Below are 72,089 nucleotides of genomic sequence, written 5' to 3'. Positions count from 1 at the left end.
GATGTCTTTAGATCTACAAACAGTTCTAAATATCATGTCGATACTTCGATCTAGTTTGAGTGAATCTTATATCAGAAGAGAAGATTCTCAAGAATAAACAAAGTAGGTGCAATCAAAGTTTCAAAAATCGTTAGTCAATCAATCGAAAACTAATAACACTATAATTATCTAGTTTCCCACTAGCGGTACTCGTAGAACTTATTGATCCCACAGAAGTCTTTAAACGAGCGGTCGTAAGAGATTTCTCCTAATTAGGGTACTTTCCTCTCCGGATGACGGCTCCACCAGAAACAATAAAAAGATGAAGTTTGTCTGGCTCTTAGGATAATTTGCTAGAAATGCAAACTTATGTATTTATAAACCAAGGATGTTTGGACTCCAAGTAATTTCCAAAACCGAAAGTATTCTCAAGATATGCAATAAATACCCATTCGGTTTTCATAATTCCAGGAAATGCTTTGTCCAATATTTTCCGAAATCTCTCAATAGAAAATCTCCAATTAGTAAATGCACATTACTAATTTTTATTCTTTAGAGATATGCATTTAATTTATGTTAATTAAAGCATATAAAACTAACAACCTTAATTAAAAGATTCTTAATTTATTCCTTAAGTAATTAAGGAATATCTTTGAACCATAAAAGACAAGAGTTATTTTTCGTGTTCAAAGTATGTTGAAATCTTTTCTTTGTAAATCATCTTTCATATTTACAATCTAGGAATCGATTATACCACACTTCCAAACAAGTTTAGAATTGGTTCATCTGTATTCCAAGACAACTATGTGATTGATCAAACATCAAATCACATTCATGGGTTCAATCGGTTCTACCAATCATTAGGATCGATCATACTAAATATGGAACACTTGTGATCGGTCACACAAGTTACCAGGACCGGTTACATCAGTTACTAGGACCGGTTACACAAATTACAAGGATCGATTACACAACTCTATTGTGATCGGTCACACCAATTACTAGGATCGGTCACACCAATTGCAAATATCGATCATACCATCTCAGGTGATTACTTAGGATCGGTTACACTAATTAATCAAAACTAGTCATACCAAATCATAAGTCATGCATTGTGATTAGTTATACCAAGATACATAACAAGTTACGATCGGTTCTATCATCTCACACATATTGGCAATCCAAAGATTTGCAATGAATAACCATACCAATAAGCCTAGCGATTTCCCTTTCGATTCATAAAACAAGTTCATGAATGTACTTCCTGTAAACAAATGTAAATAGTGTTTCCAAGGATGAAATCTTCACCTTTACCCATTCACATAATCATAACAGCATTCATAATATTATGTCGATGCCATATCTACGAAGTTCAAAAGATAAGCGTTATACTTCGTAGTCTAATTCCTTAACACTGTGATCATGTGATCATGTCTCACTACTAGAGTAAAATATTCATACAAAGCTTCGCAATTATGTTTTCAATATAGCACGAGTTGAAAGATACATTAGGAATGAAACAGTTCAAGTCAATATTACTAACCTCAAGAGAAAGGATGATGTCGTCGTTGTAGCTCGTTATTTCTTCACGTTCTTCAGGTGTTCGAGTAATACTTATATATCCTAGAATTTCTAGTCTAACCTATACGAAGTTGTCTCTAGTACATAATCAAGCGACTCTTAGATGAGTTTTGATCCACTAAAATATGACAACCAAACTTGACATACCAACCCTTGGTGGGTTCAACCGAGCTATGCTCTAACACGTTCCATTAGAGACTTAACAGCTTGATTGATGGGTTCTGTAGACATGATGAAGCTCTTAAAAGGGAGAGGGTCTTCGTGTACTCCTTCAGTCCCCAAGTACAATCCTCACAAATCAATCTTTTACTTGAAGACACGCTTCAATCTGTTGTACTCACTGGTAGGATGACTGACGATAATATTTGGGATCTTCCATTTCTTGTTCAATTGATGATCGTCTCACAGGAAGTAACTTGATTGCACCATCTTGAGTCCACACCTCCAGCAACTTAAATATTTTTTCCATGGGAAGAGAAAGTCCAGGACCATTCGAGCGTTTCTCACTTGTTGATGTTGTTGGTGTTATGCCATAGCTGGTGTAGCTTGAATGTGACTTTCTCTTCGCAGTAGTCGTGCATGTGGTACTAGAGTTGGAGCTGGTGGTGGGGCTGCACTCACATGATGCTGCATCTCTGAAGCGACGGCTTTCCTCTTTCTCCTTCAGTGACAACACTTACAAAAGGTCGAAGGTTATAATTCATGTTGATGAGACGTAACATTCAATGAGTCTTACGAGGTTCTTCAGTCTTGGTGGATCTGGTACTTTACAAGAAGGTAGGTGACATGGTAGTTTATTGTTTGGTCACTTCATGGAGTTCATAGAACGTTTGAAAGCATGAATAGTTTTCCACTAATGCTTGATAGGCAGGAATCATGTTGTTGATGCATACCTCCACAAGTTGTTGTTTAGAGATATTTGGATCATGATAGTCCAACGCCTGGATCCTGACACTCTTCACACGTGATGAAACTGACTTGTTAATCATTTGATGATGAACGTTCAATGACATTAATTGGTGCTTCATCATATCCTACGATAGGAACTTTGCAGGTTCCAGGATCATCAGTGGATGTTGAAGCATTCTTGGCTTGCTCTGTCCGGTGTTGCTCAAATACTTGAGAAAATTGAGTAACTCTAGTGGTCATGTATCCTTGATTCTCATCAAGGATTAATCTCGGTAATGTATCAGATCAACTATGTGTAGATGGTGGATTTTCGACAAAGGGTAGAATTGTAAAACTATACTCCAGATTCGGCAACCGGATGAGTATTGAGGCTCATGTCTCTCATCAAAGCATGAAAGCTCATGCCATAAAATATCTGACTGAGAAGGCCGTCTCTCAGAGTACATGTAGATGTGTAGTCTCTCGGTTGAGGCCACGACACATCTCATGAATACTGAGCAATTTCAGTAATTACTCCGGATCCGGCAATCAGATGAGTATCGAGACTCATGTCTCCATGCATGAAAGCTCATGCCACCTCTGATGGAGAAAGTCTCTCAGGGAAGATGAAGATGTGTAGTCTCTCAGCTGAGGCCACAACACATCTCATACTGTATAGAATCGAAAGATTGGGCGGCTCCTAGACAGCATGTCTGCTAGTATAGAGCGACAACGTCTTCGGGATGTAACCAGGTTTTCCCCGACTATGCAAGAGGAATATGACACTCCAGCAAGTTCATATTTCTCAACCCTCAGATAATTAATGCTCCTAGAAAGGAAGCCCTTCTAGTATAGAGCCAGCAATTAATTATCTTAAATCGTCTGAATATCCAGCAATATTCTACGATCCATCGTCTGAATATCCAGCAATATTCTACAAGTCGTCAATTAATCGCCTGAATATCCAACAATACTCTACGATTCCTCGTTATATTTCGTTACTTTAATTTGTGGTTCTTCCCGGCAGAATTCCACAGGTTAGTAATAAATATTCAACGAAATAGGCATCTGAGCATCGAATAAGCCCTGAAAAAAATGGTGCAAGTGTAATTAGCAGATAATGCACAGACCAGCATTTTGAATGCACGAACGAGCATTTCAAAAATACGAACGAACGAGGAACCTATGCAAAATAGGAAGGGAAAATAATAATAATAAAATATTAAGAAAAAGCGCCAGGGGACTAGGCTCACCATCCGGCCAGTCATGCTGTGACTAGTCCCGCGCCCAATTTTATATTTTATCATATTTTTACTATTTTCACGATCTCATGAAAATCCTCTTGTTCGAGCAAATTTCCTTTATTTCAAAGAAATTATCTAAATCACATGATTTTATCAAAAATAATAAAATTAGGGAAAGGTGGCGTGGGACCGAGCACCAGCCGGCCATGTCTTGTTCGTGTCCGGTCCCACACCTCACGTCCCATTATTTTATTATTTCTTCTCAAATTATGAAAATTCCTTGATTTTATGAATTTTCCCTAAAATCATGAAAATTACCTAATTTCATGTATTTTTATCTAAATCACATGATTTTATAAAAAATAATAAAATTAGGGAAATGTGTCGCGGGACCGCCGGCCGGCCGGTCATACCTGGGTTGTGGCCGGTCCACACCTCAAGTCCCATTATTTTACTATTCCTTCTCAAATTATGAAAATTCCTTGATTTTATGAATTTTCCCTAACATTACCTAATTTCATGTATTTTCTCTAAAATCATGGAAAATATTAAAAAATTAGGAAAACTTGTGGGACCGGGCTCTAGCCGGCCAGCCATGCCCTAGCCGGTCCCACATGCCCATTATTTTATTATTATTTGGTGTTTTGTTTCCTGATTTCATGTAAACTCCCTGATTTCAACAAAATATCTTGGTTTTCAACAAATCCCTTTGATTTTATGAAAATTATCTAAAATCATCAAAATTACATAAAATTGGGAAGAGTGCCTTGGGACCCGCGCCTATTGGCCTGCCTTCCATGCCACGACCATTTCCGGTCCCACACTCCCATTCCCTATTTTATATTTTAATTTATGTCTCTCATCTCATGGAAGTTCCCTAATTTCGCCAAACTCTCCAGTTTCATGGAATTTCCCTTAAATCAGAGAAACATACATAAAATCACATAAAATTGGGAAAAGCATGTGGGACTGCAGCCGGCCGACCATGCCCTAGCCGTGGACGGTACCACAACTTGTGATTCCTTGTTTATTTATTATTTTCATCATCTCATGTATTTTTCCCAGTTTCAGCAAAACCATGGATTTTCATATTTTCTCCAAATGTTGCTCAAACGTGCACCAGAAAATATCAAAATTCTCAGGACTGAAGCACGGACATCATGGTGACACGGGCACATCCCCTTGACCGACCAAGGGTGACCCTGAGGCTTGCAAACAGCTGGTCCCGCGTGCTTTAATGATTTTAACCTAATTTGCTCAGCTGCTCATATTAGGTTCAAACTCTTTCCAAACAATTGGAAGTTTGCTCAAATGACCATCTACTGGTCCCACGTCCATCAAAAGCCGGTCCCATGACCTCTTGGCCGGTCCCTCATATTTTCCATAACACCAGGTTTTATGATTTGTCGCTCACACGAGCATTATTTCAGTAAATGATTAAACCAACATTTAATCATTTTTTCACCAACTGGTCTTCAAGAGACTTTGGTATTTTTGCTCATTCGAGCATCTGGGCGTTATATGGTGAACCCGTCATCCCATGTAGCCGGTCTTATGTGATTTGCAATAAATCATTATCTCGGTAAAATTAGGGTTTTGAATCCAGAGCTCTGCAGAAACGTAATTCTGAGCAGATTCGAACACTCTGATAATTTTATGTTGATTCCATGATTAACATTCGTATTTATTTTGCTCGACCCAGCAGTCAGTAACTTAAATTAATATTTTACTTGGTCCAGCTACCAACAATTCATTAAAAGAACGATATTTGTTCAAACTAGCAATATTTGCTCGAACTAGCAATATTCGCTCGAACCGGAAATATTTACTCAATTAGCAATATTCGCTCAGACTAGCAATATTTGCTCAAACCAGAGAATGTTGGTTCAACTATCAATATTCAACAGTTTAGCAACACAGTTTTGCTCGTCTTAGGTTATGATGATACCTCGTCTCAGCAGACACGTTAAATTCATGAGTTTCGAAACATTTACTCACACATGTTCAACTCAGCACTACATGGACTCATCGTCCCATAAAGTCAGCAACTGACTCCAAAATCACGAGATTTCAATCGTGTCACATGGAGGGATATTAACTAGGGTTTTGGTCTGGCGGTCTACGACACGTGTGTTCACCCACGATGAGAATGTGAGCAAGTCGGGAAATCAGTTGGAAGAGTCAGCAAAGTAGTGGGTGGAAAGTTAACAAAGTCTCCTCACGATGAGTAATTGGTTTTAACATGATTTCCCCATTTTCCATTCTCTGATTCCAGCAACTGTCACACTTCATGGGATCATGGTGTTTTCAACTCCGGCATTATAAAATGCCCCTGAATCCTGATTGAAAAGACAGAAGTTTTCGAACACTCGAACAACATTCGCCAAGACGAGCAATTTCTCATTAAAGTTCATACAGACAATCTTTCGTCTACACGAACTCACAGAAATTACTCTCAATTGAGCAAAATTCAATCATTCAGAGCATTTTCACGCTGAATTCACAACACACCTACAATCTCATATCACCATTGATCTCACGTATTTCTCAGCTTCCCTCCTACAGATCAACCCATCCTCTCTTGTGACTGAATTGACTCTGGAACGGCCATTGTTCTTGGTTTAGGCCTGGGTCTTACAGATTGATCTCTCGAACTTAAATCACTCCCTTCTTGCAGTGTATCTGTGTGAGGTTCAACATTTTGTTCGGTTCAAGGAGTCTCCACACGGTCGACTCTTCAATTCCGTAAAAACCAGCAAATCGTTTTTCCCCACTCACAGATTGGCGACCACAGTGGGAGATTAATCTCTCGGTTGCAATCTCACGATTTCACAAGATGGCTGGTCTTAGGTCTGGGTTAGTTACAGGTTCCAACACAATTGACGCTAGTACTAGCAACAACAACAATGACAATCAGAATATCCCGGAAACGATTCTGGCCTCCAACACTGACGGTGGTGACATTAATCCGCCTCACGCTGAAGGTTATCCTCTGTTCAGTCGACACCCTGAAGAAGTCAGAGGAAATACACCACCTACCATTGCTGATCTTATCAAAGTGCAGGAGACTCTCGCAAAGAATCAGACGGACATGGCTGCTACACAGAAGGAGTTGTGTAATTATCTCAAAAATCTTACTGATAAGATGACAGAGAAGACTCAATAAAAGGGAAAAGAGAAGGAGAAATCCTCAGATGTTGTTGATCCTGAAGTAATCCCAATCCATATATTGGATGATGATGAAACTGGCAGAGCTGCAGATTCATCAGCAAAGGAACCATCAAATTTCATTACTCGGGAAGACGCGGAGCACCTTCTGAAGAAACGTGGAAAATACAAGACATCACATGTCCATCGTCACCAACCTCCTTATACTGCCGCTACGCAGAGGATTCCCCTTCCAAAAGGTTACATTTCTCCAACTTTCACTCTGTATGACGGAACTGGCAATGCTCGAGAACATGTCTCTCGTTTTATCGAAGCCTTGGGAGAGCATGAACATAACCATGTTGTTCGTCTCAAAGAGTTTTCGAAATCCTTGAAAGGCAGAGCATACACCTGGTACAACAACATCGCACCGGGGACTATCAACAATTGGGGAGAAATGATCAACGCCTTCTACAGGAAGTACTCTTTCGTGTCAGAGCAAGTCATTCTCTCTGATCTTGGAAGAATGTTCCAGAGGGTCAGTGAGAATCCCAATGATTAGGTGAAAAGATTCAGAGTCCAGTCCCTGGAGTGGCATGACCCAAATGTCACAGAGAAGCAGCTGGTAGATTTGTGTATCAACGACATGCTACCGGTCTACAGAGCTCTACTGGAGAATCTTCGATTCCAGACTTTCTCAGAACTTCACGAAGCCGCGAAGAGATCAGCAACCACTGCACCTGCTCTGTTAGAAAGAGCAAAGTCCACAAAGACTGAGGAATCAGTGACACTCGAGGAAGCAGACACCTGATCAACAAGCAGTACAACCTGCAGTCCTCTACAAACGCTGTGTCAGAAGGGAGCAAGCGCAAGGATGAATCCCCGAACAAGCATGCTGCAGCTCCTCCAAAGACGCAAAAGAAGGACAAACCAGAGGCACAGGCTCCTGGCCAACGCACATATGCTCCTGATGATGCACCTGATTTTCCTCTCCCCATTGGAGAAGTGCTCGAACTATTAGACGCCTGGATCCAAGATGGTGCAATCAAATTTCCATACGTCAGGAGAGACCCAACTGAGGAAGACATGGAAAATCCTCGTTACTGCCGATTCCACAGGTTCGTCAATCACCCCACAAGTAGCTGCAAAGTTTTGAAACGCATATTCAGAAAAAAGGTTGAGTCAGGAGAACTTAACCTTGGAGTAGGCTAGTGTCTGTAGGGTCTTAATACAGTATGGTGTTCAAATCTGGACTAGGTCCCGGGGGTTTTCCGCATTTGCGGTTTCCTCGTTAACAAAACTTCTGGTGTCTGTGTGTTGATGGTGGTTTTTAGTTCAGGGCTAAATTGTAAAACCCTGCATTTAATGCGCCATCATTCTGCAAATAAGTTGAGCCATTTAAAAGTGATGAGTGCCCAGTTCTCTTTACTTACATGTGTATTGAGCAATTCAGTAAATTTATATGAAATTTATCCAGAATGGTGCGTGTAGCAACAATCCCAAATATTCTGTAAATTTCTGAGTATTTATTTTATGCCATGTTCCGCAGTTGAACTCTTAATACTGACATGACATGACGACTAATGCTCGCTCCCAGACGAGTAGCATGAATCCCCCGAAGTGTCAGGATTAAGATGCGTGTGGAAGTACTCAATCAGAGGAACTCAATTAGTGATTTTTTGATATTAAGTTTTGAAACACAGAGATCCTCTTCCTGTCAGGACTTTCTCTATTTCTGAAGCACCAGTCAAGGAAGCAGTTCAGTCATTGATAGAGCATGTTTGCGAATTTCTCTATCTATCAAAAGCACAAAGAGGAGACATGTTCACAGCTTTGAACCACATAGTGTCTGGGAAACGCCTACTGATTCCAGAAGTACCTCCTGAACCATCAGCCACCGACAAAGAAATGTATGACTGGGGACTGCTCACCACCGTGCATATTAAAGGAAATGAATTCAAAAGAGCATTTGTTGATGTCGGCACCGCCGTCAACATCATCTATTTGAATACTCTCAGAGCTGCTTGCATTACTCGACAAGAGGCTAGTCATGCTCCCATAGCAATCAGAGACCATAAAGGAATCTCCATAGATGCATACGGCTTCATCATTCTCAAAGTCACGGAGAATTTGGTCTGCACTGAGACCAAGTTTTACATAATTCGAGAAGATCCTGGATATGACATGATCCTTGGAAGAACTTGGATTCATGTTGGAAGGGTAACTTCAAAGCTTTCAACACACTCTGTCGCTGACAAAGACTCCAAGTCAGAAGAAAAAGTAGAGGACGCCCCACCGTTTGAGCATCTGAAGGAAGTAAAAACCTTGATGGGACTTACGCAAGAACCTTGGGAAAATCCACATACCTTTGTCAAGAGGTTTCGAGCTAAGAGCTTCTCCAAGTCGGTAATTCTATCAAGAGGTTTATTGCTGAGGACCTGTCTAAGCACAACAGACAATATGCTGGGTACTTTCCTCTACATGAATATCCATACGTGCCACAACCATGGAATCAGCAAAAGATATTCAAAGCGCGAACTACTAAACCAAACAAATTCAAGGAAGGTGATTTGGTTTTCAAGGCGGCTAAACGAGATCTCCACTCTGCAAGGAGCTCCAATTGGGAAGGACCATTTATGGTTGCTAAGTCCATAACTGGAGGATAATACAAATTGATCAACACAGATGGTAGAACCCTGCCAGTAATTCACGAGAATTGGCTTAAGGCGTTTATCTGAAATTATTAGGCATTTGAGGTACTGGGCGTTTGAGCACTCATGACGTCTGGATTTGGCATTTAGGATTTTCTTTCATTGTATTTCAATCCCTCCAAAACGTTTGCAATACTTGCAATCAGTATTTGAATTCAGCAATTTATCAGAAATTCAATTCACTTTACTTAAAGAAAATCTCTATCAAATCCAAAATCAAAGAAAATTCTCAGTCACAGACTCGACACCTATCAAAGAATCAAAACCCAAATAAAATGTCACATCTCTCACAGAGTTCAATTTTCTTGATATTATGGAAAGGAAACAAAAGAAAGCCATCAAAGAAAGATTTCTTCTCTTCTGCCTTCTTCAAGACTTTCAAGGCTGCCTTTTCCACCTCCAGCTTCCTGGTTAGTTCGGAAACTTCATTCATCTTATTCAACACGGCATCACTGGTAGGGAAGGGAACATCACCCTTTACTGCTTTCCTGATAACTTTAAGTCTTTGACGGAGCCACTTCAGATTGAAGCCAAGATCTTCAGCATTCTTCAAGTTGTACTCCCAATCAAAGAGTACGTCTTGGGTAACAACATTTCTGGCTGTAATCCGGATATCATTTATAACACGCAAGATGACTTCTACTTGTCTCGTCAAGAAATAATTGCGTCCTGGATCCTGAGTAACAACAATGTGTCCATACATTTCCCACAGTTCCTTGTACATAGCAGCATATCCGATGGGAACGCTAAATCCCCCAACAAGCTGGTGATATGGGAGTAACTCACCAAATTGAGGATCAAAGGAAATCCCTGCAGTAGGATACTCGTGCACTATCATCTAGTTCTCAGCTACTGGAGCAGCATCGATAGTCATAGAGACGATTTCAGAGGAAGTAGCTTCTGCTATTTCGGGTTCGGGTTCCACCGTCTGAGGCACAATTGGAGTTTTTTCTACCTCCACGGCATCAACGACCATCACTTAATCATCTTGAGGCACAGATATGGAAGTATTGTCATCAACAACTCCTAGATTTCCCAAACCATCATTACTGGATTCATGATTCCCAACTTCGTTGTTAGGCACCTAATGCGAAGATTACATGAGATTTGAATGATTCAAGCGGAGAAATCCAATACAATCATAAAATTAAGAGATTAAGTGAACTAACATCATATAAGTTCCTTATCATACATCTAAGATGTGTACAAGTAGCATCAAAGTCATGAAACACGTTTTCAAAGAAACTCAGCTGAAGAAATTTTACACTGCCCTGTGTTCAATGATGAACTGGGAGCAATTGGTGTGGAGTCTATAGTTGGGTTATATACCATTCTCTTCGTATGGAAGTCCTCTAGAACATGTCTAAATTTCATCGCAATTGGGCGAACGAGCTAGGAGGTGTGATCAAACATCGGGCAACATACAATCTGAAAAAGTTCTGAAAGTCTCCTGGAAGTTTACTATTTCGTCTTTTTCAGGCCCTAAACATGCTCAAAACTTAAAAAGCTTATGTTTTAAAGCTTGGAAATTTTCCTGGCTTGAATATGCATATGCAGATCATGAAAATCCGATTCCAGATAAAGATTTTACGGCGTTTTTGGTAAAAAACTGGGTTCTGAATTTTCTGACGACCAAGTTTTTCGTATATACACACGGATTCTCATTCATTCATTCAAAAATCAGCACTTTCATACCTCTATGAAGAGGATGCAGGGTATATACTCACTTTGGGGGTCTCCGAAGTACTTTTGGAAGTGCCTTCGTCTATATTCTCAGAGGAAGATCGAACATCATCACTTTCCACCTCCATGACGACATCCTCCTGGACATATTATCAAGTAGTTAGCATTTTCACATTAAATATTAATGTCTGATGGTAAAGGAAATTACTCACGGCGACTTCTTCTTCAACGTTCAAATCAGAAGTCGTCTACCCAGCAGTAGAGAATCGAAGACTGTCAATACTAGATGGAGCAAACTCCTGTGACCAAATAACAAATATTGGTTTTGAGATCCTGATAATGCGGATGGAAGAAGTCACAGCGGAAAAATATCAACAACTCACCAAAAAGGCGACTGGGGACTTGTAGGATCAGAATTTTGCAATGACAATGTTTCAGCGAAATTATCAATGACATAGCATAACAGCGTCGCAGAATAATTTCAGAAATGATAAAATAAATGACGTCATCTAAGATCACGAGAAAGATGTGATAGTCCTGCGAAGATTAGAGAGTTTGTGAAATTAACATTTGTAAGGTTGCGAGAGTGTCGCAGACCATATCCGAAAATAAAGGACAGATTAGCTGTCATCCACTATGTATTTCCTTATAAATAGTCGTTCTAGTTGTAAAGAAGAGAGAGATCTTTTTTGAGTAAGAAACAAGTAAATAGGAGAGAGAAAATTCAGAGCAGAGATCATTCTTGATTTCTTTATCTTTTCTTGTAAGAACATTCAATGATTAATCAAATTAAGAGTGTAAACCTAAAAATGAGTTGATTAACAATAAAATCATATGAGGGGTGTAGTGTAGGATTTCCTGCAACTACATAATGGCGCTAGAAACAGGGACGTGTTGAAGATTATTTTAGAAAAAGCTGAAGATTGATATTGAGATTTGTGAAAATTTAGAGTAATTGATTAAGAATTTTCCATAATTTCTTGCAATACTGTTAACATTGAAGAAATGGCTAGAAGAAGAAATACATCCGAACAACCGACTACTGTGAAAAGAAGCAAAAGAATTGCCGGAAGAGAAAGAAGTGAATGGGATAATCTACTAGAATGAGAAGTAATAGAGAAAATCAAATTCAACCACCAATTAAACAAACACTAGTTCAAGGGAGAAATACAGATTATGATAGGGTGAGCATACATACTTGGAAATCAAATTCAGCAGAAGAAGTAGAAGAAGAGCAACAAAACAGAAATTATAGACAGGAAGAGAGAAATCAAGAAGTAGATGAAGGAATAATTCATGGACATGAGGAAATTGGAGCATTAGAAAAGTTGAGACGAAGAATACATGAAGAAAGAAGAGCTGAGGCAGAAGAACGTGCAAATTTAACAAGGAAAAATCATGAATTAAGGATGGAGAATATAAGACTACAGAATACAAGATCGAGAAGTATTACAAAATCATATTCAAGATCGACTAGAATAGAAATGAGGCGAAACTAACCCACAATCAATGCTGGAAACAATATTCAAGAAGAAATATCAAATCCTAATGAAGAATATCGCGAAGATAGAGAAAGAGCTGATGATTGTTACGTTCCACAAAATGAAACTTTTGATGATAGGCAAAATGGTGGAAATCAAGAGAACGAACAACATCAGGGACGAAATGACCAAGATGGCGAAGGAAATCGAGAAGAAGGAAGAAGGATTTTACATGTGAGAGAAACTCAAAGTAATCAACAGACAATTGAAGAAGAAATTGAAAGACATTATGCTGAACAAGCACGTTTAATCTGCGAACGTGAAATATTGAGAGCGGAAATGGAAGAACAAGAGCTTCAGGAGACAATTCGCCAGAACAATCATGACAATCGAGAAAGAAGACGTACACAAAACCGGAATAACGGTAATCTCAATGAGGAGTATGATAGAGTAAAGAGGATGGCTGAAAGAGAGCGAGTTGACTTGATGAGAAATGAACAAAATCATGGAGGGGAAAATGAAAGGCATCATCATATGCGAATTCAAATTAGAGATGAGGAAGAGAATTGCAGAATAAGACGAGATGAGGATAATGAAGAAGAAATGCAAAATTTCGCGAGAGAAGATAGACATGAACGCAGAAGAAGAGAGGCGAAGTTAAAGAGACCAATGGATCAATATTCAGGTGTAAATAAACAAATCTTGAAAGAATTAGAAGAAATGAGAGGAATGCTAAATAATAGAGGAGAAGTAGGTAGAAGATAATTGGATGAAGCAATAGAAGAAGCTGCGAAAACTCCATTTACAAGGGAAGTACAATTAGGAGGAATACCACCGAAATGCAATTTGCCCGCATTAACCAGCATTTTTGATGGAACAACTTGTGCAATTCAACACATTAAAGCCTATGTGAGGTGCATGTTACAATGGGAAAATCATGATGTCGTATTGTGCAAATATTTCGCATCTAGCTTAACATGAGAGGCGTTAAAATGGTTTGAAGGTCTACCAAAGAACACAATAACCTCCTTCAATCATTTACAGACTACATTCTTGGGGGCGTATATAAGTAATAATTCCTCGCGACCTGGTATAAAAGATGTGTTTGGATTAAAACAAAGGATTGGCGAAAGTTTGAAACACCTGACTAAAAGATGGAGAACTATGTGTAGCGAAATGGCTGGCCATGTAGATGAGAGATATCTTATATTATCATTTATCAATGCTATGTTTGCAACAAACCTATTGTATATCCAAATTTTCAGAGTCAAGAATACGATCACAATGACTGAATTGCGAGAACTTCAAGAAGAATACATTGCTCTAGAGGAAAAGAAAAATGAAATGGAATCATATCCAGTTGCGAACACCAGCTCACAAACAGCGAATGCAAGCTTATTACCCAAGCTAATAAACATAGTGGCGAATACTTCGCAGGTACAACAAGAGAAGGTGACAAGTAACAATAAACAGAAACTGGTAGCTACGGGAAGCCGATATCAAGAAAAGTATGAAAGAGAAAGAAATTTCTACAACACCTTGGAACATGGGACATGGGAACGGAACCACCTCCAAACCACATAAGTCATGAGTTTTGTTCTTATCATTTTCATGGACATACCACAAATGATTGAAGAAATGTAAAAAGAATTATTTTGAGAATGATAGATCAAGGAAAACTGAACGACTTTCTGGTAGGCATCCACAATCTCAACCACTGCCACCACCACCAGAACATCACAAAATGAATACGATGAAAAAGAAAGAAACATTCTTCATAGAAGTTGGTGCAAAAGCAAAAAATCTATTCTGTCACTCTATCGTACATTCATATAAGACAATTGAAGATTTTCGTGATAATGTTTTGAGTAGAGTGTTCGCAAGAGATAATGATGGAAGAGAAATTATGAATATTGCGAAAATCTCGCCACTAGAGGAATGACAGAAACAGATCATTTCTTTTACCGCAGAAGAAATTCCCGAAGGAGAAGAGGTGCATGACAATCCATTGGTGGTGAAATTAGAAATTAATCCAATACCGAAAGAAGATGAGGATGATGAAGCTGAAGATTCATGGGCAATCAATAGAATTCTAATTGATACTGGAAGCTCTGTGAACATCTTATTTTATCATACTTATAAAACCATGGGTGGAAGAGATGGTGATCTTATACCATCAACATATAAGATATATGGTTTTAATGGTACTGCTAACAAGCCTAAAGAGGAGGTTACTATGCGAATTCCATTGAAAGTAATATCTTCTGAAATCTTATTCTGCGTCGTTGATGTAGAATCACCCTACAATGCATTAATTGGTCGACCTTGGCTACATGGGATTCTAGGTGTAGCTTCAACTTTTCACCAGTGCATCAAATTCCCTCACCCCAGTGGTGTAGGAATCATAAAGGGAGATTGGGTTGAAGGAAAGAGGTGTTACGAAACTGAGATAGAATCTTGCGAAGGAAGAGCAAACAAGAAGGAAAATTGGCGACACAAAATCAAAGATACACAAAGAAGTGAGAGGTTGATGGTGGACAAAATCTAAAGGAAAGGATAAGATATGTTGCGAAATTAATGCTAGCTCAGAATAAGAATAATGAACATACCACTACTAAGGAAGCAGTAACAGAAAATAATAAAGAAGCAGAGGATGACAAAGGTAATAAAAACAAGAAATGTATGAATGATTAAGTTGTTGCGATAATCTCGCAATAAGAAAAATTCTCAAAAATACATTTGATTTAATGGCAAAATTGAGATTGCGAAATTCAGATAAAATATGATGGTTTGTGAGACTCTCGCAGAGATAATGAATTTTACAGAAAGTAATCAGAGAAAAATGACGAAAGAGAAAGAGGCAAACCTTTATGGCGTACACCCTAGTTCGCGAATACAATTTCGCAAGAGGCAAATGTAAGACCTAAAGTACGTCATATAAGGGGGTACCTATTGCATGACTCAGGGAAAGGCTACACCGCCACCGGAACCTGAGTCATGGAGATTTGGGGTCAATGAAGCCCATCTGGGAGAGGCACCTTGGATTCTCAACTTAAGCATATGACTTAGGTTGGGCGAATAAGGTAATAAGGACTCTCCCAATGAGTGCAGATCTGATCAAGGCGCCGAGGTACACGGTTGAGTCAAGAGTGCCAGAGAATATTGAAGCGTACTTTGCCATTCTTGACAAGTCTTGGCTTATACTGCACTCGGCCTGAAGAAAACCCCACTTAGGGTGCAGTCTCGTAACCATAAACCCTATAGGTAAAAGGGATAAGAGGCTGCGAAAACAACTGGTTGTTGTTAAGACTGGATGGGAGGAGATAACCTTGTATGGTATAAGTACGCCTCCTTGAAGGGGCAACCAGGGGGAAATAAGGGCGGCACCCTCCATTAGGGAGCTGATAAGTGTCTTAAGACGCAAATGTCATGAGGCTTTTTATTCGCAAGGATATTAAGGCTTGTCATATTTGTGCAACAATCCTGAAGAGGAAATAATACAAAAGAAAAGGATAAGATGAGATCAATGGGTTTTCGCATGAAAGTGCGAAGACGTCCTGCGATTTCGTCGCAAGACGGCAATGTCATGGGGCTTCATTTTCGCAAGAATATTTAGGCATGTCATATTGTCGCAACATTCCTGAAGAGGCCATAATACAAAAGAAAAAGTTAAGGCAAGATCAATAGGTTTTTGCATGAAAGTGCAAGGACGTCCTGCGATTTTGTCGCAATGACAAGAGGTGGCATAATAAGACCTTTAATTAGGAAGGCAAAATAAGACCACACAGGAATGAGATTTTGAAAAGAAACAAAATTAGAAAATTTTTATGAAATCTCTCATTTGGATTCAAATAGCAGAGGCAAGTATGGGATTGTATGAAATTAGAAAATTTTATTTGTCTCCATATGAGAGATTTACTCAAAGATTCAAGAATTAATGATTATATTGATTAACTGTATTGCAAAGAAGAATTGTTTTAATTAATGCAGGTCAAAATGAAAGAAACACAAATATACAGAAAGAAGAAATAAATCTACAAGTATTACAAAGAATCAAAGAAAGAAGTAAAGATTATTTCTTAGTTAATCCTTCATTATCTTCATCAGACTTGTTTCATTCTTCGTCTGCGTCAGAATCTTCATCACCATCAGAACTTCCATCACTATCAAATTCTTCATCGTCAGCTTCGCTATCATAGATAATCAAACTGGGAGTATTCTGTGGGATTTCTTCTAAAAGACAAGGATAATCAGAATGTGGGATATTATGATCGTCACAAACCATTTGGATGGTTTGATTTCGAAAATGCATAGCGTCATTCTTAAAATTCGCAACAGTGATCTTGATCTGATTCTTTAATCTAAAATACTTGTCGTTGCGAGAAGAAAGATTCTTTGCGAGTTCCTCCTTTTCAGCTTCAAGTTCTTCAATCTTTTCACGATATTTATTTTCAGAATCTGTGAACAAAAGACAATCAATTATTAATTTGATGAGAATTCATAAGAAGCAAAAGATTAGTAAAGAAGAGCAGTTAGCAACCTTCTCTGTCAGAAATCATATCTCTAATCAAGGATGTATGTTCAACTTGGAGGCTAACATTTATGCCTAAATATTTTCTAGCATCATCTAAAATTTTCGCAGCCCAAACAAATTCATCCTCACTACTTATGAGAAGACGAGAACGAATTTGATTTTCCCTTTCGCAGAGTTCGATATTCTTGCGGTTAGCTTGGTCTCGTTCAAATTGAACTTCAAGGAGATCCTCTTGGAATTTCTCCAAAGCCTTGGCACCTTGATCAGAGATATGATCCTTATCATCTATGAGACCGCTAATTTTGGTTCTTAACTCATTGGTTTTCTCTTTAGAATCAATAAGGAGACGCTTAAATCGGTTGGCTAAGCCTAAACTAGACCTATGATCAATTTCTAAGAGGCGAAATTTAGATCTAAGCTCATTTAGAGAAAGAGATGAAATTCTATCATTTGAGAAGATATTTAAGGAATTGTTAAGACGCTCAAGAAGTATATCATTATCCAAGGCATTAGGAAATGAACGAAGAAGGGTGTAGCTTCATCAGAAAGATCATAAATGTCTGCAAAAAGGATCATTTAAATAAGATAAAACAACATGATGAATGAATAAAGGGAAAAGAGAAAAGTAACATACCGTAAAGCTGATTATTAGCTTGTTGAAGACTAGAGATTTTGTTCTTATACGAAGAAGAATCAATTTCTAATTGTCTATTTTTCTCGCGAAGACCTTTAACTTCAGCTTCCAATTCTTCATTCTTTTCGCGAAATTGAAGATTCTTCTTTTCAAGATTTTCGCGTCTTCTCTCTAGATCTGAGGCAACAGCAAAAGAAGCTTTTCCATCATGCGAAAAGATATAAAAATATTAATATAGAAAGAAATTTTGAGTTATAACAATGAACAAGTAAAAGGATAAAAGTATACCAGACTATTGAGAGAATGCAAGAAGTCGGGAGTCACTGATCTAGAAACCCCATGAAGAGAGCTATCACCATCTAGTAAAGGGACATCGCAAAGGGTAGCGAGAGATTTGCAGGTATTTGCGAATTGGCTATCTCCTATTTCTTGTAGAGAATCAGAAAAGAGGCCAGAAAGCTTAGCCATAGAAGATTCAGGTGGAGAATCTTCAGTTGCAACAAGATCATCGTTGTCCTCATCATCCTTGTCACTTTCGGAATTTTTGTTAGAAGGAACATTTGAAGGAGAAGAAGAACGAACTTTCCTTTTCTTTGGAGGAGGACCAGTTGATTTTTCCCTGCGAAGAGCACCTTTACCTTTATCACCAATCTTCGCAACATCGGCAGATTCTTCTACTTCAGCAATAATCTTCACACACAGACAGAAATAGGAAATGGAAGCATGGAAGTTACAGTATACTGTTTAAAATCAAAAGATAAAATTGAAGAAAATTTAAAATCATAAGAGAAAATTTCTTACCTCATCCGTGTAGGAGCGAAGAGCTAACAGTGTACTAGATTTTCCAGTCCTGTTATAACTATCTTTCAGTTTTTGGATCTGCGGAATGCCGCAAGAGTTAGCGAACAGAATAATAAAAATCAATAAATAAATATAAAGTGAGTTAAATGAGAAGAAATATACCTCTTTATCCTTTTCGGTCCAAGAGAAAACCCAAGGTTGATAAGCAGCGAGATTCGCAGGAAGAACATTTGACCCAGCAATGTAGGGTCCTTTTAGCATTAAAGGAAAAACACACCATTTATCATATTTAGATTTGCACGGAGTTGTGTTTTTACCAGAATTCCAGTCAATATCTTGCATGAGAACTTTGGATTCATCAATGTTATCTTTCCTTTTTGAGCGAATACCCCAGCGAGTATTCTCTTTCTTCATGGAGATAAGTTCATAGTTCTCAAAGAAATTCGCTACTGTGTATTTCTCAGCAACTATCTCTAGGTTTGCGAATTTAGGATCCCTAAGTTCTTTGGAGTAAAGATATCCTCTACCAGCACCACGATTAGCGAACTATAGCATCAGACAGATGCAATCCCCAATCAGTTGGAAGATAGCTCGCGAAAATCCCGAGTGAGCGAGAATTTCATAAAATAAAGGAAGATCTAGGTTATAAAGAGGAACATGGAGACCTGCGAGAATCTGACCTAGAAAAATTATGATTGATTGATCATCACAATACTGATCAGAGAAAAGTTTGACAAAAAGAATTGATTTGGCATTTTCACCAGGAATGGTGGAGAGTGTGAAACCTTTATCAGCAAGATCTTTTTGGACATCTTGTAAATTCTTTTCATATCTATGACCACTTGGATCCATGTTTGAATATAGAGTATGGTAATGAATAAAAAATAAGAGGAGTGAAGGAGGAAAAAGTTACAGCAGCAGAACTTGCCGAAGAATAACAGAAATACAGAGACGAGAGAATAAAAATAGAAGAGAAAGTAAAAAAGAAAAACAGAAAGAAGAGTATATAAAGGAGATTTTTTTTTACTCGAAGAAATAAACACCATTAAGACGAAGAGACGTGAGCGGTTGAAAAGTAGCGGTTACAGAAGACGTGTCAAGAAACAAATGGACGAAAGAATACGTGTGATAAATTTAGAATATGAAAAGATGAGCAGCTACGGCATTTCTCACATCATTCTCTACTTTGCAGAGAAGATATGAGAAGAGGCAAGATGTAGGATCAGAATTTCGCAATGACAATTTTTCAGCGAAATTATCAATGACACAGCATAACAACGTCGCAGAATAATTTCAGAAATGCTAAAATAAATGACGTCATCTAAGATCACGAGAAAGATGTGATAGTCCTGCGAAGATTAGAGAGTTTGCGAAATTAACATTTGTAAGGTTGCGAGAGTGTCGCAGACCATATCCGAAAATAAAGGATAAATTAGCTTTCATCCACTATGTATTTCCTTATAAATAGTCGTTCGAGTTGTAAAGAAGAGAAAGATCTTTTTTGAGTAAGAAACAAGTAAATAGGAGAGAGAAAATTCAGAGCAGAGATCATTCTTGATTTCTTTATCTTTTCTTGTAAGAACATTCAAAGATTAATCAATAAAATTAAGAGTGTAAACCTAAAAATGAGTTGATTAACAATAAAATCATATGAGGGGTGTAGTGTAGGATTTCCTACAACTAAAGGACTTTATGGTGTTGGGAAACAACTTTCAATTCTTGCTCCTGCCTTCTCCACCGTGGGCAATTGCCTCCGCCTTTGAGAAATTCACTTCAATTCGAGGTCTCACAGCACGACCCTCCTGCAAAAGAAATTGATGTGATAATTAAAGACGATTATACGAGTTGTATGAGGAATATGCAAAAGAATACATACTGGTGAACCTCCTGGAGATGTCTTTCGCTTGTCACCACAAGAAATATTCCTTAGTCTGGGACGAGAGGCACTCATCTCAGAAGAAGGAGGATCTTTCACTAAAGGTTGGACGGACGTCACATAATCATTAAGACGCTCAAGCTGCTTATCCCAGAATTCCATGTAGCCTGAAGTCACATACGTAGTTCGATCAGCACAAGGTAACCAATAAGAGCTCCCTTCATCATGTGTGTGATCTAAGCAAGTCTTAAGTTGTTCCACTGATGGTCTTCTCCTTCTGAAGGTTGGAACACATTGGTCCATACCCATCTGACGGGCGGCTCTGTCAATGTTATACTCCTCCACCGAAAAATCTCCATACGTTGCTGATATTAGATGACCGGAGTGCAACTCAGCATGAAAGATCTTTCGCCATCGCTCAAATCAGCACCAGATTTCAAATACTTACTTTCTCCAGCATTGAAAGTCGTCAATTGAGAAACGTGAGGAGGAACCACCACCCAAGGACGGAAGTTGAACTCAGACTCGTCATCTAATACGTCAATGAAGCGTGTCTTGGACTGAATTTTTCGTAGACCAGCGCATAATCCTAGCGTTGTCTTTCTCATGGAAGATACGTCGAGCATCAGCAGAGTTCAGACTTTGTAAGACACTACGGGGAATGGGTGCATAGTTTCCGAAACGCTCCCACATCAGAGCTTGGAGAAACATCGTGTTGGCGTAGCATTCAATCTTCATGAAGCCGTTCGAAACACTGGAGTCTACGACTAAAGAGTCCAGGTTAGAATATAAAGAGCCCAAGAATAAGCTACCTAGCGGAAGTTGTTCACCTTGAGCCAGCTTAATAGCGAAAGGAATTACAAACGGCTTCAACAAGGTACCAGCATCTTCAAACACATCCCTAGACAGCCATAAGCACAAGAAAGCAGCAATAGACAACATACCGTCGGGTTCATCAAGAGGGACGTCTCGTGGCCACCAATGTGTCAACCAATGAGCGTAACAACCTTTACCAAAAACCTTGTTGATTCTCTCCATCTCAGTGTTAAAGTTTTGGAAACTGCTTTCTCTTCCGTGTCCAAAGTTCTTCAGGAAAGTTACCTGTAATTGGAAGATGCAATAAAGCAACTACATCTTCCAAGGTAATAGTGAACTCTCCCCAGCTGCATATAAACGTGTGAGTTGGGATGCACCAGCGAGCAAGAAGAGCTACAATACCTCGTGCGTCATGAAAGATATACAAATCTCCACATGTTTGAACGGCCCTGGTAATTTGTGCTCTATCCAGCATAGCTCTAACACGAGGAAATCCTAGCATGTGTCTAGACCATTCCGAGAACTTCTCTGAGGGGAGTCGAGAAAGCTTGAATTCAATCATTGAATCCTGGAATAGTCCTCGTTCAAGACATAACCAAATATCAGCACGAGGAGTCACCAATTTCTTTTGAGTGACCGTCCTGGGATTGATCAGAAGGAGATATACCGGGGACTTGAGACGATTTTCGGGCTCCGGAACTTCAAAGAATGTGTCATCTATGTTTGGGACATTCTTGACTCCAGGTGTTTCGTCTTCCTCACCAACGGAAGTATCATCCGTGCATGTTTCCTCTATGGAGATATCATCATCTGCACACCTTTCATCTTTGGAAGCATCATTGGCTGGAGAATCAGACATCCTCGCAAAGCTGCTGTGAAATCCACACAATGTTTTAGTCATCCGCAAATTCAATAAGATGATGGAATCATGCAAATTAAAACGTCGGTGTCTACAAATGGTAAATCTTGAACTCTTACCTCTTTCAATTTCACTAACAATAGTGATTGCAATACAAGAGTTAACACACGAAATTAGTTCGTTCCTTGAAACCTGCAGTAACGAACAAAACTTTATTAATCTTCAAAATTGATTTTCTCATAAAATCATATACATAATTTTCATAACGTGAACATTCACAAAACTGAACTATGAAATTACAATAAGACATGACTTCATCATAAATAAGTTGTCTAGTTTGAAGGTTACTCAAACCCCATGTCTTGATTTTACAAATCAATAATTAATGCAATTTGTTCATACAAATTTTCAGAATTTATCTGATAAGAACAAATCCATGTGAATAAAATATGTCATCATGTTTCATATAAAATATGTCACGGCTACATGTATATTAAAAAAAAAATCTATTTTCCTTCGTATTAGTGTTTTATTTAAAAACCGAAGGTTTATGCTAGTTTTGTGAAAGCTCACACCTATTGTGATAAAATACTAATTCTCATGAAAGATCATAAATAAAGTTTTATCACTGGACATAAATTTATATACATAAAAATATATATGTCTATTTTCCTCGAACGAGCATTATCCTCTAAAACGGGGTTTATTTCGGTTTTGTGAAAGCTCACATCTATTAAGGTAAAATCTTGGTTCACATGAAATCTCATACACTAAGTTTTATCATTAGACCTAAGTCCACGTATATAAAGAAATCTCTCATAAATCATGGATTTTATTTAGTTTTCAAAACTAACGATCGAACGAACATACGTTTCATAAAACAAGGATTTTTCTACAAAACTCACATCAACATATACACATGTATAGAATTTTGACATAGTGAAAGCATGAAAAACTCATGAAATCAGCAAACTCTGAAGAAAAAAACGACTCACCTGACGGCGCCGGCCGGAAACTGGCTGGACGGTGATCGGACGACGGTGGCAACTCCGGCGGGAAAACTTCTTGTTCTCTGCTGCGACGTGAAAAGAGGGAGGAGGTGATGATGGTGGTCGGTCGTGAAAGAATAAAAAAAACAAAGGGATTAATTCCCTTTTATACCTAATTTTATTTTCAAAACCTAATTCCTTAAGGATTTCCTTTTTGGGCCCGGCCCATGAATCCTAAACCAACCAAGGTTCCACCATCGAATCAGCGGTTCTACATCAATTTATGTTCACTGGATGATGTTCTATTATGCCACATAGGTTTCCGCTCAAACCATGGCTTTCTCATTCAGTCGAAATCCGGTAATATCTTATCTTATGACCAAGTTCAATTACTTATTTTTGTCTGTACCTGGAAAATCACCATTTAATGTTGACTGAGGAACATGATTCTTACTCACTAAGCAGGGGACTTAATGTAGATGGTGGATTTTCGACAAAGGGTAGAATTGTAAAACTATACTCCAGATTCGGCAACCGGATGAGTATTGAGGCTCATGTCTCTCATCAAAGCATGAAAGCTCATGCCATAAAATCTCTGACTGAGAAGGCCGTCTCTCAGAGTACATGTAGATGTGTAGTCTCTCAGCTGAGGCCACGACACATCTCATGAATACTGAGCAATTTCAGTAATTACTCTGGATTCGGCAATCGGATGAGTATCGAGACTCATGTCTCTATGCATGAAAGATCATGCCACCTCTGATGGAGAAAGTATCTCATGGAAGATGAAGATGTGTATTCTCTCAGCTGAGGCCACGAAATATCTCATACTGTATAGAATCGAAAGATTGGGCGGATCCTAGACAGCATGTCTGCTAGTATAGAGCGACAACATCTTCGGGATGTAACCAGGTTTTCCCCGACTATGCAAGAGGAATATGACACTCCAACAAGTTCATATTGCTCAACCCTCAGATAATTAATGCTCCTAGATAGGAAGCCCTTCTAGTATAGAGCCAGCAATTAATTATCTTAAATCGTCTGAATATCCAACAATATTCTATGAGTCGTCAATTAATCGCCTGAATATCCAGCAATACTCTACGATTCCTCGTTATATTTTGTTACTTCAATCTGTGGTTCTTCCCAGCAGAATTCCACAGGTTAGTAATAAATATTCAACGAAACAGGCATCTGAGCATCGAATAAGTCCTGACAAAAATGGTGCAAGTGTAATTAGTAGATAATGCACAGACCAGCATTTTGAATGCACGAACGAGCATTTCAAAAATACGAACGAACGAGGGACCTATGCAAAATAGGAAAGAAAAATAATAATAATAAAATATTAAGCAAAAGCGCCAGGGGACTATGCTCACCGGCCGGCCAGTCATGCCGTGACTAGTCTCGCGCCCAATTTTATATTTTATCATATTTTTTACTATTTTCACGATCTCATGAAAATCCTCTTGTTCGAGCAAATTTCCTTTATTTCAAAGAAATTATCTAAATCACGTGATTTTATCAAAAATAACAAGACATGGACGGTCCCACACCTCACGTCCCATTATTTTATTATTTCTTCTCAAATTATGAAAATTCCTTGATTTTATGAATTTTCCCTAAAATCATGAAAATTACCTAATTTCATGTATTTTTATCTAAATCACATGATTTTATCAAAAATAATAAAATTAGGGAAAGGTGTCGCGGGACCGCCAGCCGACCGGTCATGCCTTGGCCGTGGCTGGTCCCACACCTCACGCCCCATTATTTTATTATTCCTTCTCAAATTATGAAAATTCATTGATTTTATGAATTTTCTCTAAAATTACCTAATTTCATGTATTCTCTCTAAAATCATGGAAAATATTAAAATATTAGGAAAACTTGTGGGACCGGGCACTAGCCGGCCAGCCATGCCCTAGCCGGTCCCAGACGCCCATTATTTTATTATTATTTGGTGTTTTGTTTCCTGACTTCATGTAAACTCCTTGATTTCTACAAAATATCTTGATTTTCAACAAATCCCTTTGATTTTATGAAAATTATCTAAAATCATCAAAATTACATAAAATTGGGAAGAGTGCCTTGGGATCCGCGCCCATTGGCCGGCACGACGGCCATTGCCGGTCCCACACTCCCATTCCCTATTTTATATTTTAATTTATGTCTCTCATCTCATGGAAGTTCCCTAATTTCGCCAAACTCTCCAGTTTCATGGAATTTCCCTTAAAAAAAAAATACATAAAATCACATAAAACTGGGAAAAGCATGTGGGACCGCGTGTAAGCCGGTCGGCCATGCCCTAGCCGTGGACGGTCCCACAACTTGTGATTCCTTGTTTATTTATTATTTTCATCATCTCATGTATTTTTCCAAGTTTCAGCAAAACCATGGATTTTTCATATTTTCTCCAAATGTCGCTCAAACGTGCACCAGAAAATATCAAAATTCTCAGGACTGAAGCACGAACATCATGGTGACACGAGCACATCACCTTGACCGACCAAGGGTGACCCTGAGGCTTGCAAACAGCTTTTCCCGCGTGCTTTAATGATTTTAACCTAATTTGCTCAGCTACTCATATTAGGTTCAAACTCTTTCCAAACAATTGGAAGTTTGCTCAAATGACCTTCTACTGGTCCCACGGCTATCAAGAGCCGGTCCCATGAACTCTTGTACGGTCCCTCATATTTTACATAAAACCAGGTTTTATGATTTGTCGCTCACACGAGCATTATTTCAGTAAATGATTAAACCAACATTTAATCATTTTTTCACCAACTGGTCCTCAAGAGACTTTGGTATTTTGCTCATTCGAGCATCTGGGCGTTATATGGTGAACTTTTCATCCCATGTAGCCGGTCTTATGTGATTTGCAATAAATCATTATCTCGGTAAAATTAGGGTTTTGAATCCAGAGCTCTGCAGAAACGTAATTCTGAGCAGATTCGAACACTCTGATAATTTTATGTTGATTCCATGATTAACATTCGTATTTATTTTGCTCGACCCAGCAGTCAGTAACTTAAATTAATAGTTTACTTGGTCCAGCTACCAACAATTCATTAAAAGAACGATATTTGTTCAAACTAGCAATATTTGCTCGAACTAACAATATTCGCTCGAACCGACAATATTTACTCAATTAGCAATATTCGCTCGGACTAGTAATATTTTCTCAAACCAGAGAATGTTGGTTCAACTATCAATATTCAACAATTTAGCAACACATTTTTGCTCGTCTTAGGTTATGATGATACCTCGTCTCAGCAGACACGTTAAATTCATGAGTTTTGAAACATTTAGTCATACATGTTCAACTCAGCGCTACATGGACTCATCGTCCCATAAAGTCATCAACTGACTCCAAAATCAGGACATTTCAATCGTGTCACATGGGGGGATATTAACTAGGGTTTTGGTCTGGCGGTCTACGACACGTGTGTTCACCCACGATGAGAATGTGACCAAGTCGTGCAATCAGTTGGAAGAGTCAGCAAAGTAGTGGGTGGAAATTTAACCAAGTCTCCGCACGATGAGTAATTAGTTTTAACATGATTTCCCCATTTCCCATTCTCTGATTCCAGCAACTGTCACACTTCATGGGATCATGGTATTTTCAACTTCGGCATTATAAAATGTCCCTGAATCCTGATTGAAAAGACAAAAGTTTTCGAACACTCGAACAACATTCGCCAAGACGAGCAATTTCTCATCAAAGTTCATACAGACAATCTTTCGTGTACACGAACTCACAGAAATAACTCTCAATTGAGCAAAATTCAGTCATTCAGAGCATTTTCACGCTGAATTCACAACACACCTACAATCTCAGATCACCATTGATCTCACGTATTTTTCAACTTCCTCCTACAGATCAACCCATCCTCTCTTGTGACCGAATTGACTCTTGAACGACCATTGTTTTTGGTTTAAGTCGGGGTCTTACAGATTGATCTCTCGAACTTAAAGAACTCCCTTCTTGCAGTGCATCTGTGTGAGGTTCAACATTTCGTTCGGTTCAAGGAGTCTCCACACGGTCGACTCTTCAATTCCTTAAAAACCAGCAAATCGTTTTTCCCCACTCACACTATGACAGACAGAGCTTGGTTGTCTCCAGATTCTTCATTATCCTGCATTGTTGGTATTGTCATCATCATCGTTGACATAAGGATTGGTACATGGGTTCCAATGCTGGAGAAAGGAGTAGTGGCATCAAGAGTATTAATGACGTTGATATTGAGATTAGGGTTGGTAATTGAACCTGACCTAAGACCGACCATTTTCTGTGAAATTGAAAGAAATTGAATCGCAAAAAATTGACTTTGAAACTGAGAGATTAATCTCCTACTGTGGTCGCCAATCTGCAGTAGGGTAAAAACTGATTCTGCCAAAAATGGTAAAATGGGGTGGGTTGATGAAAACGAGTGTAGACCCTAAACAAGTGTACTGCACAGGAGTACTTTAGATTCGAGAGGTCAATCTGTACAATGATGGCCTAAACCAAGAAATGGACGTTCCAGTCTTGCTTCGGTCACGAAGGAAGGAGAATGGTTGGTCTTAGGAAAGGAAGCAGAGGAAGTGTTGAGATCAGAATTATAGGCTCTGTAAGAGGTGAACATGTATAAGCGTGTATTAGAAATTTGAACCTGCTTGAAGGTTGTAAGCAGTGTGTTCTGTGTATTCTGGATACTTGTGATGATGATTATGATTATTTGTTCCGAAATATATCAGAAAACATATTTATGTGTAATCATGCTTGTACACCCTGATCTAATAGGAAGTCGAAGTTGTGGAGGAGTAAGAAGGTGGATATCGTGTGAAAGTGATGAAATCATGTCCCTATCATGGAGGGAAGACTGGACGGTTTCACATCCAATACTCCTCTACTCTTGTTAACTGTCCGCCTTTCCTTACATTTTCTCATAATGGGTGCATTGCACACCACATTGTCGTAGACCGCCAGACAAATACCTTAATGAACGCCCCCCCACCCCCATCCCCATTTGTGACTTTGTTGATGTCACGAGTATTTTGGTAGAAAGTGATAGTTGGTTGTAAATGTGACTTTCATGACTAGGCTTACTTGCACGACCAAAGCTAACTTGCATGCCTAGGGTTTACCTGCATGACCTCCTCTTACCTAACTGACGAAGTCAATAGGTTGTTGTAGTACCTAAAAATTACTTCCAGGTAAAACAAATGCACCAATGTGGTACTTTCTTTTTTATGATCAAAAATCAGAATCGAACAAGACAAGCTTAAACCACGATAGTAGTCGTTCTGTCCTGCTTCGGTTACGATGGAGAGGAAGATGGGTTGATCTTAGGGGAGGGAAGCAGAAAAGTCTGAGAAATTGGCAATAGTATCGAATTGTATGTGTTGGGTACTGAGCTTTTGGATATCAAAGCTTGTTCTGTTTTCTGAATAGTCTAAGTGGCCTATTTATATTAGTTTAGACTACGCAATGCCAATATCGTGAGTAGTGGAGGTAGTGAGGTTGTAGAGAGATGGAGAATATGAGGATGATGGGTATCATGTGAGATAAACTAGGGAAGTTTCTGGAAACTCCTTTTCTCACAAATCCATGATCTCTCCAACCATTTTCAACCATCGCCACTGCTCTAACTTTTCACATGGGGTGTTGCCACGCCGCATGTTGTCGTAGACCACCAGACCAATACCCCATGAAGAATCCCCCATGTGATGTATTTTGATATTTCTTAGGTGTTTTTGATGAATCGTAGATCTCATCTTACTTGGGATAAATAGTAGCCATGATATGTCATATTTCTTATGGACGTGTTAAACAATTTAGCCAAAGGCATCTGTGGGATTAGGGTGTGATCATGCTTTGTTGTGGCATAAGTTGTCATGACCGAAGATAGTGCACAAAATATTTCCATGGGCTTGGAAATAGCTATGATGGCCGAGAATGGCGCGTGGCATAGTTTCATAGCCTTGGCATAAGTTGTGATGGCCAAGAATGGCGCATGGCATGGTGCCATGGCCTTGACCTAAGCTGCCAAGGCCAGTAATGACGCGCGGATAGGTGCCATGTCCCTGGATTAAGATAAGATGACCGAGAATGGCGCATGGCATGGTTCCATGGACTTGGCCTAAGCTGCCAACGCCGTAATGACGCACGGCTAGGTGCCATGGCCTTGGCCTAAGATTCCAAGGCCGATAATGACGCGCGACTAGGTGCTACGGCCTTGGCCTAAGCTTCCAAGACCGAGAATGACACACGGGTAGGTGCTACGGCCTTGGCCTAAGCTTTCAAGGCCGAGAATGACGCACTGCTAGGTGCTAGCCTTGGCCTAAGATGCCAAGGCCGAGAATGACGCACGGCTAGGTGCTACGGCCTTGGACTAAGCTGCCAAGGCCGAGAATGACACACGTCTAGGTGCTACGGCCTTGGCCTAAGCTTCCAAGGTCGTGAATAGCGCGCACGATGGTGTTATATCCTATGTTGTGGCACAATGGCGGACATGCCACATGCCATATTTTGACAAAAAGTGTTATGGACTTAGAAAATTATCTTGAGATGATTTCGTCCTAGCCATTAGTCCATTTTTATATTTAGCCAAAGCGCTATGAGTTGCAATAGCTGTATTATGGCCTTAGCTATGACTATCTAAGGTATTATGAGATACGTGGTATATGTTATGGGCTTGGCTATGCCTAGCCAATGCGCCGCAATTATTAGGCCATCGATCATGATTTGATCACCATGTGGCTATGATCTAGGATTTGAGTCTATGACAATATGCCAACCTAGAATTGAAGTTTAATGCCATTCTTGTACAAATTTGAATACAATAGTGTCGCTATAGTATGTTCAAGGAACTCGGTCGTGGGAGCTTGCGACTTGAGACGATACTGATATGACTATGTATTAAGCATAATATTCTTAATAACTAATTAATTCAAGAATAACGTCTAATCCTAATATGAATAATGCCATATATATGACATAAAAAACATGTGTTGGCATACATGAAATAACAAGGTTTTTGCTGGGGAAATCCCTGAAACTTGGCATACGTATACACTTTAAAAATAGATTTAGAACTGCTGAGCCCATCAACTAAATACCGTTTATTGATTCTCTTGAGGAATAAATCCTGATATCGGGCCAGGAACTATTTATACATCTATATCATGGATAATTTACCACAGTTGCCCTTGTCAAAAACTCACCATCAACATTAGTCCCCTGGTTAGCACAGAATAATGTCATGTTGCGTGGTAAGCATTAGGTGGTGACACAAGTATTTGCATATGTTAGAGTATAGCTCGGTTGAACTCACCAAGCGTTGGTATGTCAAGTTTGGTTGTCATATTTTAGTGTGTCAAAACTCATCTAAAGTTTCTTGATTATATACTAGAGTCAACTTCATTTAGGTTAGACTACAAAGTCTAGGAATGTTGAGACATACAAGTATTACTCCGAAGACCTGAAGAATGTGAAGAAGAAGCGAACTACAACGATAAAATCATTCTTCCTCTTGAGGTTAGTAATATTGACTTGAACTGTTTCATTCCTAACGTATCTTTCAAGCCGTGCTATATTGAAAACATAAATGCGAAGCTGTATATATTGTACATATTGTATAATACTCTAGTGATGTGATATGGTCATATTTGTATGATCATTATATTAGGTAATTAGACTACGAAGTATAACGTTTATCTTTTGAACTTCGTAGATATGACATCGACATAATCTTGTACATACTGTTATGAATATGTGAATGGGTTATGGTGAAGATTTCATCCTAGGAAACAATGTTTTACATTTTTTTTAAAGGAAGTACATTCATGAACTTGTTTTATGAAACGAAAGGGAAATCGTTAGGCTTATTGGTACGGATATTCATTGCAAATCTTTGGATTACCAATATGTGTGATATGGTAGAACCGATCGTAACTTTGTTATGTATCCTTGTATAACTAATCACAATGCCTGATTTATGATTTTGTATGACTAATTTTTATTAATTGGTATAACCGATCCTAAGTAATCACCATGAGACGGTATGATCGACATATTGTAATTGGTGTGACCGATCACAGAGTGTTGTGTAATCGATCCTTGTAATTGGTAACCGGTCCTGGTAATCGGTGTACCTGATCCTGGTAACTGGTGTGACCGATCACAAGCAATACCATGAGAATATGGTAACCGGTCCTGGTAATTGATGTAACTGATCCTGGTAACTGACGTAAACGGTCCTGGTAACTTGTGTGACCGCCCACAAGTATTTCCATATTGAGGTATAACCGATCCTAATGATTGGCAGATTGAACCCATGTATGTGATTTGATATTTAATCAATCACATAGTAATCTTTGAATATAGGTGAACCAATTCTAAACTTGTTTGGAAGTATGGTATAACCGATTCCAAGAATGTAAATCCATGCAAATAAGAATAAGGATTTACAGTGAGAAGATGTCAACATACTTTGAACACGTACAATAACTCTTATCATTTATTGTTCAAAGATATTCCTTAGTACTCAAGGAGCTCTTGTGCCGAAATAAATTGAGAATCTTTTAATTAAGGTTTTTGGTTTTATATGCTTTAATTACCAGCAATTAAATGCATATCTCTCGAGAATAAAAATTAGTAATGTGAATTTACTAATTGGAGATTTTTCTATTGAGAGATTTCGGAAATTCTGGACAAGCATTTATTGGAATTAGGAAAACCGAATTTTTCCATTCCTTGCATATCCTGAGAATATTTTTGGTTTTGAAAATTCCTTGGTGTCCAAACATCCTTGGTCTATAAATACCTAAGTTTGCATTTCTAGCAAACTATCCTAAGAGCCAGGCAAACTTCATTCTTGTTGTTTCTTGTGGAGCCGTCTATCGGAGAGGAAAGTATCCTAATTAGGTAAAATCTCTTACGACCGCTCGTTTAAAGACTTCAGTGGGATCAAGAAGCTCTACGAGTAACGTTGGTGGGAAACTAGATAATTGCAGTGCTATTAGTTTTCGATTTATTTGATTGACTAACAGTTGTTGAAACTTTGATTGCACCTAGTTTGTTTATCGACGTATCGACGAGATCTTTAGAACTGTTTATAGATCTAAAGACATCCTGTGATAATCCATTGTTAACAGACTCCGCTCTATGTGTGATTGATCACAAGATATTCAAGTGGTGTTGTGCAGGTTTTTATTGAAGATTAAAGAAGATTTGAAGACGAAGAAGAAGATTTCTTATTTAGTTCTTATATCTTTGTGTGTGCGCAAACCTTGATCGACTGGGATCCAACTAGAATCGGATTTATTCGATTGATTAGTTGCGTGAGATTGGCATTCTCAATATATCTCTTTGAGATTTATTTTGATTGAGTGAGAATCTAAACTTGACTACTTTGGTAGTTATTGGATAGATTGATCTAACCAGGCAAAGCGGTTTATTAGATTAAACGTAAGAGTCTTTGCATATGACTTGAGATATCTTTATCTCAAAAGACTTGTTACCAAACAGATTTGTTGTTCCTTTACTGTTTGGAATACGATCCAAAGGAATTGTTCCAGTGCGTGCACTTTTTGAAGTTGGAAGCGCAAGGATACTGAAGAAACTAAGTGAACTAGGGGTAGTTGCTTGGTCTCAAATATACAAAGTTGGTGTAGATTTTGTATAACGGCTTAATTCTGAGAGTACTCAATTATGGACTAGGTCCCGGGGTTTTTCTGCATTTTCAGTTTTCCTCGTTGACAAAATATTGTTGTGTGATTTAGTTTTATTTTCCGCAATTATATTTACTTATATAATTTAAAGTAAATTACACAAACGTTAACTCCGCAAACACTTGATAGTGATCCTATAGAGTTTGGTTAAGTCCGAACCTATTATCAAGTATCATACTTCGTTGTTGTATTGTCTCGATCTTGTATCCATAGTCGATCACACAAGTTATCTTGTTGTCGTATTATCTCGATCATGTATCCATTGACGATCACACGAAGTGTGAACCGATTTGTTGTATTGTCTTGACTCAGTACATAGACAATCACTTTCGGTAGAGGACTTATAGGTGGTAAAATAAAAGATTGTGGTGTATTTGGGCACCCTCGTATTTTCAGCGTAATATATAATTCATAAACAAAGGAGTCATTACTTATGTGCATGGATGGGATGCAATAACATACTATAGGTGCAATAGGCGTGGATATGGGAGCTCATGGAGTGATCGTGCTTGCGGGATCCGGTTTTTATGATGGCTAGGGTGCGATCCCGTGTGGGACCACGCGGTTTTTCCAGCTGCCCCTTTGCTCAAATCGGCGTTTCCTAATCCAATCAGGAATCCTTCCTATATGCGTGTATATATATATAGATCCATGGATGAGATACTATTCCATTAGCGCCTCCTTAATCCTCACGAGAACTTCATCCAGTCGAGAACTCAGTGGTTTTTTATTAACACCTCTTGAATCCGCGTTCTTCGTTCCGCCATAAGTAACGCAAATTATGGTTTGGAAGTTACACAGATTAGGGTTTGTGCCCAAACAATGACTCTGTTAGATGTTTTCACGTGAACCTTCTACGATGCATGATAATCATGGAAATGGAATTGTGATGAGCCCTGCTCACGAATATATTAGTACAGCTACCCCGGAGATCGTTCCCAATTATTGTGACAACTTTTTCGAAGGCATCATAGATAAAACAAGCATTCCGGATAGTGCTGACTATTGCATTCTGTACCCTTACAATGAGAATGGATTCCAAAGTACTCATCCAAGAGACATTGATATGTTTTTTTTGCACATAGGGGAATATGAACCATCTCCCATTGATTTCAAGGCTTCCCAATCTCTTTCACCTTATTGAACGGAATGGTCGAGAGATATGTTAGGTCACCATGGGGTAAGACATCCCTTGATAACACCAAGATCCTTCATACTCTAAGGGTATTTGAGACACTGGAATTCACCAAGGATATGCGAGGCTTGCTTGCATTCATTCTTCGATTATGTGAACCAATCAACTCAACATTGTGTGCATGGGGTGAATTGACAATTATGCTGGAAGATGTGAACGTTTTGCAATTACCTGTGACAGGCAATATTCCTATCGAATGGCCCGACGAAGATATCAAGATTACTACTAGCCTGACAACAAAGATAAAAGAGTTGCAGCAAGCTCAAGACCATCATTCTGGCAATTATTCGGCATGGATCAATTATTGGCGTACCAATAAAGGCTCCAAAGATTTTGTGACTGATCATCCTCTGTATATAGCTGCGTTCCTTATGCTCTGGTTGTCCAGGGATATATTTGAAGATTTTACTGGAGATCAGTTGAAGCCATCAGTTGTTCCTCTCGCTATAGCTCTAGCACAGGGAAGAGTTATCCCAGTTGGTAAAATATTCTTGGGCTCTTTATATTCTCATTTAGGCGCGCTTGCAAGAGATTTGAGAGATTCTAAAGGACGTGTTGTGATAGAGTCCTTCATTCCCGTCATGTTTCTGCAAGTCTGGTTGTGGGAGAATTTTCCTGAATATGCACCTAAGGTCCAGGTTTCTTACCCTGACTCGCGGGATAAATATGCCAGAATACTTCGTTGGTGTGGTGGAAAGCCTTCTCATGTGGACCTTATTAGCGCAATGGATAATGAAGCAAAATTGAATTTTAGGCCTTGGGGTTCTAGGCTCCAGAACATAATGGATCCATCAACCTTCGTAGTGTTATGTGACACCATTCTTCATTCTGGATTGACGAAGTGGGGCAACATCGTCACAACTGGTCAAGCTAGTTTTATGCATAGATGCGTCCCGGGCTACCTTCCTGCTCTTGGCACAAATGGGTTTTTAATATAGAGCTATAATATTGAGAGAGCTGCTCGACAGATGGGTTTCGATCAATCAGTACCTCATTACGTTATGCCCTTCCTTCGATGGAAAATCTCAAGCAATCCTCAGATATTCATGTTATCTTTGGTACAAGTGTCTCTTTCCACCGTGTCGGCAGGAATACACTTGTCACGGCGCGGTACATAATATTTTGGGACTTAGAACTCTCTTTTCTTCGTAGATTTTTGTTAGAGATTCCTGGTGTTGTACGTGGTATTCTTCGTAATGATCAGTTATCATCTCGCCCGAATTTAAGAGTAATTTCCCCCGAGAAGATACTGCTCTCACTTTCTACTCGCATTGTTTTTAATTCTGATGCCACTACACCTCGACACAAATGCAGCTTGGGACATGAAAGGGAATATTCAGAAGAAGCTTCGGAAATTACCACGACTGATGGAACTTCTTCCCCGTCCTCAAGCAATGGAAATATTTCCTATGACACAGTTGTTGTTGCACAAGATAAGGACACTGAATATCCAAATGCCAGAGATTTCTTTCATTTCAAGTTTGATCGAATCCGTCCTAATCACGAATGTATCAGCGGTTTTATGGTTTCCTCTCTCTATGCTTGAAAAAGCGGTAGTCTAACAACACCACCCAATATTTTGCTTAGCAATCTGTATGGACAAACTCGAATATACTTTTAAGAGAATCAACAAGACTCAATCAATTAAAAGTATATCAACGATCTTGTATCTCTCTCCTGATTTGATTTCCTCAAACAGAAATTGTGAGTACTAATCAAATACAAGGAACAACTTGGATGGTACCAACGACCAATATCCAAGTGTCAGTAAATATCAATCAACAACCGTTAGGTTGGATTCTCCAATTGATTGATCTAACGCACAACCTGTATTATTTCGACTATAAAGATAAAACAATATAATGCGGAAATTGAAATAACACAGACACCAGAAATTTTGTTAACGAGGAAACCAAAAATCCCCGGGACCTAGTCCAGATTGAACACACACTGTATTAAGCCGCTACAGACACTAGCCTACTCCAAGCTAACTTCGGAATGGACTGTAGTTGAACCCCAATCAGTATCCCACTGATCCAAGGTACAGTTGTACTCCCTACGCCTCTGATCCCAGCAAGATACTGCGTACTTGATTCCCTTAGATGATCTCACCCACAACTAAGAGTTGCTACGACCCAAAATCGCAAGCTTTGACAATAAACAAATCTGCGTCACACAGACAAGTCTATCAAAGGATCAATCTGTCTCCCACAGAAAAACCCTAAAGTTTTTGTTCCGTCTTTTGATAATAATCAAGGTGAACAGGAACCATTTGATAATCCGGTCTTATATTCCCGAAGAACAGCCTAAAGTAATCAATCTTCTCACAAGAATCTTAATCGTATGGTAGCGAAACAAGATGTTGTGGAATCACAAACAATGAGACGAAGATGTTTGTTATTACTTTTTATATCTTTCCTATCGGAGATATCAAAGGATCAATCTGTCTCCCAAAGAAAAACCCTACAGTTTTTTTTCCGTCTTTTGATAATAATCAAGGTGAACAGGAACCAATTGATAATCCGGTCTTATATTCCCGAAGAACAACCTAAATTAATCAATCACCTCACAAGAATCTTAATCGTATGGTAGAGAAACAAGATGTTGTGGAATCACAAATAATGAGACGAAGATTTTTGTTATTACTTTTTATATCTTGCCTATCAGAGATATCAAATCTCAAGCCAATCAATCTGATTATACTCGTACAATAGAAGATGCAAGATCAGATAACACAACTACGATAAAAGTAGTATCAGTCTGGCTTCACAATCCGGATGAAGTCTTTAAGTCGTTAACCTGGTTTTAGAAGAAGAAAACCAAAGGTTAAAGGAGAACCGACTCTAGTATTCAAACTAGTATCACACATAAGGTGTGGGGATTAGTTTTGCACAATAGTAGATGTCTCCTTTATATAGTCTTTCAAATCAGGGTTTTTCCTTGGTAACAAAGTAATCAATATTCACCGTTAGATGAAAACCTGATTTGGATTCAAGCTAATATTTCTCAACTGTTAGATCAAAAACTTAGCTTGTTATACACAAATGAACTGCACGCTTCTAGGTTTGTTAACCGTACCCAAACGTGTACACTGTTGGTTCAACAATAGTTAACCAAAAGGTTAGCCATATGAGCATTTCATATCAACCATGTTCTTCTTCACCATAACTAGTTCAAATGACTCAAATTAACTAGTTAGAGAGTTTTTCAATTGCAAGGAAATATTATGTAACTACACAAGACACAATTGAATCAAAGATGATTTGATTCACTTGAATCGGTTCATGAACTTTTATAGCCACGGTTTGCAAACTGCATTCCTTAGTCTTTTTAAATTTTAAGTTCAGAAATCATCTTCAGATATATATAACCTTCTTAAGTTCGCACACTAGGTTCGCGGACTTAAGCAACCGGAAAAGTTTACAAACTCCAGCAGAAAATATCGGAAAGAGACCTTCCGCCGGTTCGCGGACTGGGTTCGCGAACTAGTACTCACGCAACTAGTTTGTCAACTCCAGCAAAATTTCTCTGGATGAGAAGTTCGGAAGTTCGCGGACTTGGCAACAAGCCATTCTTCCGGTTTCTCTTGATCAACAAAGTTCACAAACTTTGGTTCAAGGAATAGGACTTATACATAAATGTGTTTCCACAACAATGCTTATGTCCATCATTGGTTATGTAATCTAAACTCTCATTTCAATCATTGAAACATTCTTAGAGGACGTTATATAGTTGTTACACCATTTCTCATCAAAGCAATTTTCAAGATGATTGAAACATATCATGATTTTCGTCACTAGGTAAAGATAAACTTGGTCAAAGCGAAAAGATTACCAACACATATTTCAAGATATAGATAGGCGAGGTATACTCGGCTCGAAATACCAAATGTGTATAATCTAAGTTTATATATATAGCATACGACTTTTTGTCTCAATAAGTAGGAGATAGAGTAGATATACTTTTGAGTGACAGATAAGTTCAAGTCTTCACATACCTTTTTGTCGAGAAGTTCCACCGGTTCCTTGAGTAGTTCTTATACTTGTATGATGAATCGCCATGAAGTCCTTGAGCTCAACTACACTTTCTATCCTAGTCCGAGACTTAGCTATAATAGACTAGAAATCAAGACTTATAGTTTCGATCACTAACATTGACAAACATGCTTGAGATAGCAACGCATGCGAGTTCGAAATAGCAATGCTCTAACAATCTCCCTCTTTGTCAATTTTAGTGACAAAACTATCAATACATATGGAATACAAAAAAGATAAAGAAACTTAAGTAGCTCCTATTCCACATGTCTAATCTTCAACATTCCTCGAAATCTTCGTCACTTCCAAGTACTCCAATGATCCCAAAGGTTGTAAGTTTAGCATCACCGCTGTTGAAGATCCGTAGCTATAGCAATGAGAAAGCATCGGTCTCGATCATTGTTATACAGTGTCATAGTATTATTACACAGCATTAAAGTTCAATTGTATCACAACTTCAACAATAATACTATGGTGATATGTATCACTCCCCCTTAGTCAATACTCCACACATGGAAACCACTCCCCCTTAAATAATTACCCGAAGACCATATGTATTTGTAGTGTGAACTACATATTAATTTTCCCCCTTTTTGTAAATAAAATTGGCAAAGGTACAAGAACGGGATCATAATGAAATTTCTGTAAGAGACATTTCGTGACTAAAAAGAAAGAACACACATCATCTTATTTAGATGCGGTCATATAGCCGAAGATAATAGCATTCATCAAGGAGTTTAAAGATACAAGATAACCCCTCTAAAATTCAACAGCCGCACACCCCTCAATATATGACCATTAAGCACAAGTTCAAAAGAACTCTCCCCCATTAGATGTCATTCCCGAAAGAACAACAAGAGCGACCTTAATTTCGAAAGAAAAGAAGGATTTTATTGGACACCAAAAACCATAAGAATGATTTTTTATATCCAAAAACTCAATCAAATTAATCACAAGTACAACCCGTGACTAATTTAATCGGTATACGCAATCAAATCAAACACAAAAAGTGATCAATTCAATTGTTTGTGCTCAACATAAGAAAACTCATGGAGACACAAAAATACTCAACTAGATTAATTACAAGAGAACCCATAATTAATCTAATTGGAATACACAACCAAACTAATTACGAAAGTAATCAATTTAATTGTCAATTGTTTTGTTCGACATAAGAAAACTTACGGAGCAATAACTAAAGAACCAAACAAGATGATTAATTTAGTTCAAAATGCTGAACATAAAGTACCTTACGGAACAACCAACAAATCTAATCAAAAATAATCAACTTGGTTGTATCATGCTCAACATAAGACACATTACGGAGCCTCACAGTAATACATGCGAATATGGATCAGGGATGATCAATACTGCGGAGTACACAAGGATTCATTCTATCTTCAATCATTATTTGCATAAAAACAATAATAGACATAATCCTTGAAAACAAAAGATTTTAACCTATCTTCCATCAACATAATTGACAATATAGGCTTAACTTTTGTAATTGTCAAAAGTCCATTCATTCTTTAACCGATACATGAATATCAATCATAAACGACTTTACTTTTGACAATGTATGGGACAAACATAGTTCACGGACGTAAACACCAATATCCCATAACAAGTTGCAATATAACAAATCATAAAGATTAATACTGCAAAAATCATCTTCCAAACAATTTTAGAATTTAAACCAATAAATCTAAAAACATGAAGATGAAAACGTTGGACATAGCTATGTGTAATCACAATAATTGCTATTCCAAACCAGAGTAATCCTTCTCAAAAACAAGAATAAATTCTTTTAAGAAGTTTCCTAGGCATCAAGACAAACTCGTAATGCACATATAAGATGATTTGTCCTTAGAGGGTAGAATCAATCTTTTTTCCCCGGATTTACACCAAGAATAGCTACCAAAGGCGTATAAAAATATTTTATTAACAAAGAAGATCATTCAAAGTCATTAACGACCATGCACCATAGTTCACATAAAATGATTGTGAACATTCAAGAATTCCATAGTAATGCGTACTACTGCCCATTCTTGAACTCCATTCTTTGTGATTCAATAACAACATTCATTTAAAAGCTACAAATTAGCTTAGAAAAGTAGTACTCCAAGAATCCAAGTGCCCAATTCCAAGATAAGTGGAGCAAGTGGGACGAAATGGAGAAAAACGCTCAGAAACAAGAGACAGGACAAATACCAATCTTAACTCATCCAAATTTAAGGTTTCTCATCTCCATTTTGAAGAGAATTAAAAAATAAAGAGAATGCAAATATAATGAGGTCATTCCAAGTTCGGACGAAGAAATTACGGCCAAAACAAGTTTACCGAATATCGACGTCTACAGGCAAGTATGCATACGGGTTTGCAAACAATTTTTCATGACTAAAAAAGTTTGCAAACTGGGTTTGTGAACTTAAACCCCTGGATTTTGGTTTTAAATTCTGTTATGCATACTTGGTATGTGTACCATGAAGTCCAAACATCCCGAACTAATGTTTTCAAACCTAAACATTTAAGAACCTTAAACACATATCAAGTTAGGTAGAAATGAAAGATAATCAAGGTACATGGATCATTATAAGTACTCAAACAAGTAATAAAAACATAAAACTTGCTCAAGTTTATAGACATACCTTTTTAGAAAAGTCCAATTGAATTCTACAGCCTTACCAAATATAATCTGTGCCCCCCAGTTGTTGTGCTTCCCTCACCGTATACATAGCAGGGCATTTCTTGGTGAGGATGCACTTTCAACACAAACAAGTTGTGTTGAGGTGAACAATGTCTTGCTCACCATGGAACCAAGAAAGAGTTTCTTTCCAACAACTCTTAAATCTTGTAGTGTTGAGAATCACCCAAGGAACTGTTTTTATAAGTCTATCAAAGAACTTCAAGAGAACCCAAAAAGATTTGTGTTTCCGATTTCTTGTTTTCCAACTTATAAAAATCAGTTTTTGCAGATAGTAGTACTGTGAAGGGAAACTCTTTTGATAAAAAGAGACGTCCTAGATTCTTCATAAAAGAAGACAATGCTACTATCTTGATATGAAGTATCAGGAATGGAGCAACGAATCAATTCATGCTTTGAGGTGATACACTCAGATGACTGAGATTTAAACTCCTCTTGTAATTCGTTTAGTTTATCACAACTAATTGGATTACACAGAGGAGGAGCATTGATCTCACTGATTAGTAAATCAATATCAACCTCAACATGAATATTATTCATCATAACTTGATTTAGCCTGTCAAGAGATTCTTGCTCTTTCTGGAGGTATAACTCAACATCAAGAGATAAGCTTTCATGCTTCTTTTCAAGCCCTGAAAACACTTCAAGGGATTTTAAACCTGGTGGAGGTTTAGATAGAATTTCTTCTACAAATTTTATTAAATCAGTCATGGAAGAGAATTCTGAAATCCCTGGATCTGGTGGTGCATTTATTTAGATAGCACTACTGTCCATAGAGTCAGATCGCTACAAACACAGAGTTATAAGGTCTTGAAGTGTTTGCCTTCTATGATACCAATTGAAAAAGCGGGGGTCTAACAACACCACCCAATATTTTGCTTAACAATATGTATGGACAAACTCGAATATACTTTTAAGAGAATCAACAAGACTCAATCAATTAAAAGTATATCAACGAGTTTGTATCTCTCTCTTGATTTGATTTCCTCAAACAGAAACTGCGAGTACTAATCAAATATAAGGAACAACTTGGATGGTACCAAAGACCAATATCCAAGTGTCAATCAATATAAATCAACAACTGTAAGGTCGGATTCTCCAATTGATTGATCTAACACACAACCTATATTATTTCAATTATAAAGATAAAACAATATAATGCAGAAATTGAAATAACACAGACACCAGAAATTTTGTTAACGAGGAAACCGAAAATGCAGAAGAACCTCGGGACCTAGTCCAGATTGAACACATACTGTATTAAGCCGCTAAAGACACTAGCCTACTCCAAGCTAGCTTCAGACTGGATTGTAGTTGAACCCCAATCAGTCTCCCACTGATCCAAGGTACCGTTGTACTCCCTACGCCTCTGATCTCAGCAGGATACTACGCACTTGATTCCCTTAGCTGATCTCACCCACAACTAAGAGTTGCTACGACCCAAAATCGCAGGCTTTGACAATAAACAAATCTGTCTCACACAGACAAGTCTATCAAAGGATCAATTTGTCTCCCACAGAAAAACCCAAAAGTTTTTGTTCCATTTGATAATAATCAAGGTGAACAGGAACCAATTGATAATCCGGTCTTATATTCTCGAAGAACATCCTAGATTAATCAATCACCTAACAACAATCTTAATTGTATGGTAGCGAAACAAGATGTTGTGGAATCACAAACAATGAGACGAATATGTTTGTGATTACTTTTTATATCTTGCCTATCGGAGATATCAAATCTCAAGACAATCAATCTGATTGTACTCGTACGATAGAAGATGCAAGATCAGATCACACAACTACGATAAATGTAGTATCGGTTTGGCTTCACAATCCCAATGAAGTCTTTAAGTCGTTAACCTGGTTTTAGAAGAAGAAACCAAAGGTTAAAGGAGAACCGAATCTAGTACGCAAACTAGTATCACACGTAAGGTGTGGGAATTAGTTTTGCACAATACTAGATGTCTCCTTTATATAGTCTTTCAAATCAGGGTTTTGCCTTGGTAACAAATCAATCAATATTCACCGTTAGATGAAAACCTGATTTATATTCAAGCTAATATTTCTCAAACGTTAGATCGAAAAATTAGCTTGTTATACACAAATGAACTGCACGTTTCTAGGTTTGTTAACCTTACCCAAACGTGTACATTGTTGGTTCAATAATAGTTAACCAAAAGGTTAGCCACATGAGCATTTCATATCAACCATGTTCTTCTTCACCATAACTAGTTCAAATGACTCAAATGAACTAGTTAGAGAGTTGTTCAATTGCAAGGAAATCTTATGTAACTACACAAGACACAATTGAAGCAAAGATGATTTGACTCACTTTAATCGGTTCATGAACTTTTATAGCCACGGTTTGCAAACTGCATTCCTTAGTCTTTTTAAAGTTTAAGTTCAGAAATCATCTTCAGATATATAACCTTCTTAAGTTCGCACACTAGGTTTGCGGACTTAAGCAACCGGCAGAGTTTACAAACTCCAGCAGAAAATCTCGGCAAGATACCTTCCGCCGGTTCGCGGACTGGTACTCACGCAACTAGTTTGTCAACTCCAGCAGAATTTATCGGGATGAGAAGTTCGGCAGTTCGCGAACTTGGCAACAAGCCATTCTTCCGGTTTCTATTGATCAACAAAGTTCGCAAACTTTGGTTCAAGGAATATGACTTTTACATAAATGTGTTTCCACAACAATGCTTATGTCCATCATTGGTTATGTAATCTAAACTCTCATTTCAATCATTGAAACATTCTTAGAGGACGTTATATAGTTGTTACACCATTTCTCGTCAAAGCAATTTTCAAGATGATTGAAACATATCACGACTTTCGTCACTAGGTAAAGATAAACTTGCTCGAAGCGAAAAGCTTACCAACACATATTTCGAGATATAGATATGAGAGATATACTCGGCTCGAAATACCAAATGTGTATAATCTAAGTCTATATATAGCATACGACTTTTTGTATCAAGAAGTAGGAGATAGAGTAGATAGACTTTTGAGTGACAGATAAGTTCAAGTCTTCACATACCTTTTTGTCGAGAAGTTACACCGATTCCTTGAGTAGTTCTTCTACTTGTATGATTAATCACCATGAAGTCCTTGAGCTCAAATACACTTTCTATCCTAGTACGAGACTTAGCTATAATATACTAGAAATCAAGACTTATAGTTTTGATCACTAACATTGACAAACATGCTTGAGATAGCAACGCATGCGAGTTCGACCGAGCAATGCTCTAACAATGCTGACTTGTATGTATTTCGAAATATTGAAGAAATTCGGCTATTTGTTCATATGTGATTACGACAGGTATCGGTCCTTGGAAGATAAGGTGTCCATGTTATTGCCGACAATTCAAGAAATGATGCTCCTTCCTTGCCAAGATATTTCTGATGTAGTGCTCCAGGATTGGAATACAGCCTTGGATGAGGCTGAGGCGGCAAGGCTAGTTTTAAGGCCCAGTAATTAGCATCATCATGGTGCATCGGGTAAGTTATGGCATGCACGCCCTGGCGCGCTAGGCGTAAATTTTCTGGTCTATCACATCCCGAGTCTTTTCCAGGCATAAGGCATGCCTTGGGTTTATGCATAGGCCATTGCAGGCTTAATACCCCCTCTTCACTTAGCTTAGCCATTGCTGAAACCATGAACTTGTCTAGTTGGTGCCAAGGGTGCATCTATCAGGCTCATGTCGTACTTTTATTAGTCTTATGCAAGCTCCGCTAACTTTCATATCGATGTAGCGTACTTTCGAGGCCATGCCCAATGCTCCATTGGTACATGCCTAAATCGAATGCCTTGATAGGAAGTATGAGCATTTAAGGGATGGTATGCAACTTGCCTCATCAAGTTTGTCCACAATCATCTCTTGCGTCGAGCTACCAAGCCAAATGATATGAGGGGCCAGAATGCCGCAATCATCTCTCAATTAGATGATCTCAGCAACAAAGTGCTGGATCGGCAATGCTGCAACTCATTGCGGCTGCTTACGTATCCTTCCTTACTATAAAGGTATCAACCACAGACCGTAGTTCATCCTCGAAGGGACAGAAACTTAAGCCAACTCGTTTGTAAGGTCGTGGCCAAGCAATAATGGTAATGGCCTAGTATGTATAGACCTCTCTGTCAAAATGCATCCAAGGAATGCATATTTGGTACGCGGCATTGCATAGTGATTCCCATGCTTAATATGATCTATTGGAAAGGATACGTGTTAGAGCATGCTCGGTCGAACTCGCATGCGTTGCTATCTCAAGCATGTTTGTCAATGTTATTGATCAAAACTATAAGTCTTGATTTCTAGTCTACTTATAGCTAAGTCTCGGACTAGGATAGAAAGTGTAGTTGAGCTCAAGACTATATGGAGATCATCATACAAATACGAAGAACTACTCAAGGAACTTGTGTAACTTCATCGACTAAAAGGTATGTGGAGACATGAACTTATCTATCACTCAAAAGTCTATCTACTCTATCTCCTATCTTGAGACAAAAGTCGTATTGCTATATAGACTTTGATTATACACATTTGCTATTTCGAGCCGAGTTTATTTCGCGTATCTATTTCTAGAAATATGTGTTGGTAAGATTTGTCCTTGGCCAAGTTCATCTTTACTAATGACGAAAGTCATATTAAGTTTCAATTACTTGAAAATGGCTTTGACGAAAAATGGTTTGTGAATACCAATCATATAACGTCCTCTAAGAATGTTTCAATGATTGAAATGAGAGTTTAGAATATATAACCTTGAAGGAAATAAACATTATGTGGTAACGCATATGTGTGTAAGTCCTTGTTCCTTGAACCAAAGTATGCGTACTTTGCTACTCAGGAAAACCGGAACTAAAGTCCCGTACCAGTACGCGCAACATTGGAAGTTCACGTCCCGTGAAAATATGCTGGAGTTTGTGAACTGAAAACAAAATTATTCCGGGTACTTATCTCCGCGTACCAGTCCGCGCGTAGTTGCAGGAAATCCTACACTACACCCCTCATATGATTTCATTAACACTCAACTCATTTTTAGATTAACATTCTTAATTTTATTGATGAATCTTTGAACAATCTTACAAGAAAAGATAAAGAAATCAAGAATAACCACTGCTCTATATTTTCTCTCTCCTATTTACTTGTTTCTTACTCAAAAAAGATTTCTCCCCTCCTTTACAACTGAACGACTATTTATAGGAAAATACATAGTGGATGACAGCTAATCTGTCCTTTATTTTCGGATATAGCTTGCGACATTCTCGCAACCTTACAAATGTTAATCTCGCAAATTCTCTAATTTTCGCAAGACCATCACATCTTTCTCATGATTTTAGTTGACGTCATTTATTATATCATTTCTGAAATTGTTCTGCGACGCTGTTGTGTTATGTTGTTGATAATTTCGATGAGATATTATTGCTGCGAAATTCTGATCCTACATCTTTCCTATTTTCATATCTTCTCTGCAAAGTATAGAATGATGTGAGAAATTCCGCAGTTATCCATCATTTCATATTCTGCATTTATCACACGTATCCTTTTTCCCATCCGTTTCTTGACACGTCTTTTGTAACTTCTGCTTTTTAACCGCTTATATCTTTCCGCATTAATCGTGTTTATCTTTTCGAGAAAAAATTTCCTCTATATATACTCTTTCTCATTCTCTTTTTCTTTCTTTTTATTTTCTATGCAACTTCATCGTTCTTCTGCAAATTCTATTATTGCAACTTTTCTTCTTTCTTTTTCTTTCAATCTTTTTAAGTTCTTCTTCATCTTCATACTGTTCCCTCTGTAGATCTTCATCATTCGTAATTTTCTTCGAAATAATCTTCCTGCTACTGTTTTCCATGGATTCATCAAGGTTAGTTTTATTTTTTCTTCCTTATGGGTTTTGCTGAAATCGATCTTGCTTACTGCCTTATTTGATGTTGTTTATATGATTCCCATACTGTTGTTATTTCAGCAAAAGCGGCTCTAACACTAAATTTACGGTTCATAACCCTAATATTCCCAAACCGCAACATAAGATTGTTGTACATAAAAGAAAGTCTGTGAATCAGAAGGTAGTAAGAAACATTATTCTTTTCTAATAACAATATTGTTGCCTCTGTTTCTTATCTGGATTGTAATTCGCAGGGTGATAAGGATGTCAATAAACCTCTCAAGAAATCTCGCCACCTTAAAATTGTTGAAACCTCTGTTCCATTCCACTTACTTATCTCTTCTAAATCTCCTCCGACATCTTCGCAAGATAAACCATCATCTCCAATTTGCGAAAAAGCTGCCTCAGACTTCATTTCTTCAACTGAACTTTAAATGATTGAAACCCCCATTATTGATCCTTCTTTGAATGAAACTTCTTATCTTCCTATTGATAATGTTTCTCAACCTTCTATCATTGCCAGTTCTCTACCTGAGCCTCTTCCCTTTTCGAAAGAAACCGTGGAAGGAATAGATATTGCTTTCAAAGTTTTGTCTGAATTCCTGGATGATGGCAAGACGTCTTCCATTGATCCTGTCAAGTCTAGTGTTTTCGAAATTCTGAGTAAGTATTTCGGTTCTAACAGAGCTGCTTCGCAAACAGCTTTGGAAAAAGAGTGTAATGCTCTTCGTCTCGAAAATCAAAAGCTTCAGAATGTTTTGTTGGATCGTGACAACCTTCGCAAGAAGAATGATGAATTGAGAGGTATGATTTCCTTATCTGTGTCTTCAATTTGCCTTTCTAATGATTTTATCCTTCCCATATTTAATTATCCTTGAAATACCTCTTTCGCATGTTAAGCCTTAAACCAGAAACAAATACTGGAGAGATATCAATTTGAGTCTGCTGTTGAAGAAGCCCGTGTTGATAAAGAGATTTTGATGGATCAATATAATCAATTAGATAACCTCTATTCATATTCTCTTGATCATATAAATAATCTTACCAATGAAAATACCAAATTAGTTCAGAGGAAAGATTTATTAAGTAATGAAATATCTCGCCTTTCTTATTCTTTAACTAAAGCTAATTTAGGGATGGAAACTTTATCAGATGAGAATAAAACCTTATCTCAAGAGAAGCGAACTTGTTTAAACAAGATGGCGATATCTTCGCAACAACTTAGAATTATTCAGAAAGTATGTGATGACCAATAACAATCTCTTCGCTCTTTGAGAAATGAACTTAAAGAAGTAACAGAGTCATCTATTGCTGAAATAGATACACCCATTCAAGGTAGAATAGCTTTAAGTGTAAAGGCAAATCAACTTAAAGAAAAATATTCCAAATTAGAATAATCTTATTCTTCTCGTGCGAAGAAAAATGCCTTTCTTATTTCTAAAGAGAAAAATCTTCAGTCTCGACTTAAAGGTTTAGTTGGAGATAAATTTGATGACGCAATGGACCGTTGGGAGAATAGTTGTCTGACCTTGATTCAACACCTTATTTCACAAAAGGAAGGTAGTCATAATAGTTTGACTGCCTTAACTATCTTTTCTTTGTCATATCTTTTTGAGTTCTTCATCTTATTGAAATTTTGTATTCTACCTTTCGCAGAGTCTGAGAAAAATCTTCATTCCTCCATTTCTGTTTTGGAGGCTAAATATGCCAAAATTCTCAAAGAAAATGCATTACTCGTCTCTGTCCTTACTGGTTCTCGCGACCGAGCAGAAAGAAGACTTTATTATCTTGCTTACTTTAAGGATATTCAAGATAGGAATCATCAGAGAGCACTTCTTCGTCAAGTTCATCTCCGGAATGAATTCCTTGTAAATGATATTTTATTGTCTAAATATCTTCCTCCTACATCAATCTAACCTTTGGAAGTAGATGATAATGAAGTTCCTCGTCCTGCTGATAGTGATTATGATTATGAAAGTGGTGCAGAGGGTAATTTTTTTGAAGATGAAGAAGAAATTCCTCCCAAGGAAGCATCTGCTGGTGTTAATAAAAATGAAAATGAAAAAGAAATCTCTTTTGAAGAAGTAATTGCTGGCGATAATCAAGGTGCTAATCAAGGAGAAGATCAGAATCGAAATGAATGAGAGGCTTGCGATAATGAGAACATTGGCGAAGAACGTCTATTATCTCCTTCTACTGGAATTAATACTGAAGCATGAGCTTCTTATATAGTTCTATCTTCTTGAATTGTCTTATCTTTATTACTTTTTGCGAATAATATTCTTCAACCAACTTTGGAATCAATTTTCCCTTTTAGTATTTTGCTGGTGAGAAAGATAATGCCTCTTGTTTATTGATTCCCATACTTGCCTCTCATTATCTTTCTTGCGAAAAATAATATGTTATGAATACTTATAAATATTTTGTTTTGTCATGTGGTCTTATTTTTCCTTCCTAATTAAAGGTCTTATTATGCCACCTCTTGTCATTGCGACAAAATCGCAGGACGTCCTTGCACTTTCATGCAAAAACCCATTAATCTTTCCCTAACTTTTTATTTTGTATTGTAGCCTCTTCAGGAATGTTGCGACAATATGATAGGCCTAAATATTCTTGCGAAAATAAAGCCCCATGACATTGCCGTCTTGCGACGAAATCGCAGGACGTCTTCGCACTTTCATGCGAAAACCCATTGATCTCGTCTTATCTTTTTCTTTTGTATTATTGCCTCTTCAGGATTGTTGCACAAATATGAAAAGCCTTAATACCCTTGCGAATAAAAAGCCTCATGACATTTGCGTCTTAAGACACTTATCAGCTCCCTAATGGAGGGTGCCGCCCTTATCTCCCCCCTGGTTGCCCCTTCAAGGAGGCGTACTTATACCATACAAGGTTAGATCCTCCCATCCAGTCTTAACAACAACCAGTTTTTTTCGCAGCCTCTTATCCCTTTTACCTATAGGGCTTAGGTTACGAGATTGCACCCTAAGTGGGGTTTTCTTCAGGCCGAGTGCAGTATAAGCCAAGACTTGTCAAGAATGGCAAGGTACGCTTCAAACGCCCCTGACACTCTTGACTAAACCTGTACCTCGGCGCCTTGATCAGATCTGCACTCATTGGGAGAGTCCTTATTACCTTAGTCGCCCAACCTAAGTCATATGCTTAAGCTGAGAATCCAAGGTGCCTCTCCCGGATGGGCTTTATTGACCCCAAATCTCCATGACTCAGGTTCCGGTGGCGGTGTAGCCTTTCCCTGAGCCATGCAACAGATATCCCCTTATATGATGTACTTTAGGTCTTATATTTTCCTCTTGCGAAATTTTATTCGCGAACTAGGGTGTACGTCATAAAGGTTCGCCCCTTTCTTTTATGTCATTGTTCTGTGATTATCTCTGCGAAAATTTCGCACATCATAATCTTTTTTCGATATGAATAATCTTGCAATTATTCTTTCAGAATCCATAACTTCTCAAAGATTCTTACGGATAATATCTTTTTAAGTACAACCTGTTCCATGGTCTGTCAAGTCTATGACCAACATCTCTACCTTCTGGATCTATTAATCTATAAGCTCCTGTTCCAACTATCTCCTTAATGATGTAAGGTCCATCCCATTTTTTCGCTAATTTTCCACCATTTTCTCGCTGATATATTGGTGGCTCTCGCAGAACTAAATCTCCTGGTTGGAATTCGCGTACTTTGACACGTTTATTGTATTCTCGGGCTAATCTTCGCTGATAATTCTCCATATGTTGTAAAGCTTTTTCTCTTCTTTCTTCTAATTCATCAAGTTTGTTTAAGATCAAACCCGCACTAAGATTTTTCTCCCAAGCTTCTCTCTTTGTTGTCAGAATAACAACTTATGCTGGTAACACCGCTTCAACTCTGTATGTTAAACAAAAAGGTGACATTCCAGTAGCTTGTCTTCTAGTTGTATTATAAGCCCATACTGCATTATGTACTTGTTCGCACCATGCTCTGTGATGTTCTTCCAATTTATTCTTTAATATATCTGCAATTGTTTTGTTTGTTGCTTCTACCTGCCCATTATCTTGTGGATACAAAGGAGTAGACTTTCCACATTTTATCTTAAATGCATTAAGTAACATTTCTATGTTCTGTCCTTCAAATTGTTTCCCACTATCAGATACCAACTGCGCAGGAATTCCGAATCTGTAAATGATATTTTCGAATATGAATGTAAAGATATCTTTGTCGCGAATATGTTGTACTGCTTTCACTTCTGTCCATTTTGTGAAATAATATGTTGCGACTATTAAATATCTTCTTTGTCCAGAACCTGGTAAAAATGGCCCCACAATATCTAAACCCCACTTTCCAAAAGGCCACAGACTGGTTGAAGATGACAATGGTGCTCCAGGTGCATGTATTTTCTTTCCATGCCGCTGACAATCTTCGCAACGTCTTGATATTTTTTTTGCATCTTCGTGCATGTATGGCCAGTAACAACCTTGCATTTTTGCTCTATGTACCAAAGACCTTCCCTCGCTATGATTGCCAGCATCCCCACTATGTAACATTTTTAGCACTTTTTCTCCTTCCTCTGGTGTCAAACATCTGAGTGATGGTCCATTAAAGGATTTTCGGTATAACAGCCCATCTCTTAACTCATAATTCGTTGCGCGGCTTTTTAACTTGTGTGCTTCCAATCTATTTCTTGGTGTTTCTCCTTTCGCCAAATATGCATGAAGTTCCGTTCTCCAATCTGCGATATTGTTCTTTTTTTCTTCTTCTTCACCGTCTATTATCATCACGTCCACTTGTTATTCTTCTTTATTGATTGATGGTGACAGAAGTGTCTGTATTTTTATGCATCTCGCAGTTGGATCTGTCATCATGCTTGAGATGAAAGCAAAAGTGTCTGCGAGTCTGTTATCCTTCCTTGAAATGTGCCTCCATTTTATTTTTGGGATTTTCGCTGACAACTCTTCAATGAGCTTTTTGTACTTCTTCAAGGATGGTTCATTTGTAGTATACTCTCCCTTTATTTGGCGAATAACTAGCTGCGAATCACTAGTGATCCTGGAATTTTCTAGTTTCATTTCTATTGTGAATTTTAAGGCATGTATCACAGCTTCATATTCCGTTTCGTTATTAGTGGACGCAAATTCCAATCTGAATGAAAAAGCCATCTTTATTCCTTTTGGCGAAATTAAAACAATTCCAACTCTATTGCCTTCTCCATTTGATGATCCATCTACCAATATCTCCCATCTATTTGGTTCTGTTAATAAATCTTTTGGATCTCCGTGTTCTTCTTCTATATCCATCATTTCTTCTACCGCTTCATCTTCTTCTAAAGGAAATCCTGCCAAGAAATCTGCAACAACTTGTGATTTTGGTGAAGACAAAGTTTCATATTTAATATCAAAGTAGCCTACTTGTGCATTCCATCTCTCCACTCTTCCTGGTCTTTTAGAATTCTTCATCACTAATTCAATTGGTACTTTTGTTAATACCTTTATCTTGTGCGCTTGAAAATATATGCGGAGCTTAAATGATGCATAAACTAATGCTAAGATTAACTTCTTAATCTTTGGGTAATTCTTCTCGGCAGTATTAGAAGTTTTTCTAACGTAATAAATGGGTTTCTACACTCCTGCGTATATTCGCAATAATACAGCACTTAATGCATGCGACGTCGTCGCAAGATAGATCAATAATTCTTCTCCTGATTCTGCTTTTTATAAAATAGTTGTATTCATAAGATGTTCTTTGATCCCTTGAAAAGCTTTTTCGCATTCATCAGTCCATTTGAATTTCGTACCCTTCTTGAGTATATCGAAAAAATATTTCCATTTGTCTGATGATCGCGAAATGAATCTCCCCAGCGAAGCTAGAAGCCCATTCAACTTCTGCACATCTTTTATTGTTTATGGTGTTGGCATGTCACGAACTGCTTGCACTTTTTATGGATCAACCTGTATTCCTTCCTTTGATACAATGTAGCCTAAAAATTTTCCCGATGCAACTCCAATAGTACACTTCTCAGGATTCAGTTTAATGTTATACTGCCGCATTTGTTCAAAAATCTCCCTCAGGTCCTGTACATGGTCTTTGACTTCTTTACTCTTTACTAACATGTCGTCCACGTATACTTCTAATGTTTTGTGTATCCATTTTGCGAACACCTTCTTTACCATTCTTTGGTATGTCGCTCCCGCATTTCGCAAACCAAATGGCATTTTCGTGTAACAATATAAACCTCTAGGGGCGAAGAAAGCAGTATGTTCTTGATCTTCTTCAGCGAGAGGGATTTGGTTATACCCTTTGTACCCATCTAAAGACGATACCCTATCATTTCCCGCTGCGGATTCCACCATTTGAGGAATATCTGGTAACGGAAAACTATCTTTAGGGCAAGCTTTGTTTAAATCAGTGAAATCTATGCAAATCCTTATTCCTTTGTTTTTATTTGGGACAATGACCGTATTCGCTATCCATTCTGGGTATTTAGATTCTCTTATGATTCCCGCATCAAGCATTTTATGTAGTTCTTCTTCTATTTGGGATTGGTAAGCTGTTGCGATTTTCTTATTCTTTGTTTAAATGGTCTCACATTCTTGTTAATATCCAACTTGTGGCATGCAATTGATAGATCTATTCCCGGTATCTCATCCATGCTCCCTGCGAAAACATCTTTATATTCTGGCAAAAGGTTAACAGTTCTTTCTTCTTCTTCTATATCCATCTTGGTTCCAATTCTCAATATTAGAGGTTATTCTATAGTCCCAACGTTTATTTCTTTTGTTGGTTCCGCGGCAGTGTAACTGGACTTGGGTTCTCCCATCGGTGTTGGTTCTTTTATTGTTTTCACAGGTCCTTCTCCTTCTTCCGAAATTTCGTGGGGTATTCCCTTGCCTTCTTTTGCTCTTATCATATATGCTCTAAATTCTTCTTCTTTCTTTGCTTCCTTTGCCAACTTTCTGCGAAATTGTTTCCTTTTTGCTTGTCCTTCATAACGCTTTACTTCAATTTGATGACATAATTTCGCATTGTCAACATCTCCTCTGATTTCACCTATCCCATTTGGTGTGGGGAATTTAATACACTGATGCAATGTTGATACTACAGATTTTATCGCATGTATCCATGGTCTTCCTAACAACATATTATATGGAAATTCCATATCCACCACGCATAGTGTTACGTGTGTTTCGATCTCTCCTAGTGGAATTCGTACCACTATTTCTCCTTTAGATTTTGTTGTGGATTTTCCAAAGCCATGAACAAAATATGTTGAACTGGACATTTCTTCATCTTTAAATCCCATTCCCCTGAATGCATGATAAAATATTATATCCACCAAACTTCCTGTATCCATTAAAGTTCTGTTCAATATCCATTCTCTCGTGGATTTTTTTGTTGTCTCCTTCTCTTTTCGCGTAATAGGCACTGTAATAACCAATGGAGATGCGTGGTTCAAATTTTCTTTTGGTATTTCTGCCGCCATGAATGAAATTTTTTGCTTTTCCCAATCTTTTAAGGGTGATGTTTTTCTACCTCCATAACCTTCCTTCCTTTAAAATTTCGTTTATGTATACTTCCTTTGATGTTTCTATGGAATTCATTAACCATTGTTTTTGTTATCATATTACACTCCAATCTTTTGTCATCTTCATTGACTCTAATCATTTTTCTTTTAACTGGTTCACTGATTTATTTAATCACTTTTTTGATTTGAACAATCTCAACAACAATCTTCAACTTTCGATCTTCAGCCTAAAATTTTTCCCTGTTTCTAGCGCCATTATGTAGTTGCAGGAAATCCTACACTACACCCCTCATATGATTTCATCAACACTCAACTCATTTTTAGATTAACATTCTTAATTTTATTGATGAATCTTTGAAAAATCTTACAAGAAAAGATAAAGAAATCAAGAATAACCACTGCTCTAGATTTTCTCTCTCCTATTTACTTATTTCTTACTAAAAAAAGATCTCTCCCCTCCTTTACAACTGAACGACTATTTATAGGGAAATACATAGTGGATGACAGCTAATCTGTCCTTTATTTTCGGATATAGCTTGCGACATTCTCGCAACCTTACAAATGTTAATCTCGCAAACTCTCTAATTTTCGCAATACCATCACATCTTTCTCATGATTTTAGTTGACGTCATTTATTATATCATTTCTGAAATTGTTCTGCGACGCTGTTGTGTTGTGTTGTTGATAATTTCGTTGAGATATTATTGCTGCGAAATTCTGATCCTACACCGCGTACTTAGGTTGGTTATTTTCTAAAAACGATTATTCGTGAAATTAAACTTATATAAACTAAGGAATGCATAATTGCAAACCATGGATATAAATTTCATGAATTGATTCGAGTAAATCAAATCGTTTTTGGTTCGACTGTGTGTTGTATACTTCTATAATATGTAAGCAATTGAAAAACTCTCTAACTAGTTCATTTGAGTCATTTGAACTAGTTGTGGTAAAGAAGAATATGGTTGATATGGAAGTGCTCATATGGCTAACCATTTGGTTAACTACTGTTGAACCAACTAAGTGTACATGTTTGGGTACGGTTACACAAACCTAAATAAACATGCATTTCATTTGTGTGTAGCAAGCTAAGTTCGATCTAACGGTTGAAAGATATTAGCTTGAATCTAATCAGGTTTTCATCTAGCGGTGAATATTGAATGCTTTGTTACCAAGGTAACTTAGATTGCAAACCCTGATTTGAAAGTCTATATAAAGGAGAACTCTAGCAACTGGGAAAACTAAACCCCACACCTTCTGTGTGATACTAGTTGTATTAGCTAGAGTTGATTCTCCTTTAACCTTAGGTTTCTTCTCGAGACCCTGTAGGTTAACGACTTGAAGACTTCATTTGGATTGTGAAGCCAGACCCAACTATTTTCTTTGTAGTTGCGTGATCTGATCTTGTTGTTGCTATCATATTTGAGTACAATCGTAAGATTGGCTTGAGACTGATTTCTTCGATAGGAAAGATATAAAAGAAGTCACAAACACCTCGTCTCATCGTTTGTAATTCCGCAATATCTTCTTTCGTTAGTCGATTAAGAATATTGTGAGGTGATTGATAATTCTAGGCTGTTCTTCGGGAATATAAGTTCGGGTTATCAATTGGTTCATGTTCACCTTGATTTGTCAAAAGACGGAACAAAAACTCGTAGGTATTTCTGTAGGAGACAGATTTATCTATTACCGTAGACTATTCTGTGTGATACAGATTTGTATATTAAAGTTTTCGACTTTGGGTCGTAACAACTCTTAGTTATGGGTGAGATTAGCTAAGGGAATAAGGTGCGTCGTATCCTGCTGGGATCAGAGACGTAAGGAGCGAAAATGTACCTTGAATCAGTGTGAGATTGATTGGGGTTCAACTACAGTCCAGAGCGAAGTTAGTTTGTAGTAGGCTAGTATCTGTAGCGGCATAATACAGTGTGTGTTTAATATGGACTAGGTCCCTGGGTTGTTTATGGGTGAAAACTATTTCTGCCGGTTTTGGTAATTTGGGGTGTGTGGATGAGAAATAAATCTAAACCCTAAACAAATGCACTGCAGGGGAGTGCTTTGTGATTCGAGAAATCAATCTGTATAATTCTGGCCTAAACCAAGAAATGGATGTTCTATACTTGCTTCGGTCACAAAGTGAATGATATGGGGTTGATCTTAGGGAGGGAAGCGAAGAAGGTGTTGAGATTGTGAAGGTGTTGGCTATGTATGACTTGTATCAAAAAGCTGAACTGGCTTGCAGAATGTAAGCTATCAGTTCCGGTGTTTGAATACGGTTGTATCAACACTTGCTTATGTTGTCTTGTCTTGTTTGAAAATATGGAGGAGAACCTATTTATACAAGTCATTGAGCCTAACCCACGTCTCTCATGGGAAGTGTAGAAAGTGGAGTAGTGGAGTTGTCTGTGTTAGTGTTACACGATCAGTCTTTCCCACTTCTCCCATCATCACTAACCGTCCATAACTTCCTGACACGTTCTTGTGATGGCGCGTTGTGCTCTGAACGCTGTAAACCGCCAGACCAATACCCCAGTTTGTGAAATGATTGATGTCTCGATTGTGTGGATCGTGGGACCCACAAGAAGTAGCATGTGATGCTAAGTTAAATAATTAAGTTATTTGGGAATTTGATACTTGTAAAATATCACGTGAATTCTATGCATTAATGCATCGAATGTATTTAGCATGAGTGAAGCATCGTTGTTTTAAGGCTTAATGGAGTAAGTCACGATTAAGCGTCTTAAAATAGATGCATGTATAGCCATCTTCAAGTGATCGTTTGGGGATGTACAGGTAAGTCTTGACTTGGCCGATCACTTGATGTGGTAGAGTGACAGATGGTAATCACCGCGACACCTCATTGACCAGTTAACTCCTGACCAGGGTTGTATAACCAAGCAGATGAAGTTGAACGGACGAGATGATCTTTGAGACACTCATCTGCGACCGTTAGTGGAATTAGGGTTTATGAAGAGGTGCGCAAGCATCACTCTTTAGCTTGATAAATCCAAGCTTGGGACACGATTTTGACAAGGCCGATCATGCATGCGTGTAGACGACATGTCGGTGTACATGGCCATACCTCATTGTCCCGTGAAAGTGTGATCTAAGCCACTCGGTTTGTCCGGTGAAGAGGAGTGGTTAAAACCAATTTGCGATAGAAATCCGGTGCCGCAAAGGCCGCGCGTCATGCCAACTTCGGGCGCGCGTTTCGAGGCGACCAAACCTGGTCGATCTTGGCCGATTAGTCTGGTGTGCAGACGACGGGCTGGTGTACACGCACGTATTTCATTGTCCCATAAAAACGTGATCTAAGCCACTTAATTTGTCCGGAAAAGTTGAGTGGTCGAGATTAGTTTGTAATTGGGAGGTGTGACCACGCCTAGTTTGGGCGTGCGAATCAAGGCAACCAGGCATGATATACCTTGGCCGATCAGGTGTGGAGATATATGGGCCAACGACGATCATGTTGATGCGCACCGGACCTGCCTAGTCTATTCCTGGACCCTTTATTCGTGCAGGAGAAAATGTACGCTTGTGATGTTCAAACCCTAATTAGGGTTTCACCGGCCGTGCATCATGCCTTGCTTGGGAGCACGAACTGGAACGACCAACTATAGTTGGTCCTGACCGATCGGTCATGTATGTAGGCGGGCCCACGGTGATTGTGTTGACATGCTCTGGGCACTTTGAATCTACATCTACACCCTCCATCTATGCATGCGAAGATGGATGGTTGAGACTTCTTTGCGACACATGTAATTTGCCGCAGACCCTAAATTAGGGTTACTCGTCCGCGCTGCTTTGGCTGGACGATATGGAAAGCCATGCTACCCTTTTGGGGAGGCCGACCATGCGAGGCCCGCATTGGGTCGGTGGTGAATACTCCAATACCTGCCTGGGGGTTATGGATCCGATCTAAGCCATCCTATCATGCTGGTGAAATTGGATGGTTGTGATCGTTTCTGAGACTGATACGGACAGTCCAGATGCTCGATCGGGCTAGTATAACACTCCGAGAGTTATAGCCTGTACGGGTATTTCGTACATGCCTCCTTATTTAATGCTTGGAGATTCGTGTTGCTTTGCTGAGAGCGATCACTCAGTCGTCATGCCGCACCAATAATGAGAATAGAGTAGTACAGGAAATACAAGGTTGGTCATGCATTAATTGGTAATGCTATAAGTTTATAGTGAAGAAGTATTCTCCACTTTATCAGTGGATTTATCCTTTGCAAGATGTTAGCGCATAGTTTTGGCTTTTACAATTTTAGCCTTAAATGAAAATCCACCATCAACATTAAGTCCCCTGCCTAGCACATAATGGTTACACTATCGTGGGGTAGGCATAAGATGGTGACATAATATGTGAGAAAGACTGGATAAAGGAAGCTTACCCGGAAGAATTTTGACCGACCGCTAGTAATTGTTCATGTAAACACCGCCGTGCAAGTATGGAATCCTTTGGTGGGACCGGTTTCCTTCCTTGGGTGTTTGAATCAAAAGAAGAATCCAAAAAGAGGAATCCTTTTTCTATTGGGATTCTTCCAATTTTTTGTCTATAAAAGGGACCGAACCCTTTTTTCTTTTCTCACGAATTTTTTTTTTGTTGTGTCCAGCTCCTGTCCGTGATCTTCACGCCGCCGCCAACGTTGCCGCCGGAGCTTGCCGTCGTCGCCGCCGCCGTCCCTCTGCAGCAAGGTAAGTTTTCCGTTTTTTTTGTTTTTTTTAGGAAAAACCCTAATTTCTTAGGTAAAAACCCTTTGGCAAGATATATCATGATTAGTTCTTCCACCGAAATTGATAGCAAAAACCGTTGATATTTGCTAGGATTGCTTAACGAGACGTGAATCCATGAATATATTGTTTTTGCTTCTTTTCTTCCATTGTTGCATGCAAAGCCTAGCTTTTAGGTTATGGCTTGAAAAACCTTTCCCTTGAATTTCGTAGACACGACCCCCGTGAACAAAGTGAAACCATGTTATGATGTGCGCGAATGAGTGAGGACCCACCATATGCGCTCGATTGAACGTGGACGATGTGCTTGGACTGAAAACCGATCTTGCACCTATTATATTATACAGGCCTTATGTCCTGATTAATACCGGCCTTTGCGACTTGATCAATACCGGACTTGAAACTTGAGCAATACCAGCCTTGTGACTTGATCAATACCAGACTTGAAACTTGAGCAATACCAACCTTGTGACTTAGTCCTTTGCTGACGTGGCCCAATACCAGACTGGTGACCTTGACCGGCCCTGAGTAATACGGATTTGAAATGACCCAGTTCCATCCTATTAACAAGATATCGATTTTTCTTGCGTGGGCCGATACCTGCTCGACTACATGATATCAACCTCATTTGGGGGTATTAGCCTTGGGTTTGTAGAATTGACCAACGGTTTCATTTGTTGACGTGGCTCAATACCGGTGTTTGGACCCAATACCAGCCTTGTGTACTCCAACGTGAATATGTGTTCTGTCGTGTGTGACTACACATCTCATGTGTTTTTATACAAGCACTGACTCTCTCGTCTTTTGTGGGATGAACAAAAAGACTCCTGTTGAAATGCCTTCTGAAGATAATGTTGGTGCCAAGTCAGGGAGTGTTAACAGCTTCAAAGATATGCCGAACATAGATGATGAGTTGTTCACTGTGCCTTTTCCGAACATTAGGAAACATCCTAGTCACAAGATAGTCCTGCTCTCTGGTTCAGAAAATATGGAAGCTGATCCATCCTCTTCTTCAGCACTTGTGATGAGGTTCTGTCTTCGGAGAAATGAATATCCGCCTTCACCTATTGACTTCAAGATTTGTCACACTCCGCTGGGCTCTTACGAAGGATGGATGAGATGCATGCTGAGTAATAAAAAGATTAAGGCTAATTTAGTTAAGGCGCAAATCCTTGATGCGGTCATGGCGTCCGCCACTCTTCAGATTAATAAAGCTGTTGCAGGCTTGATCACTTTCATTTCTCTGTGGCGTCCTTCTACTCATACATTTATATGCAGATGAGGAGAGATGACCATTTCTCTGGAAAGTGTGGCTGCGTTGATGAACCTGCATGTTGATGGAAGATTCTTTTACAAACTTACTGATGCAGAACGTCGGTCTTATAATGCTATACTTCGAAAGGCGGGAGAATTCGATGATCTGGAGAAGGAGAAGAAAGACACGAAATGCTTTTACACTTGGTGGGTATCGGAGTGGTCTCATGTAGACCCGAAACCCGGTCAGGAGTTGGAAGACGAGCTCAACGTGATTGCATTCCTGTCTTTGTGGTTATCCAAAGACATATGTGACGACGGTTCTGGAAGGAAGACCATAAGAGGTGACCTCGTCATGTTTGCTATAAAGCTGGAAAAAGGTGAGGTCCTTCCCCTAGGTGCCTTGTTTCTTGGATCACTGTATTCTCATATGGACGCCTTAGCGACGGACGTGCATGCTTCCAATGGGTATAAGAAGGTGGAGTCGCATATCCACATTGCTTTTCTTCATGCGTTTTTATGGGAACATTTCAAAATCTATGCTCCTGTTCCTGCAACTTCACTCAGCAGTTTGTATGGTGGTTCGAGAATACTTCGTTGGTAGAAGAGACGTCCAAAAACTGGTGTGAAGCTTGTGGATGTTTTTGACAACGTGTCCTCCATAAATTTTCGTCCATGGGGGCCGATCCACCCTTCCATTGTTCAGCCAAAGACTTTTGCTACTGTTCCTGATGATGTGTTGCGTACTGATGCCAAAACCGCGAGTCTTGGGGAACTTATTTACTTGCGAAGCTGCACTCCGGGATATGTCCCATCTTTATTTGACGAAGAATTTATCGTGACTCCGTACAATATTGACAGGGCTGCTCGGCAAATGGGATTTGACCAGGGTGTTCCATTTCTTTGTCCGTCGAAGGCTCCAAAAGAACTTTTCCCAGATATTCTTAATGCTGACACATTTTCGTCAGTGCAGAGCCTTCCTTTCTTTCATATCGGAAGAAATACGACGATAACTAGCAGATATAAGGAATTTTTGAGGGAGCAATTGTTAACCTTCCAGAAATTCTTGGAGGAGGTTGTGACAGATTCCCGCGGCGAGCCATCTTCTGACGTCTTGAAGGAGCATCCTCGATTGAAACCACTCCCAGGTAAACGAACCAGAGCTGACGACTGCAGTCCCCAAGCAGGAGTGTGGTCTAAGAAGCAAGAATGTGGCTCGGTGATCCTCAATTCCTCTAATATGCAGGTATTTAAATTTCTTTCTGTCGATTCCTTCATTTTTCAAGAGTAATTTCTTCTAAGAGTGATCCTTGCTTGAAATCAGGGAATTCCGAAAGAGAATGTTTTCACAAGATTGGCGTGCATTGAGAACGAGAAGTCTGGTAACGCTGATCTTCGTGAGAAGTCTGGCGATATTGACATTTGTGCTGGGAAGCCTGGTAACACTGATCCTTATGCTGAGAAGTCTGGTGACACTGATCCTCATGCTGAGAAGTCTGGTGATACAGGTGAGAAGTCTGGTGATACCGGTCCTTTTCCAGATGACAGAGATGGCGCAAGTTCGACTAGGCGGAGTGCTTCCCCGAGTGGTAACCTTAGTGAGCTTGTAGACGAGGTCGTGATGGAAATCAGCACTCAGAGTGAAGTAGACATCCGGAAGAATGCGGGAGAAGAAATATCTGCTATCGTTACTGTCGAGGCGACTTCCCTTAAAGATCTTCTTGAGCCGGTCCCCATTGATAAGGCAGCCATGGTGACTTTTTCTGAAGGCCTCTTGCATCTGACAAGTTTTCTGATGAAGCATTGGTAAGGCAAAATGTTGTTCCTGGGGCTATCTTTGATCCTCCCTTTGATGTCCCTCGTGCAGGTCATGTGTTGGTTGGGGGGTTCAGTGTGTCGGCTCAGTTCGAGGAGTTGTACACATCGATATAGAAGAATCACGGCCACATTGCTACCACCACAAAGCTCAAAAGTCGTCTTGCATTAGTCAATCACGTCCAAGAAGCTTTATTCTCCATTCAAGGGATGAGCGTCACGACTGGTCACACCGTTTCTGAGGAGATGATCGAAGACTGGAAGTTCCATCGAGACGTGTTTGTCCAGTATGACTTCAACGCTCCTTGGTTCTTCAAAGGGTTTTTTGAAATCCAGGAGATTCATGAATCGCAAGGTGAATTTCCCTCCACAGAATGCGTTGCTCGCCAGGAAGAAGAGGTTGAGAGGTTATCTAAGGAGTTGAAGCTGAAACAGGACGCGCTCCATAAGATGAAAGCTTCTCTTGCTCAGAAAGACGAGTTGTTGTTGAAGGACTTTCCTTGAAGGATTCGTGCTGCCTACTTGCTTTCTTTCTTTAGATGTTTTTTGAGTGATTGTGAGGATTTCCTTTCATAATTTGATTTTAGGTTTTGAACTAATAGGTGGTTGAATTGGTTTATTTTGAGATAGTTTTGTGAATGACTTTTCTGAAAGAGATTTATTCTAAATGGAATTTATATCTTGGTTATGAATGATAGCACATGTCATATGAAATTGCAAATATCATACGAAAAGGAAAGTATGAAAGGGAAACAAACATGGTGTTTGGTTATCAAATCTCTTTCTCATGTGTGGGATGTCAAGTCCCCAGTAAATTCTAAAATTATCTTTCTCGTAAAATTGTTTGATAGAACTTACTTGCTCTTTGGAGTCCCATTTGTACGAAACTGAATCTTCCCGAGCAACCTCTTCAAGGAAACCGTACACATTAATTTCCAGAGAGGGAAGGCAACTCCTCCGAATTAAGCTTCTCCTGAAAGATGCACTTCAAGGAGTTGCATTCACTGGTAAGGTGATGAAGGAATCGATGATAATGACAATACCTCGGATCTGTCATTTCTTGATTAGTCGGCGGACGCCACACAGAAGGCAGTTGCACTTCTCCGTATCGTACCCATGCCTCCAGCAATTCGAATATCTTCTCCAGTGGAAGCGGGAAACGTGGATATCTTGAGTCTAGCTTCTCTTGCATTAGTGGACGTCGTGACGTCTCTCTGTGGTTTTGATATGGAGCACGCTTCGGAGATGGAGTTGGTAAACCATCATGTGTCATCATATCCGCGGCTCGCTTGACTGGGTGACGGAATGCGGAAGGCATTGTAATATCACTGCTGAGTGAATGAGTTGAATGCTCCCATCCGCCACACTCACGCGTCCTTTGGTTGATTTCTCCCTCCTCGAGCATTTCTTCACTTGGATGAAAGGTCGCTGTGGATCGGGAAGTTTTCTGAGCTTCGGCAAGAGTCTTGAGATATAAATCTTCCAGCAAGGCTCCGTAAGCTGCAGGCTCCCTTTATTTATCCGACAGATGTGGCATCCCGGACAAGTCTTTTCCTCTACGAAGTTATCCCGAGTCTCGGTCGCCAGCTGGACCATGTTGTTCGTCTCTCCTGATTCCCCTGTGGCTACGCACTCTCTCTGCATCTCCGCTGGTAAAGGCATGACTTCTAGATAAGGATTCAACGTTTCTTGCACCGTCTGGGTAAATGCTTGCCGAACCTTCTTGTAATTGAGCTGCTATATCATTCAAAAGGCGGAATGTTTTGCTCTGCCTTCCAGTGATACCGGCTTGATTTTCCAAGACATCCTCTAGCATTCTAGCCAAACTTCCCATGATACCTGAATCATCTATGGTTTCCGGAGAATATAGCGTGCGAAGATACATCGTGAGATGAAGACCGAGATAAAAACCAAAAATGGATAGGTTAATGATTGAATCGGATCCAAGATCTATCCCAAGATTGAGAAGGTTGGAATGAATATTGGGAATCCAATTTTGCAACCTAGAGATTAATCTCCCACTGTAGTCGCCAATTGTTTATGGGTGAAAACTATTTCTGCCGGTTTTGGTAATTTGGAGTGTGTGGATGAGAAATGAATCTAAACCCTAAAAAAATGCACTGCACGGGAGTGCTTTGTGATTCGAGAAATCAATCTGTACACTTCTGGCCTAAACCAAGAAATGGTCGTTTCAGACTTGCTTCGGTCACAAAGTGAAGGAGATGGGGTTGATCTTAGGGAGGGAAGCGAAGAAGGTGTTGAGATTGTGAAGGTGTTGGCTATGTATGGCTTGTATCAGAAAGCTGAACTGGCTTGCAGAATGTAAGCTATCAATTCCGGTGTTTGAATACGGTTGTATTAACACTTGCTTCTGTTGTCTTGTCTTGTTTGAAAATAGGGAGGAGAATCTATTTATACAAGTCATTGAGCCTAACCCACGTCTCTCATGGGAAGTGTAGAAAGTGGAGTGATGGAGTAGTGGAGTTGCGTGTATTAGTGTCACACGATCAGTCTTGCCCACTTCTCCCATCATCACTAACCGTCCATAACTTCCTGACACGTTCTTGTGATGGCGTGTTGTGCGGTGCACGCTGTAAACCTCCAGACCAATACCCCAGTATGTATCCCCCAGTTTGTGAAATGATTGATGTCTTGAATGTGTGGATCGTGGGACCCACAGGAAGTAGCATGTAATGCTAGGTTAAATAACTAAGTTATTTGGGAATTTGATACTTGTAAAATATCACGTGAATTCTATGCATTAATGCATTGAATGTATTTAGCATGAGTGAAGCATCGCTGTTTTAAGGCTTAATGGAGTAAGTCACGATTAAGCTTCTTAAAATAGATGCATGTCTAGTCATCTTCAAGTGATCGTTTGGGGTTGTACAGGTAAGTCCTGACTTGGACGATCACTTGGTGTGGTAGAGTGACGGATGGTAATCACCGCGACACCTCATTGACCAGTTAACTCCTGACCAGGGTTGTATAACCAAGTATATGAAGTTGAACGGACGAGATGATCTTTGAGACACTCATCTGCGACCGTAAGTAGAATTAGGGTTTATGAAGAGGTGCGCAAGCATCAGTCTTCAGCTTGATCGAATCCAAGCTTGGGACACGATTTTGGCAAGGCCGATCATGCATGCGTGTAGACGACATGTCGGTGTACATGGCCATACCTCATTGTCTCGTGAAAGTGTGATCTAAGACACTCGATTTGTCCGGTGAAGAGGAGTGGTTAAGATCATTTTGCGACAGAAATCCGGTGCCGCAAAGGCCGCGCGTCATGCCAACTTCGGGCGCGCGTTTCAAGGCGACCAAGCCTGGTCGGTCTTGGCCGATTAGTCTGGTGTGCAGATGACGGGTTGGTGTACATGCCTGTATTTCATTGTCCCATAGAAACATGATCTAAGCCACTCAATTTTTCCGGCAAAGTTGAGTGGTCGGGATGAGTTTGCAATTGGGAGGCATGACCACGCCTAGTTTGGGCGTGCGAATCAAGGCAACCAGGCATGATATACCTTGGATGATCGGGTGTGGAGATTGATGGGTCCACGGCGATCATGTTGATGCACACCGGACCTTCCTAGTCTATTCCTGGACCCTTCATTCGTGCAGGAGAAAATGAACGCTTGTGATGTTCAAACCCTAATTAGGGTTTCACCGGCCGTGCGTCATGCCTTGTTTGGACGCACGAACTGGAACGACCAACTATAGTTGGTCCTGAACGATCGGTCATGTATGTAGGCGGGCCCACGGTGATTGTGTTGACATGCTCTGGGACCTTTTAATCTACATCTACCCCCTCCATCTATGCATGCGAAGATGGATGGTTGAGACTGCTTTGCGACACATGTAATGTGCCGCAGACCCTAAATTAGGGTTACTCGTCCGCGCTGCTTTGGCTGGACGATTTGGCAAGCCATGCTACCCTTTTGGGGAGGCCGACCATGCGGGGCCCGCATTGGGTCGGTGGTGAATACTCCAATACCTGCCTGGGGGTTATGGATCCGATCTAAGCCATCCTATCATGCTGGTGAAGTTGGATGGTCGTGATCGTTTCTGAGACTAATACGGACAGTCCATATGCTCGATCGGGCTAGTATAACACTCCGAGAGTAATAGCCTGTACGGGTATGTCGTACATGCCTCCTTATTTAATGCTTGGAGATTCGTGTTGCTCTGCTGAGAGCGATCACTCAGTCGTCATGTCGCACCAATAATGAGAATAGAGTAGTACAGGAAATACAAGGCTGGTCATGCATTAATTGGTAATGCTATAAGTTTATAGTGAAGAAGTATTCTCCACTTTATCAGTGGCTTTATCCTTTGCAGGATGTTAGCGCATAGTTTTGGCTTTTATTATTTTAGCCTTAAATGAAAATCCACCATCAACAGGGGTTTTTCTAAATTTTCGGTTTCCTCGTTAACAAAACTTCTGGTGTTTTTGTTATTTCTTTTACTCATTAAATTTTGTTATATAATTGAAATATCACTGGTTGTGTGTTTGAATCGATCAATTGGGAAATCCAACCTTTGGTTGTTGACTGAAATTGATTGGTCCTTGAACATTGGTCTTTGGTATCGTTCATGTGTTTTCTCTTGTATTCAATTAGACTCGCAGATTTCTATTTGCTTGAGTAAGTATTGAATCGAGAAAGAGAGATATAACTCTTTGATATACTTTTATTAAGATTGAGTCTGACCGTCTAGTTGATTCTCTTAAAAGTATATTGGAGTTAGTCCATACAGATTGTTAATCAAAATATTAGGTGTGGTTGTTGTACCCCCCGTTTTTTCACTACGCAACTATAAATGAGGCTTAAGCATCATTTATACTCTTCCGGCTAAGCTATGAAGCTTACTTGGTGCATGGTCCAATATGTACCTTCAACCAACTACCCCTCCCTATATATGTTAACTTGAAATTTTTAAAACTTAAATTGGAGGAGAAAAAATCATTCATCAAGTCCCAAGGTCGTGATGGCCGCACCTTACTACCCAGACCAACTGCAATGTACGTCTGTGATGGATGCACATTCGGTTCTAGCTCACATGCCAGTTCCATTGTTCGACCATGATGGATGAACATTTCCTGAGCCAGGTCTAGTAAAGGGCCGTGATAGCTGTATTTTTGGCTTTGGCCCATAGGCCACTCCAAAGTCCAGCAGGGATGGCTGCACATTGGCAAGGCCAGCCTTCTCTGGCCTGATGAAACATAGTGATGCAATATTGGCTCTAGTCTAATGACATCGTAGTGTTCTATGTTAGCACCAACTTTTCTCAAGGCCATCTACCCAACTGGCCTAATGCATCCTTTGATGCGACATTGGCCTTTGGCCAATATAGCTTACAACTTACACTCTCTTGGTGCCATATTTGGCTTGACCAATATGCCCATGCAATATGTCATTTTTGGCAGCATATTGGCCTAAGACAATGTTCCTTGTACTACGCAACAAAAGCTTTGGATGAATCTTCATCTTAGGCCATGGCGCATCTTTGAGCATGCGCCATGCTAAAAACACGGGGTAATTGTCTCGATCTCATATCCATAGACGATCACACGAAGTGTGAACCGATTTGTTGTATTGTCTCGACTCAGTCTATAGACAATCACTTTCGGTAGAGGACTTATAGGTGGATAAATTAAAGATTGTAGTGTATTTGGGTACCCTCGTTTTTTCAATTGGTATCAGAGCAGGCAAACACGAAAAGATCTAACAATTTGTGTTTGGTGCGATCCAACCTATATGAATTGAATCTATGTCTGGTTCAGTTAACGTTATGCAAGAGTATGAATACTCAAAAGTTGAGGATGTTACACCTTCGTTAACTCATGATCCAGGAGTTACAAAATTTAAGAGTACATCTGAGTCTATCTTTGATAGAAAAGAAGATGATGATAAAGAGTTAGAAAAACTCCTAAAGCCTATAAGATATTTGTCTACAAGGATGTTAATATTAAAGACAAAGTCAAATCTTCTTAAGAAAGAGATCAGGAAAAAAGACATTTAACTGAATATTCTAGCCAAAGAGAATATGGATCTCACTGTAAAAGTAGAAGCTCTTGGAAAATCTCTTATTCAAGAACAAGAGATTCATCCTATGACTCTGACTAATGATTATGTTATAATTTCTTCTGATGAGGAAAGCAAAAGTCCTTGCTCTACTTTTACAGATCGTGATAACAAGACTTGTTTGATCACGTCTGAAACAGATCATGATGATGGGAGTTTGCCTAACTATGTCAAGTCAGAAGAGAATGAAGAACCATCTTCTACAACTACTGATGATCAAACGAAATCTTGTCTAAAGGAAAATTTGAACCGATTCCGTGAAAAGATCGTAAGAGTACAACTTTCAGTCACTTGACAGGAAACTTATACTTCTTCAAAATAATGTGGTAAAAGTATTAAAAGAAGTTTCTTGTCTTAAAAAACTGAAAGATCATTCCTGAGTAGAAAGACAGAATATACCACAAACTGATAAAATCAACTCAAGAGAATCATAGAAAGAGTTGATAATCACTTCTGGAAAAAATTTCCTCCTCACTCATGTCGAAACAGTCTTTGTTTACATGAAGGACCATTTCAAAAAAAAGGGAAGGAAATAATTTCATCCAAAAGAAACAATCGGGGAAGATGATGGTATTTTTCAATGATGTTGTAGTAAGATGATTCGTTCACTCAGATTTGTTGAGAATTTGTTTTAAGATTTAATAAAGAAAATAAGGAAAAATATATATACACAATTTGTCACAAGATGAAGAGATACTGAGACGTGGGATTCCACTACTTTTCATATTGTTATGGTTCAGTCATTAACTCTAGACAATATAGCTCAAACAAAAGAAGTTGTGACTCTAGTTCTTTGCCAAAAATATATTTCATAAAATATTATTTGTAAGTTAAAAGCATGACGCATCTAAAGTATTTAGAACTAAGCATGCGGCATCTAAAAAAATAAAAAATAATTAATAGAAATCATAAAGCAATTAAATCTATGCAAAAAGTCAATAAAAGAATTAATTCATTTACCACAATCATGAAAAATTACTTCCTCCGTCGTCCCAGCGATGGGGTCTAGCTCCTCATACTCAAAACACGCTCAAAATAATTTTCCATAGCTCAAAAAGGTGTTTTATTGAAGAAAAAATATAAAGCAGTGTGTTTGTAACAGTTATAATTGTTACAAAACCTACTGTTACAAATGAGTTGTCACAAAGTAGCTGTTACAAGAAAACTATAGTTCAAAATTGTCGCAAAACAACAGTCTTATCTGGAAGAAAACGTAACGGTTTTTTCGACACTAGAAAACGACTGCTTTTTGCAGTCTATTGTTCTTCGTGTTCTTCTCTCATGGCAGCAACAACAACTCTCTCCAACTCTAATTCCTACACTCTGTTCTCCTTACTCTTCATCCCCTCTTCTAAAACTCCTCAGCACCTTATATAGCCTCTCATGCACAAGAAATCTCTTCCATAACTACAAATATTTTTCATTACTCGGCATTAAGGAAAATATTATCGGGAATATCTTCTTACCTTTTAAACTTCCAAAACCAACAAGAACTCCTTCTTCTATGTTCTACACTTTTACACGTTTCTGAGTTGGCAAAGAAATCTCTTTCAATCAATAGAATATATTCCAGAGAGTAAAATCTTCTCTCACAGTTCACGTATCTCCCATAATCAATTCCAGAATATCAAGTATTTATCACGTGAAATCTTCTTGCATACCATTCCTGTTTTAATGCAACAAGATATTCCCAATCAATTCCAGCGAAAAGATCCCAACAAATCAACCCAGAAATCAACACAGGAAGTTACGCAATCTGAAACTATTTTCCCGCCAAAATGTATTTTTTAAACAGTGAAGAAGATGGTGATGATTGCCCCTTATCCAGTGATAGGGTGTGGATAACACGTTTCTTTCGGGGTGCCCCGGGCAACTTTTCGAGCCGAATTTCCACACATATTTATTTCTCCAAAAACACCTACACAGACACAAAAACACCATAATAAGTACAAAATCGAGTACCAACATGGAGATAATTGAGGACAACTTAGACACAAAAATGTGTCTATCAGAAGATTTCCAATAATTGTTTCAGACGATCAAACTGATGTGCATAATAAAGAAATCCTTAGAATGAGAAAATCTTATGAAAATATCATTGACAGAATTAAGAGAGATTTATCCATCTCTGTAAATTCTCACATCAGTACGGTTTCTCCTCATGATCATATCATTAGATCAAGGAAGGATCATCTACTTGGGAGAAAATACATTGAGCAGAAACATCCAAAGAGAAACATGAACTATGTTTCTGATACTCGTTGTAAGCTCGATAAAGCTTACTCCGATACAACCTAGTTGTATGGAGAATGTGTACCCTCATCCAATTTCATGCTCACATTTTTGGGATGAGGAAGCACATAAAATGAGATCACATGTTATTGTGTTTTATCAGAAAAAATTGTGACAATTCTTGGATAAGCTGTGAATCCATCTTGTCTTACAAATTATTGTTCATGTTTATCATGATCTTCCATAATTAGGGTTTATTTAAAATTTTTGAATTTTAATAAACCTTCCATCTTGAGAAGTTCGGACGCAAGTAACAAAATATATTCTTAATATATTTTAGGTATGAAAGTTGTCTCTTCTTAAGATAAACATCCTCTTGCTTGTATTGTAAAACCCTAATTAATTCTTATTTAAATCTTTGAGTATGCCTCCAATAACTCGCAGTATTTCAAAGGTAAATAAGGAGGAAGATCAAAGAGTTAAGGATTGTCAAGGAATCAATACAGAAAGGAGGAAGAAGAAGATCATATCAAAAATCATGTCTGATTATGAATCTGATAGTTCAACTGGATCCCAAGATGAGTCATGTCTGCTGGCTTACAACCTTCAAGATCCAACTAAAACCAAGTGGATTTCGTCTGATAGTATGGTAGACTATATCCATGGTTTTGAAGAACGAAGAACCAATCTCATATTAACGGTTCGAAATCAATATTGGCTCAAGGAAAGGATTGAGGAAACAAAAGATGATCTTGCAGACATGAAGGTTCAAGTTGAAAAGCTTGAAAAACAACAAGTGGTTGCTGACAAGTCTCTAGAGACATGCTTCAAGAGTTTGAACATTGAAGAAACCTCAGTGAACAATCAGAGCACCACTAGGGATTAAGTTATATGATGTAATACTTAATCCAGAAAAATAGACATCAATCTTTTGATTTTCTTCGATTATTGTATAAGGTCTATTTTTGAATAAAACTATCATTATTTATGAATACAATTATTTCTTTATAATTTTTCTTGTGATAGTTACCGATTACATAGCCTGTGAATGAATGTTTATATTTTTTCTTTGTGTATTCGGTTTATGGGATGTCTGATTTCGGTTTTCATAACCTTAATATTCGATATCATATGATGTAACCCTTATGGTTTGTGTGGCTTTTTGATTTTAGCGGGATTAAGTTCTATCCCATGTTGGTAAGCTTTATTAAAGGATCATAAGGTGTTCCGATTGAAACTCATATGTGAAAAGTCACAATATGTTGAATCAATTTATGTTTACATGAGTTGTGTTTAGCATAACATATGTGTTTCGGGTTTTCAACTTTTGCTATTGGCACGCATAGTTAAAACCGTTTCAACCTTTCTCTAGTAAAGGTTGCTTTTTTTGTTGTTCTTTTGTTCGTACGTGAGGATGACAACACACTAGGGGGGGAGTTCTTACTTGAACTTGCGCTTAATGATATATCTTTCCGGGGAGAAGAGGCTACGGAATCTGAGGTGACGAATTAGTTAGTTAATCGTTTTCTTGTTTAAGAAAAGTTTGTTTATATTGCATATATATTTCTTTTGCTTAAAAAAATTTCGGTATAATTGATGTTCCATTATTGTGTATGGATGTGTGTGTGTAAGATTCAATTGTTTCCGGTTATGAAAAATTGTGTCAATTTATTTGGCTTACTGTTTGGTATCTT

This window comes from Papaver somniferum, chromosome 10, assembly GCF_003573695.1.
Source record: "Papaver somniferum cultivar HN1 chromosome 10, ASM357369v1, whole genome shotgun sequence".
In the NCBI taxonomy this organism is placed as follows: domain Eukaryota; kingdom Viridiplantae; phylum Streptophyta; class Magnoliopsida; order Ranunculales; family Papaveraceae; genus Papaver; species Papaver somniferum.
Note: the sequence above shows the minus strand (reverse complement) of the source record.